Source organism: Gopherus flavomarginatus, chromosome 5 (genome assembly GCF_025201925.1).
Source record: "Gopherus flavomarginatus isolate rGopFla2 chromosome 5, rGopFla2.mat.asm, whole genome shotgun sequence".
NCBI classification, from domain to species: Eukaryota; Metazoa; Chordata; order Testudines; family Testudinidae; genus Gopherus; species Gopherus flavomarginatus.
The window spans coordinates 492,909-557,006 of NC_066621.1; the positions used below are offsets into that span (position 1 = coordinate 492,909).

Below are 64,098 nucleotides of genomic sequence, written 5' to 3' on the forward strand. Positions count from 1 at the left end.
GGCTCCCGGAGGGTTGTGGGTAGTGTCGGGTGGGCGGGAGTGGAGGGGGGCTGGCTCCCGGAGGGTTGTGGGTAGTGTCGGGGTTGAGGTGGGCGGGAGTGGAGGGGGGCTGGCTCCCGGAGGGTTGTGGGTAGTGTCGGGTGGGCAGCAGTGGAGGGGGGCTGGCTCCCGGAGGGTTGTGGGTAGTGTCGGGTGGGCGGGAGTGGAGGGGGGCTGGCTCCCGGAGGGTTGTGGGTAGTGTCGGGTGGGCGGGAGTGGAGGGGGCTGGCTCCAGGAGGGTTGTGGGTTGTGTCGGGGTGGGCGGGAGTGGAGGGGGCTGGCTCCAGGAGGGTTGTGGGTAGTGTCGGGGTGGGCGGCAGTGGAGGGGGCTGGCTCCAGGAGGGTTGTGGGTAGTGTCGGGTGGGCGGCAGTGGAGGGGGGCTGGCTCCCGGAGGGTTGTGGGTAGTGTCGGGTGGGCGGGAGTGGAGGGGGCTGGCTCCAGGAGGGTTGTGGGTAGTGTCGGGGTGGGCGGGAGTGGAGGGGGGCTGGCTCCCGGAGGGTTGTGGGTAGTGTCGGGGTTGAGGTGGGCGGGAGTGGAGGGGGGCTGGCTCCCGGAGGGTTGTGGGTAGTGTCGGGTGGGCGGCAGTGGAGGGGGCTGGCTCCCGGAGGGTTGTGGGTAGTGTCGGGTGGGCGGGAGTGGAGGGGGGCTGGCTCCCGGAGGGTTGTGGGTAGTGTCGGGTGGGCGGGAGTGGAGGGGGCTGGCTCCAGGAGGGTTGTGGGTTGTGTCGGGGTCGGCGGGAGTGGAGGGGGCTGGCTCCAGGAGGGTTGTGGGTAGTGTCGGGGTGGGGGTGGGCGGCAGTGGAGGGGGGCTGGCTCCCGGAGGGTTGTGGGTAGTGTCGGGGTGGGTGGGAGTGGAGGGGGCTGGCTCCAGGAGGGTTGTGGGTAGTGTCGGGGTGGGCGGGAGTGGAGGGGGTCTGGCTCCAGGAGGGTTGTGGGTAGTGTTGGGGTGGGCGGCAGTGGAGGGGGTCTGGCTCCCGGAGGGTTGTGGGTAGTGTCGGGGTTGGGGTGGGCGGCAGTGGAGGGGGTCTGGCTCCTGGAGGGTTGTGGGTAGTGTCGGGTGGGCGGGAGTGGAGGGGGGCTGGCTCCCGGAGGGTTGTGGGTAGTGTCGGGGTTGGGGTGGGCGGCAGTGGAGGGGGTCTGGCTCCTGGAGGGTTGTGGGTAGTGTCGGGTGGGCGGGAGTGGAGGGGGGCTGGCTCCCGGAGGGTTGTGGGTACTGTCGGGGTGGGTAGGAGTGGAGGTGGGCGGGGCAGTGCCAGGGCGGGGGGCGGGCGGGGGGAGATGGGGGCTGGGGAAGGGCTGCCCCCCTCTGACCCCCTTCCCCTCTCTCAGTTCCTCGTGGTGGAGCTGGGCCCGCACCAGCCCGGCAGCGCGCCCTGCTCAGTGCCCGCGCCAGCCTGGCCTTCAGGGGTGCCCGGCCCGGGGACTTCCCCAGCGCCGTGCGGGTGAGCCGGGAGCAGGGGCTGGGTGGGGCGCCGGGGCGCCTGGCAGGGGCGTGGGGCTCGTGACCCCTCCCCACACTGTGCCCCACAGCTGGGCCTGGCGCTGGTGCTCCCCACGCACGCCCTGCTCTTCCCGGCCGACGTGGAGAGCGCCCAGCATCCAGCTGGCCTGTGACATCGTCTTCGCCACGGTGCCCGCCCCGCCCCACCCTGCCCCGGCCTCGTGGGGGTGTGCCGCAGAGGCAAGGTCAGCCAGGGGGCGGCCTGCCCGGGGGGGGGCTGGGCTGGGGGAGGTGAGAGCCCTGGGTAGCCCCAGCCCTGCACCCCCGACAGCCCCCCCCCCCGCAGGTGCTGTCGGTCTCGCTGGGCCCGGAGCGCCTCCTGCAGCTGGTGTCGCGCCGCCCTGCCAGCCTGTGTCTCATCCAGCGCCTGCTGCAGCTGGTGGGGCGGGCGCCGGGGGGCCGGGGGCTCTGTCGGGAGGGGGCTGGCGCTGAGAGGTGAAAGCAGGGCTTGGCCTGAGTCTCCTGCCAGCCTCAGGGGCTGGGGAGGGAGGAGTGGGCCTGAGGTTCCTAGCAGTGGGGATGGGGGGGTGCGATTGGCACCTGTCGGGGGGGGGTAAGGGACCCTCTCTGCAGCTTTCCTGGCACTGACTGGGGGGGTCCTGCATCCTCCTGGGTTTTACAATAAACGGGAGACGCTGAAGCCCTGGGCTGGGGCTGGCACCCAGCATCCAGCTGTGTGGGTCTCTGCCTGGGGGTCCTGGGGGGGGAGAGGAGAATGTCTCTCTGGCTGGGAGCCCGGAGCAGGGGGCTCTGGTTAGATGCCAGGGGGATGGGTGGGGATGTGTCTCTACCCCGGAGCAGGGGGCTCTAGTTAGATGCTTGGGGGACGAGACGGGGGTGGTGGGGGGGCTGTCTCTGGCTGGGGGCCTGGAGCAGGGGGCTCTGGTTTGATGCCAGGGGGGATGGGATGGGGGAGTTAGGGGGGATGTGTCTCTGGCTACGAGCCTGGAGCAGGGGGCTCTGGTTAGATGCTTGGGGGACGAGACGGGGTGGGGGGGGGCTGTCTCTGGCTGGGGGCCTGGAGCAGGGGGCTCTGGTTTGATGCCAGGGGGGATGGGATGGGGGAGTTAGGGGGGATGTGTCTTTGCCTGGGGGCCCGGAGCAGGGGCTTAGATGCCGGAGGGGGGGGCCCTCTCACCGCACACAGCCCCCAGCTCTGGCCAGGCCATTTATTAGTCACCGAGGGGGTAGTAGATCTCCGCCGGTTCGCAGCTGTTGGGACGGGGCTCTCAGAGGGAGGCCCAAGCCCCCCTCCCTCCTGCACCCCAGCTGTCCTGGCACAGAGACCCGGTGCCACTCTCGGCTGCTGTGTGGGGCCGAGCTGTCCTCTTCTGTTGTGCTGCCCTGGGGGGGGAGCTGGGGTTAGTGGAAGGTGGCAGGGCTGGGGGCAAGGCTCCGGGTGCTGGGCGAGGGGGGCAGCATCCCTACCTGCTCTGCTCCCTGCCCGCCGGCCGCCTGGCCCCAGTGTCTCCCGTGCCCTTCAGCTCATCAATGATCTCCTGCAGCAGGTCCAGCCTGCGGCGCAGGGGCAGGTTAGTGGGGGGGGGGTGGCCCAGCACCCCCCCACAGTGCTCCCCATGTCAGTTGCAGGGACTGATGGCTGGATCTGTCAAGCCATTGGCCTCCCTCTTCCTCCCCCCCGTTACACCTGCACCCCATTCCCAGCCCCCTTTGCCTCCCTGCTCCCCCCCACTCCCAGGCCTGCAGTGATAACGGGGACATGCTTGACCCTGGCTCATGTGCAGCTCATGGGGTGCTGCTCCCCATAACACATGCTCTGGGGTGTTCTCAGCCGTGCTCCCTCCCCTCCCTGCAAACTTGGGAGACTGCAGCAGAGGCTGCTGGGTAAAATGCTGAGGGGAGCACTGGCCTCTGCTTCCCACCCCACTGCAGAGTGCCAAAGGGGCTGTCCAGGGCGGGCTCCCGGGCCAGGTCGGCATGTCCCAGGCCCTGCAGACAGACAAGAGGGGAGTCGGTGATGGTGGCAGATTGGGGGGGGTCCTCTCTGTTACCTGCTGCTGCTCCTGCATTCGTACCCAGGTGGAGAAATCAATGAGGGTCTGCAGGGGATGCCCCCCGGGCCCTGTGCTGGCCCTGCTACGCTTGCCTGGGGAGGAGGGAGTGGGTCAGCCTGGGACACTGCCCTGGCTAGTGGCGGCAGGGGAGTGGTGCTGGCCTGGCCCTGGCAGGGGGAGAGTTAACGGCCTGGGGGCAGTCACACCCCAGGAGTGGGGGCCAGCACTGCTGGGCAGGCCCTGTGCTCCTCCTTGGTGCTGTCAGCCAGGCACCCAGGGGCTCCCGAGGTTGGCAGCAAGAGCAGCATGGCCGGGGCTCCGCAAGAGGGGCTGCCTCCTGCCCCCCATCCGTGGAGCTCCATGGAGCCCAGCGTGGAGGGGCTGTGGGGGAGCCTACCTGGGAGGTGAGACTCATCTGCTGGGGCCATGGGTGGCTGGCCGGACCCTTGCAGGGCCCCCAGGCTGCAGCACGCCCAGGTGGCCCGTTTGGCCAGCCCCATGCCTGCCGCAGCGTGGCTGGGCCGGGAGCGCCCCTTGGAGGCTGATGAAGTCCGGCAGGGCCTGGATGCCAGAGGCAAAGCGGTGCTCCAGGGTCTCCGGGGAGGCTTGGGCCTGATCCAGCAGGCAGGCTGAGGCTTGGAGGCTGCTCACGCAGGGCAGGGCTGGGGGCCGGGCTGGCTCCTAGGGTGACACAACTGGGGTTAGATGCTGGGGACAGGGGTGTAAAGCCTGACGTCCTGACAAACTCAATGAATACATTTTATCTACCCTGTAATGTTACCAGTTAGCTACCCCCTCAACGCTAACCTAGCGTCTCTCCTGTTGCAAGAGCGCCCCAGCTCACAACTTCCTGGCAGCCCGTGGTAACTAACGCACACGGCAGCCCTCTTTACGCTGGCTTTCCCCACTGCCCCCAGCAGCTGCAGCTTGACGCCCCACAGTGTACGTCTATTGGCTTTGGTACTAGGCAAGTCATGGGTAAGCTTCGCCTCTCTGTGCCATGCGCTCTCCTTGCAATGGGCTGTATTTCCACATCAGGGTCTGCGTCCAGCACAGGAGACTCCCTGTGGGCAGCACCTTCCCTTCTCGGGCATCGCTTCCTGCTCTACAGCCATATCTGCCGGTGGGGCTGGAGTGGCGCCTCACAGGCTTGCCCCATTCTAGGCTCTGGGGGGTTGATAGAAGTAGTTAAACCCCAATTGTCAGATTCGTCCCCAGTGATGACTGATGCTCTCCCCTTCGTGTCTCTGTTCCATCACAGCCGGCCCATCCTAGTTCTGATTGCTGCTAGCAGACGTCGCGGCCATCTCTCTCCCAAGGACCCGTACCAACTGCCCAATCGCCCACAAGCGATTCCTGGCAAGATTCTGATCTCTCTCCGGAGCTGATCTATGGGCAGGGCTGGTGCAACCATTTAGGCGGTCGCCTAGGGTGCTGGGATTTGGGGGGCACCATTTTCTTCGCCAGCGACCGCGGCGGCCGGAACTTCGGCCAGCCCGGTCACCGCCGACATTTAGGCGGAGGGAGCTGGGGCACAGGAGCGTGGGGAGGGCCGCCTGCAGCAAGTAAGGGGGGGGAACTCTCTGCCCCAGCTCACCCCTGCCCCGCCTCCTCCCCCAGCACGCCATGGCTGCTTCACTTCTCCCGCCCCCCCAGGCGTGCGGCGCCGAACAGCTTAGGCACCGCATGCCTGGGAGGCGGGAGAAGTGAAGCGGCCACGGTGTGCTGGGGGTGGAGGTGGGGCTGGGCTGAGCTGCTGCAAGGGGGGCGCTAGGTGGACGTTTCGCCTAGGGCGTGAAACATCCTTGCACTGGCCCTGTCTATGGGAATCCCAGGTTGTTTCTGAACAGCCTGATAGGGTTCTGATTTCCAACGGTCCCCTGCTTTGTTCTTCCATATTACTCCTGAGTTCCATATCACAACCCAGCCCCCTGGGAGTAGTTCAGGTTTCTTATGCACTGGTCACATCAGGCCTTATCCTGTGTTGCGCTTCACTGCCACAACCATAGCCAGTCAATAGGCGTTTCTCCTGTTGTTGCGTTAATGTCTTTACACATTGAAGGTGTCAAGGTCACCTCTGTCTGGAGTCACTCCAAAACAAATGTCCACAGGTAGTCTCGCTTCCTTCCCAAACATTAGACAATAAGGGGAGAATCCAGTGGTATAATTATAAGTGTGTACTAGTTGTGAAACATGTTGGCTCCATTTGTGCTTTTGTAGCGGGCTGTAAATCCCAAGCATGTTCAGAAGGGCCCTAGTGAAACGTTCTGGCTGTGGGGCCCCTTGTGAGTGATACGGTTAGGTCCAGGATTTCTTTGCCCCAATTATTTGTAGTAGTTCTTTGATAAGTTTAGTTGCAAAGTCACCCCCCAAGTCAGTGAATTCTGGAAGGCCAGCAGTAGTGTACAAAGTATTTGTCCAATACTATCTTGGCTACGCTGGGAGTGTGCTGATCTCCACAGGGAATGCTTGTGTTTACCGAGTGAAATGACGTTACCACTAATACGCTAGTGTTCCCTTTGTTGTCAGTTTCTAGGAACACACAAGATCCATGAGTCCCTTGCTTTGGATTTTAACTAACTGGGCACATGAGCTTGGAAGACCTTACTCAAACCAACAACTTGCACAATTCTTACCAATATTCCTCTATAACCCTCATGAACCCGGGCCAATGGAACAGTCTTCTTTCCCTCTCAAGCGTCCGGTCTACCCCAAAGTGCCTCCTTCACCATGCAAGGACTTCAGCACCAGGTCCCTGAATTCTCCTGGCAACACCAGCTGATGATAATGGTGATGAAGTGAGTCCCTCGTCTCTTGACAGAAGAGGCCTCCTTTCGATTTCAACTGGTTCCACTCTCTGAAGATCAGTTTTGCATCGGGTGGGCATTCTGTATGGTGTTCACAGGTCTTCCCAGTCTTTCAGCGCTCAGGGTCACTTTCAGGCTTGGAGCTCTTGAGTGTGAGTATCTTCCCCTTGCAATCTGGGAAATGAAGTAAGATCCAGTTGGGCCCCAGCAGTTCAGTGATGCCATTGTGCATCTGATTAGAGCTAATAGGCTGGGACTCAGCCACCTTATGCAAACCTCTCACTCCAGGAGCTGGGATGTCAATCCATTCCTGGCCTGGCCCCTCTCTGTTCAGCCTGTGGGATAGTGCATCAGGCTGTGGGCGATACTATATGTGGAAATCATAGGTGGCCAATGCTGCTAACCACCTGTGGCATCCGAACAGGCTGACTTCAAGACCTGTTTTCAGTACATTGTGAATTTTCCTCCATAAAGATAATCTTGAAATGTCTCTGCCACAGCCCACTTCGGTGCTAAGAACTCGAGTTTGTGAGCTGGCTAGATATTAGACTCCTACTAGTATAAGCAACTGGTCCCCATCCACAGTACTGGTTTTACAATGGGGCCATGCCCATACTCAGAAGGGGCCCCACATACACTCCACCCCAAAGATCCCACCCCAGGTCAGCCTCTGCCCCCGCATGGCCCCACCTGCTGACCCCTCCTCTCTGCCCCCTGCCCCCTATGTAAGCGGCGGCATGACCTCAGGGTGAAGCATGGGCAGGACAGGGAGAGGGACCATAGTCTGGATACTGGGGCCCACAAAAGGTTAATCCAGCCCTGCCCACCCATCTGTATATTCTTGATAGACGATTCCTCCAAATCCTGCCATATTGGCATCAATGTGTAGGAAATATGGTTTGTTAGGATCAGCAAAAGCTAACACAGGAGCAGGCACCAGTGCATCCATTAACATCAAAAAAGCATTCTCACAAGCCAGAATCCACTGGCTTCCAAAGGGTTCTTTGACTGTGGTTGTTGTCACGTTCTGCGTCCAGACACCCTTTTCCTATGGGGAATACCCCTTGGTGAGTTCATCTAAGGGATGATAAAGGGCAGAAAATCCTGCTACAAGTCACTTATAATAATTGCAGAACCCACCCCCACCCCCAAAAAAGACGACAAACAAAAAAGAACCCTGTAATTCTTTCGAGGTTGGGGACTTGGCCATGTCCACAGGGTTTTCAGCTTGTCCGGATCTGCAGCAGCTCCATTTTGAGAGGGAGTGTATGCTCTGCGTACTTTACTGTTCCTGACAGAACTGGCTTCTGTCTAGAGATACTTTCAACCCATGTTCCTGCAGGCAGTCATACATTTCTTTAATAAGCTGCATGACCCTCCCCCCGCGCCAACCAGCCCCCTCCCCACAGCATCCCCTGCCTGACCCCCCCGCCAACCAGCCCCCTCCCCACAGCATCCCCTGCCTGAGCCCCCCGCCAGCCAGCCCCCTCCCCACAGCATCCTCTGCCTGACCCCCCCCGCCAACCAGCCCCCTCCCACAGCATCGCCTGCCTGACCCCCCCGCCAGCCAGCCCCCTCCCCACAGCATCCCCTGCCTGACCCCCCCCCGCCAACCAGCCCCCTCCCCACAGCATCCTCTGCCTGACCCCCCCCGCGCCAACCAGCCCCCTCCCCACAGCATCCCCTGCCTGACCCCCCCCGCGCCAACCAGCCCCCTCCCCACAGCATCCCCTGCCTGACCCTCCCGCCAGCCAGCCCCCTCCCCACAGCATCCTCTGCCTGACCCCCCCTGCGCCAACCAGCCCCCTCCCCACAGCATCCCCTGCCTGACCCCCCCCGCGCCAACCAGCCCCCTCCCCACAGCATCCCCTGCCTGACCCCCCCGCCAGCCAGCCCCCTCCCCACAGCATCGCCTGCCTGACCCCTCCCACCAACCAGCCCCCTCCCCACAGCATCCCCTGCCTGACCCCCCCCACACCAACCAGCTCCTTCCCCACAGCATCCCCTGCCTGACCCCCCCGTGCCAACCAGCCCCCTCCCACAGCATCGCCTGGCTGACCCCCCCGCCAGCCAGCCCCCTCCCCACAGCATCCCCTGCCTGACCCCCCCCACCAACCAGCCCCCTCCCACAGCATCCCCTGCCTGACCCCCCCCGCCAACCAGCCCCCTCCCACAGCATCGCCTTCCCTGACCCCTCCCCACCAACCAGCCCCTCCCCACAGCATCCCCTGCCTGACCCCCCCCACCAACCAGCCCCCCTCCACAGCATCCCTGCCTGACCCCCCCCGCCAACCAAGCCCCCTCCCCACAGCATCCCCTGCCTGACCCCCCCCGCCAACCAGCCCCCTCCCACAGCATCCCCTGCCTGACCCCCCCCACCAACCAGCCCCCTCCCACAGCATCCCCTGCCTGACCCCTCCCACCAGCCAGCCCCCTCCCCACAGCATCCCCTGCCTGACCCCCCCGCGAGCCAGCCCCCTCCCCACAGCATCGCCTGCCTGACCCCCCCGCCAGCCAGCCCCCTCCCCACAGCATCCTCTGCCTGACCCCCCCGTGCCAACCAGCCCCCTCCCCACAGCATCCCCTGCCTGACCCCCCCACCAACCAGCCCCCTCCCCACAGCATCCCCTGCCTGACCCCCCCGCGGCCAACCAGCCCCCCTCCCCACAGCATCGCCTGCCTGACCCCCTCCCACCAACCAGCCCCTCCCCACAGCATCCCCTGCCTGACCCCCCCCGCCAACCAGCCCCCTCCCCACAGCATCCCCTGCCTGACCCCCCCCGCCAACCAGCCCCCTCCCCACAGCATCGCCTGCCTGACCCCTCCCACCAACCAGCCCCCTCCCCACAGCATCCCCTGCCTGACCCCCCCGTGCCAACCAGCCCCCTCCCCACAGCATCCCCTGCCTGACCCCCCCCGCCAACCAGCCCCCTCCCCACAGCATCCCCTGCCTGACCCCCCCACCAACCAGCCCCCTCCCCACAGCATCCCCTGCCTGACCCCCCCACCAACCAGCCCCCTCCCCACAGCATCCCCTGCCTGACCCCCCCCCGCGCCAACCAGCCCCCTCCCCACAGCATCCCCTGCCTGACCCCCCCACCAACCAGCCCCCTCCCAACAGCATCCCCTGCCTGACCCCCCCGTGCCAACCAGCCCCCTCCCCACAGCATCCCCTGCCTGACCCCCCCCGCGCCAACCAGCCCCCTCCCCACAGCATCCCCTGCCTGACCCCCCCGCGCCAACCAGCCCCCTCCCCACAGCATCCCCTGCCTGACCCCCCCGTGCCAACCAGCCCCCTCCCCACAGCATCCCCTGCCTGACCCCCCCGCCAGCCAGCCCCCTCCCCACAGCATCCCCTGCCTGACCCCCCCGCCAGCCAGCCCCCTCCCCACAGCATCCCCTGCCTGACCCCCCCCACCAACCAGCCCCTTCCCCACAGCATCCTCTGCCTGACCCCCCCACCAACCAGCCCCCTCCCCACAGCATCCCCTGCCTGACCCCCCCGCGCCAACCAGCCCCCTCCCCACAGCATCCTCTGCCTGACCCCCCCACCAACCAGCCCCCTCCCCACAGCATCCCCTGCCTGACCCCCCCGCCAACCAGCCCCCTCCCACAGCATCCCCTGCCTGACCCCCCCGTGCCAACCAGCCCCCTCCCCACAGCATCCCCTGCCTGACCCCCCCGCGCCAACCAGCCCCCTCCCCACAGCATCCCCTGCCTGACCCCCACCCCCACCAACCAGCCCCCTCCCACAGCATCCCCTGCCTGACCCCCGTGCCAACCAGCTCCTTCCCCACAGCATCCCCTGCCTGACCCCCACCCCCACCAACCAGCCCCCTCCCACAGCATCCCCTGCCTGACCCCCGTGCCAACCAGCCCCCTCCCCACAGCATCCCCTGCCTGACCCCCCCCCCGCCAACCAGCCCCCTTCCCACAGCATCCCCTGCCTGACCCCCCCGCGCCAACCAGCCCCCTCCCCACAGCATCCCCTGCCTGACTCCCCCCACCAACCAGCCCCCTCCCCACAGCATCCCCTGCCTGACCCCCCCCGCCAACCAGCCCCCTCCCCACCGGGCGAGTCACCGGGAGTCCCCGAGCGATGCTCTGGAGCTGCTCCCCACAAGCCAGGCAGGACTCTGGGGAGCCTCCTCTCCCTCGGAGCAGACTGTCTGCAGGGCAAGAAGCTCCCACAGCTTCACCTCCTGGGTCTCTCCTTGGAGCATTCAGCATCCTCTGCCCCTCCGGGCGCTTCCCACAGTGAGCCCCCCCCCAGCGGGGTCCTGGGGGGGCCACAGGGTCCTGCACCCCCACTTTGCAGTCAGACGTGACTCTCAGCCAGCCCGTAACACAGAGGTTTATTCGATGACAGGAACAGGGTCTAAAACAGAGCTTGTAGATACAGCGAACCGGACCCCTCGGCTGGGTCCATTCTGGGGGGCAGTGAGCCAGACCCCCAGGTCTGCACTTCACTCCTCGACCCCAGCCAGCTCCAGACTAACAACCCCCCCCAGCTCCTCCTCTCTCCTCAGCCCCTTTCCCGGGCCAGGAGGTCACCTGATCCCTTTGTCTCCAACACCTTCAGCTGGCACCTTTGCAGAGGGGGGGCCCAGGCCATCAGTTGCTAGGAGACAGAGGGTCAGGCATTTAGGTGCACTGGCCCTTTGCTCTGCCAGATACTTAAGAACTGCCATGGGGACACTGAGGCACCAACACAGTACTCAGAGAAAACATTAAGAACATTCCCAGTTCGTCACATCTCTCCCCCCTTTGAGACCGAACTGAGCGAGGTCACTCCTGCCAGTGACCTGGGGAAGTTCGAACCCACCAAGGTTCCCATGGATGCCCCAGCATCTCTCCCATTCCTCGGTGTGAGTTACACCAGGACAGTCCAGTCTCACGCCCTCCCTTAGGTCGGGTGTGCTTGATGGCACTTGCAGGCCGCATGTGGGAAGGTTTATGCGGCTTGAACCCTTTTGCCACCCCAGTACCCCTGGGGTTCAAACTGGGACGGGGTCTTCTCCCAGCACTCTGGGCTGCGATTCGGGCTCTCTAGGTTAAGAGCCCCCATCTTGGCCTTTGCCAGCTCTGGGCTTGGGCAGCTGCTCCCCACCTTGTGTCCCAGACACAACACCTCTGCCGTCCCCCCTTGCACTTTCCAGCTTTTAACGTCAGTCCCATCTCCTTGAGGCAGCCCAGCCCCCTCTTCACCTGGCACACCTGTTCCTCCCAGGTCTGGCTAAAGATGCACATGTTATCAGTGTCTGCCAGGGCCACGTTCTCCATCCCCCTCAGCTTGTCTAGAATCTCCCCAGGCCTAGGCATGGGGTCGGCATCGGACACTGTGATGGCTCTAAGCTTCTGATAGCCCCCACAAAACCAGATCATCCTGTCTCCCTTGGGGATCAGCCCCACAGGTGAGGCCCATGGGCTGTAAAACGGCTGGATCCCATCTAAAGCCAGCATGTCCTTGACCTCTCTCTCCAGGTTCTGGGCTGCTTTCCCAGTGACTCTGAACGGGGAACACCTGATGGGGAGATTGGGTCCCACCTCAGGGAAGAGATCCCCCAGGGAGTCTTCCCCCTTCTCCTCCCAATCCTCCCCTTCCGGATCCAGGGGTCCCCTCACTCTCCTCCCATCCAGCAGCTCAAATGGGAAGAGCCCTCTGGATTCCTGGGGCACCACCAGCTGCCTCCCAATTCCCCCTAGTTCTACTTCCCCTTGGGGAGCCCATTACCGGTACAGGAATCCCTTCTCCCGCAGGACTCTGTCCCTGCAGCCTTCCCCAAGGGGGTTTGCAGCGCTGTGGCCAGCAAGTTCCCTCAGCTTCTCCAAGGAGGGATCCCTCTGCAGCTCGGTCTGGGATTCAGCGGCTGGGGCAGGGAGTGGGACCTGCTCCCTCTCGCTGGCTGGGCCTGGGGTCTTAGCCCCCCTGAGCCCTGTCCCTGGTAGCTCCCTCCCTGCTGTGTAATCACTTCCCAGCAGCACGTCTGGACCAGGCAAACCTGGTTGGCAGCTGCCCTGCCCTGCCTGGGTGTCCCCCCACTCAGCTGGGGTCTCAGCTCCCCCCGTGCTCAGCGCTGCCCGTGCTGTCCCAGTGGGGGCAGGCAGCGAGCTCTCTGCTCTGGTCACATCATCAGAGCCAGCGTGAGCCCCCTCTCCGGTGTGCAGGGGGGTGGGGAGCATCTCTCCCTCCCACTCAGCCCCAGGGGGCTGGTTACAGGTAGGCAGGTATCCTGAGCCCAGCAGCCCCTCCCCACTGCCAGCCAGGTCATTTGCATTTTCACTGACCATTTCCATCCTAGCCAATTGGTTCCCTGGAGTTGAATTCAAACCCTCGGCCGTTACAGGAGCGGGGCCTGGATCCTGTCCCAAGGGGAGACAGTCACCCCCCAATAGGGCCTCCGAGCCGATATCCTGGAGAACCCCAACTACCAGCCAGCCCGACCCCTCCTGGGTCTGCACAGGGATCTGGGCCATAGGCAGGGCGAGGGGCTTCACCCCAGGGAACTTCACCCAGGTCCCACAGTCCCTCAGCATCTGGGGCTGCACCACCACAGTTCTCTCTGTCCCAGGGTCTCGCCCCCGCAGGCATGTTTCCCCACTGACCCCTGGGCAGCCCCCTATGTCTCTCCGCTCCACCATCACCAGTCCATGCTGCTGCTGCTTCTCTTGCAGCTTTTCCTCGGGCTCTTGCTCTCTCTCATGGTCCTCTCGCTCTCTCGGGCTCTGCTCCCATCCCATCCGTCTCCAATCCCCTGATGGGGATCCCGATCGTGAAGACCCTCATCTGATTGGGGACCAGACTCCCGGGGATGCCTGGCTGCTGCTCCAGCTGCTCCCAGATCCTCTTGTAGCCCCATCTGGGTCAGGAATCTGCTCCTCAGACGTGGCCTTCTCCTCCCATTCACGATTAACTGTGCCTTGGTGAACGTCCCCATGCGTAACCCTCTCTTTGTGCACAGGATCACAATGTCCTTCTTTAGGAGATGGTGATAGGCCATCACCTCACCATTCCCAAGTGGCTCTGGACTCACAGGCCTGTGTGCTCTTGGCTCCCCCATGGTTTCCAGGAAGAACCCCTGGTGTGCCAGCCCCTTCTCGTGATCACCACCTCTTTGCCAGGGTCGAGCTGCAGACTCCTCCGCCCCTGGGACTGCTCCTGCAATCCCCAGGGGAACCCTGCTACTGCAAAAATCCTTCTCTCTCCCAGGGTCGAGTGGCAAGCTCCTCCGCCCCTGAGACTGCTCGCTGCAGTCCTCAGGGGGACCCTGTTACTCCAACAGTCCTTCTCGCTGGTCACACACTCCCAGAGGTTAACTGCCCCCTGAAACCGTCCCTCTCTGAGCCTTCAGCACGCCTGGTCCTCATTATCCCCCCTTTGTTTTACTGCTCCCCAGTCACTTACTGCAAGCAGCGCCATTCACGGGGTGCAGTACGTCCCGCCGCTGCCACCAATTGTCACAGAGTCCCCAGGTGATGCTCTGGATCTGCTCCCCACCAAGCCAGGCAGGACTTTGGGGAGCCTCCTCTCCCTTGGAGCAGACTTGTTCAGGGCAAGAAGCTCCCACGGCTTCACCTCCTGGGTCTCTCCTTGGAGCATCAGCATCCTCTGCCCCTCTGGGCGCTTCCCACAGCAAGCCCGCCCCAGCGGGGTCCTGGGGGGGCCACAGGGTCCTGCCCCCCACTTCGCAGTCAGACGTGACTCTCAGCCAGCCAGAAACACAGAGGTTTATTCGATGACAGGAACAGGGTCTAACACAGAGCTTGTAGGTACAGAGACCGAAACCCCTTAGTCAGGTCCATCTTGAGGGGAGGGAGCTCAGACTCCGGCCCTGGGGCTCTCTCAGTTTCCCCAGCCAGCTCCAGACTGAACCCCCCCAGCCCCTCCTCTCTGCTCAGCCCCTTTCCTGGGCCAGGAGGTCACCTGATCCCTTTGTTCTCTGACACTTTCAGTTGGCACCTTGCAGGGGCGAGGCCCAGGCCATCAGTTACCAGGAGACAGGGTGTCGGCCATTCTCTGTGCAGACAGTATCACAGGGGCCCACCTGGGCTCTGCAACAATCACACTCCGATCCCCCCACCTAGATACCTAAGAACTGCACAGGGGAAACTGAGGCACCCACACGGTTTTCGGAGAAAACATTAAGAACGTTCCCACTTCGTCACAGGGGCCAAGCCATTCACACCCTCACTGCCAGCACATGCCTGCCTGGCCCCGAGCCCCAGGCTAGTCACTGGCGCCAGCGCCATGCTCCAACCAGACACCAGGGCCGGGGGCGGCACCTTTCAGAAGTGTTGGGCCAAATCGTCATTTGTTCACTCTGATTGAAGGTTCTGTGTCCCGGTGATACACGTCAACATTTTTAGGTCTCTGTCTATACATCTATAATATAGAACTAAGCTAGTGGTGTATGTAAAGCAAATAAGGTTTTAAAATGTTGAAGAAGCTTCATTTAAAATTAAATTAAAATGCAGAGCCCCCCGGACCAGTGGCCAGGACCCGGGCAATGTGAGTGCCACTGAAAATCACTCACATGCCGACTTTGGCATGCGTGCCATAGGTCGCCTACCCCTGCACTAGGTGACCAGATGTCCCAATTTTATAAGAACAGTCCCGATATTTGAGGCTTTTTCTTATATAGGCTCGAACTACACCGCACCCCCCGTCCCGATTTTTCACACTTTCAGGTACTGGGCGGCAGGGAGGGACAGCCCTGGCTGCCCAGACGGACCGCCTAGCAGCACAAGCATGGCATGGAGGAGTCTCAGCCTAGAGAAGCAGGCAAGGGGACAGCCAGCGTGCCCTGAGCCTGTGCCACCTGCCCACTCATCTCACTGACGTGCTCCCCCCGGATTACTGGGGCTTAGCAGCGGGTTCGCTCCTGGAGCAGCTCATGTCAAAGCTGCCAGGGGCTGAGGGGCTTTATCCAGGCTGGGAGCGCTGGGCTGGCTGGGAAACGAGCCGGACATCGGTCAGGCTCAGAGTCGTTGGCATGGGTGGGTGCCTCCCGCAGGGGCTCACGTGTCACCGAGCGGGGGGATAGAGAGCTGGCACTGTCCAGGGATTGAGGTTTTAAATCCAGACCCCCAAGCACTCGAGCGCGGAGGACTTGGCACCAGGCCCAGAAGGGAGGGACGTGCCAGCCACGCCCGCACATGACGGGGCCACCTCAAGCCACCCCTCCAGCTCCCAGGGCCCCTAGCTCCCCCGGGGCGCTCTCAGCAGCTGGGCTGGGTCAGGATGGGGCAGCAGGGCAGAGCCAAAGTGTCTGAACGCAGCTGCTGCCCGCAGGGAAAAATGAAAGTGGCTCCGAGCCCTGGGGGAGCAAGGCTGAGGCTGGGGGGGGGAACCGGGCTGCCAGGGCTGCTTTCGCTTTCCCTTCGCCTCGGCCCGGCTGGCAACGGCATCGGCACCGGCACGGCAGCTGAAGGGTTCGGGGTGCGGCTGCAGGGACGCCGCCCCAGTGCTGAGGAGGGAGCACCAGCTGCCCCATGAGTCAGTTGGGGGTCGGACTTGGGGCCATTCCCCTCTAGGGGGCACCAGCTTGGCTCCAGTCACAGGGCAGGGAGCCGGGGGGCAGCGTGGGAATGGGGCTGGTGCTGGGTTACGCTCTCCCCTCTTCTCTCCCCCCACAGGGCAGGGAGTGGGGGGGGGCAGCGTGGGAATGGGGCTGGTCCTGGGTTACGCTCACCCCCCTTCTCTCCCCCCACAGGGCAGGGAGCGGGGGGGGCAGCCTGGGAATGGGGCTGGTGCTGGGTTACGCTCTCCCCTCTTCTCTCCCCCCACAGGGCAGGGAGTGGGGGGGGGCAGCGTGGGAATGGGGCTGGTCCTGGGTTACGCTCACCCCTCTCCCCTCCCCCCACAGGGCAGGGAGCGGGGGGCAGCCTGGGAATGGGGCTGGTGCTGGGTTACGCTCACCCCTCTCCCCTCCCCCCACAGGGCAGGGAGCGGGGGGGGGCAGCCTGGGAATGGGGCTGGTGCTGGGTTACGCTCTCCCCTCTTCTCTCCCCCCACAGGGCAGGGAGCGGGGGGGGGCAGCCTGGGAATGGGGCTGGTGCTGGGTTACGCTCACCCCTCTCCCCTCCCCCCACAGGGCAGGGAGCGGGGGGGCAGCCTGGGAATGGGGCTGGTCCTGGGTTACGCTCACCCCTCTCCCCTCTCCCCTCCCCCCACAGGGCAGGGAGCGGGGGGCAGCCTGGGAATGGGGCTGGTCCTGGGTTACGCTCTCCCCTCTTCTCTCCCCCCACAGGGCAGGGAGCGGGGGGGGGCAGCCTGGGAATGGGGCTGGTGCTGGGTTACGCTCACCCCTCTCCCCTCCCCCCACAGGGCAGGGAGCCGGGGGGCAGCCTGGGAATGGGGCTGGTCCTGGGTTACGCTCTCCCCTCTTCTCTCCCCCCACAGGGCAGGGAGCGGGGGGGGGCAGCCTGGGAATGGGGCTGGTCCTGGGTTACGCTCTCCCCTCTCCCCTCCCCCCACAGGGCAGGGAGCGGGGGGGGCAGCCTGGGAATGGGGCTGGTCCTGGGTTACGCTCTCCCCTCTTCTCTCCCCCCACAGGCCTCACTGTCGCTCTCCTGCTCCTCACCCAGCTCAGCTCGCTGTGGGGGCTGGGAACAGGTATGTACCGCTCGCCCCGTCGTGGGGACCCCCGGACGCAGACATCCCCCCCTCACCCCCTCTGTCTTGCAGACGAGCTGCCTGTGCAGCTGCCCGCGACCTCGGAGGCAGTGCTGGGGGGCACTGCGCTGCTGAGCTGCACCTACCCCCCCGAGGTGGACCTGATCCTGTACTGGACCCGGCTGGGGCCGGCCAGCGAGAGGAACGTCTACACCTACTACAGAGGGGAACACCTGGCCTCACATGACGACCCCGCCTATCGGGGCCGGGCCACTGTCCCAGCTGGGCAGCCCGGGCGTGGGGACGGGGCCCTCTGGCTACACAACGTGACACTGGCTGATGAGGGCAGGTACCGGTGCCGGGTAAAGAGCAACCGTGGCATGGGCTTCGCGGAGACAGAGCTACGGCTCATAGGTAAATGGGACACAGTGCCTGGCCCCGCCACGGGTGGGGAATGGCGCCTCTCGAGGGGGCCCCATGTCGGGGGCCTGGCTGGCTCACAGGAGTGGGAAATGGAGCACGGGGCTTTCCCCTCTGGGGGGGTGCAGGCTCTTCTCCAGCCCTGGGACTGGGTAGCATCTGTCATCAATACGATGCGCATAGGAACGGCCACAGGTCAGACCAATGGTCCATCGAGCCCAGTGTCCTCTGTGACAGGCCAATGCCAGGCGCGTCAGAGAAGTGACCAGAACAGGCAGTTACCGTGTGTCCGTCCCGTCGCCCACTCCCGTCCTGGCTTCCGGCAGGCAGAGGCTACGGCCGCTCAGAGCAGGGGGTTGCGTCCCTGCCCATCCTGCTACTAGCCAGTGATGGACCCATCCTCCAGGAACGTGGCTAGTTCCTTGTTGAACCCTGGCATAGCCTTGGCCTTCATGGCATCCCCCTGGCACCGAGTTCCCCAGGCTGTCCGGGCATTGGGAGAAGAAATACTTCCTTTGTTTGACTGAAACCTGCTGCCGACTAATGTCATTGGGGGACCCCTAGTGCTTGTGTCACGAGGAGGAGTAAATAACATTTCCCTATCTACTTTCTCCACCCCAGTCATGATTTTGTAGCCGTCTACCATACTCCCCCTTAGCCGTCTCTTTCCCAAGCTGACCAGCCCCGGTCTGACTAATCTCTCCTCACACAGCAGCTGTTCCAGTCCCCTCATCCTTTCTGTGCCCTTTGCTGAACCTTTCCCAGGTCCCGTCTCTCTGCTTTGAGGTGGGGTCCCCTGTCTGCTTCTCTCTCCCTTTCCTCATGATGCCCAACACCAGTGGCTGCACGCTGAGCGGATGTTCTGAGAATTGGCCGCAGTGCAGCCACCCTCTCTCGAGAGGGACGAGCTCGCTCAGACCCCGTCCTTTTCACGTGGCTCTTTCTCACAGGCCTCTACCGTCTATCCTGGCTCCAGCCCCAGCCGTGCTCCCCCTCCCTGCAGAACGTGACACTGACCTGCCGCGCAGAGGGCGGCTACCCCCTCGCCACCGTCACCATCCACGACAGCACTGGCAGGGACTACGGGGCCGGGACGCTGGCTGCCAAGGATGCCCAGGGGCTGTACAGCGCCGCCCACACGGCCGACGTGCCCTGCTCCCCCCCCGCCAGCTACACCTGCTTCGTCAGCACCACCTTCCTCCAGCAGAACCGCACTGGGACGCTTGTCCGGGAAGGTGAGGCCCCAGGACCGGGGGGCAGGAGAGGGTCGAGGCAGCCTGGCCTGCTAGGCCAGACCCTGCCACTGACGTGGCCACGGTTTTGTCTCCCCAGAGCCGCAGCCAGCATGGAAGGGCTGGGCTGGCATTGCCATGGGCATTGGCTTGGCGGTGGTAGTGCTGGGGAGCGGAGCACTCTGGGTAAGCGCCTGCCCCACTCCTGACTCACTCCCACGGCACTCTGGAGGCCCCACACGCTCACACTGGCCTCGTCTTTCCTTCCTCCAGGCTGGGCAGCAGAGGAGGAAGGTGAGATAGTGGGCAGGGATACTGAGATGGGACCATATTCCATTCCCAAGCCAGCCCGGCCCTGCCCCATGGCTAGATGGGAGCTGGCACCCCCTGGAGAATAGCCCTATATCGCATGCCCTGTCCCCTGAGCCAGCCCGTCCCTGCCCCACGGCCAGAGGGGAGCTGGCACCCCCTGGAGAACGGCTCCGTACCCCGTGCCCCATCCCTCGAGCCAGCCCGTCCCTGCCCCACGGCCAGAGGGGAGCTGGCACCCCCTGGAGTATGGCTCTGTATCCTGTGCCCCGTCCCCCGAGCCAGCCCGTCCCTGCCCCACGGCCAGAAGGGAGCTGGCATCCCCTGGAGAACGGCTCCGTACCCCGTGCCCCATCCCCCGAGCCAGCCCGTCCCTGGCCCCACGGCCAGAGGGGAGCTGGCACCCCCTGGAGAATGGCTCCGTATCCCGTGCCCCATCCCCCGAGCCAGCCCGTCCCTGCCCCACGGCCAGAGGGGAGCTGGCACCCCCTGGAGAATGGCTCCGTATCCCGTGCCCCATCCCCCGAGCCAGCCCGTCCCTGCCCCACGGCCAGAGGGGAGCTGGCACCCCCTGGAGAATGGCTCCGTATCCCATGCCCCGTCCCCCGAGCCAGCCCGTCCCTGCCCCACGGCCAGAGGGGAGCTGGCACCCCCTGGTGAATGGCTCCGTGCCCCGTCCCCTGAGCCAGCCCGTCCCTGCCCCACAGCCAGAGGGGAGCTGGCACCCCCTGGAAAATGGCTCCGTATCCCGTGCCCCGTCCCCTGAGCCAGCCAGTCCCTGCCCCACGGCCAGAGGGGAGCTGGCAACCCCTGGAGAATGCTCCGTATCCCGTGCCCCGTCCCCCGAGCCAGCCCGTCCCTGCCCCACGGCCAGAGGGGAGCTGGCACCCCCTGGTGAATGGCTCCGTGCCCCGTCCCCTGAGCCAGCCCGTCCCTGCCCCACAGCCAGAGGGGAGCTGGCACCCCCTGGAAAATGGCTCCATATCCCGTGCCCCGTCCCCTGAGCCAGCCCATCCCTGCCCCGGGGCCGGATTAGAGCTGGCGCCCCCGGGAGGGGGATGTCCCAGCTGTCACTCTCAGCCAGGGAAGGCAGGGCCATGACCCTCTCTGTGTTGCTCTGACAGGGGCAGAGGCACCGGGAACCCCACCCCTCATGGGAGGCAGAGCCAGCCCGGGAAGAGGCCCTGTTGGAGGGCACCAGCCCCACCTGCACAAGGAGGGGGGACCCTCCAGACATCCTCCAGGTGCCACGCCCAGCCAGCCAACATCTCACAACGCCCCCGTCAGTGCCTGAGCTCTGGCCTGGCCCCAGCCCCGGGCCCAGCCATGCCCGGACGCCTGGGTTCACCTGCTGACGGGCTGAGACCGTTTCCCCTGGCCTCACGACCCAGCCCCCCAGCCCAGTCAATAAACGCTGCTCTGGCAGGGAGACGCCAGGCCGAGAGGCACGCGGGTTTATTGGGCAGGCAGTGCCAGCTGAATCATTCGGGGTCCCCACTGCCAGAGGCATGCTGGGCAGGGGAGCTATGGGCAGGAGTGCCCCCCCCCAACACCAGAGCCTGGCTGGGGCCACAAGTCCCCTCTCCCAGAATCCCTCAGACTAGGAGCAGGACGGGTTGGGGGGGCAGCGGTGCTCCCGGACGCCTGGGTTCCTCAGGGACGGCGCAGCAGGCGTCTCCACAGCTCGCGGCGGAGCAGGTCCCGCTCTCGGCGGATGCCCTGCAGGACGCTCTGGTTCTCCTGGGCCCGGCGCACCAGGTACGGCAGCACCTCCTCCACCGCCCCGTACGGCACCGACTTGTAGACGGCGTAGCCCGCCTGGCCTGCAGGAGAGAGACGGTCAGCAGGGGGCGCCGTGCGCTGGGGGGGGCCAGTGCGCCACACGCTGTGAGGGGGTGGGGGTGCCACGAGGGGGCGCCTCGTGCTGGGGAGGGGGGCAGCAGGGGGCACTGCGAGAGGGCGGGGGCGCCTCATGCTGGGGGGGCAGCAGGGGGGCACTGCGAGGGGGGTGGGGGTGCCACGAGAGGGCGCCTCGTGCTGGGCGGGCAGCAGAGGGCATTGCGAGGGGGTGGGGGCGCTTCGTGATGGGGAGGGCAGCAGGGGGCACTGCGAGGGGGGTGGGGGTGCTTCATGCTGGGGAGGGCAGGAGGGGGCACTGCGAGGGGTTGGGGGCCCCTCGTGCTGGGGAGGGCAGCAGGGGGCACTGCGAGGGGGTGGTGGCGCCTCATGCTGGGGGGGGCAGCGGGGGGGCACTGCGAGAAGGTGGGGGTGCCTCGTGCTGGGGGGGCAGCGGGGGGGCACTGTGAGGGGGTGGGGGCGCCTCGTGCTGGGGGGGCAGCGGGGGGGCACTGCGCCCTGCGAAGGGCCCGTGGGGGCACGTACCCAAGGCCAGGGAGACGTGGTCACACATGCCCAGCAGCTGCCCAAAGCAGACGGCCCCTCTGTCCCTGGCAATGCCCAGCTCCTCCATCCTGTAAGGGGACGCGGATTAGGCATGGTGGGGGCCTCTGCCCCCGCCCCCCCTGCACTGGGGCAGGAGGGAGCAGTGCATGCTGGGAGCGTAACCCACCTGTGGAGGGCATGGCTCACGGAGCTCTCATTGTGGCTGGCCACGATCAGCTGGCACCGCTGCCCATCCCGTGCCACCAGCTCCAGCAGCAGGTCCAGGCAGCGCTGGTAGCTGCAATACAGAGACCCAGTGTGGGCCCGGGACCCCGGCGTCCTGCACCCCAAGTTCCCCCAGCGCCGGTGTGGGCCCGAGACCCCGGCATCCTGCACCCCAAGTTCCCCCAGCACCGGTGTGGGCCCGGGACCCCGGTGTCCTGCACCCCAAGTTCCCCCAGCGCCGGCGTGGGCCCGGGACCCCGGCGTCCTGCACCCCAAGTTCCCCCAGCACCAGCCCGGGACCCCGGCGTCCTGTACCCCAAGTTCCCCCAGCGCCGGTGTGGGCCCGGGTCCCCGGCGTCCTGCACCCCAAGTTCCCCCAGCGCCGGTGTGGGCCCGGGACCCCGGCGTCCTGCACCCCAAGTTCCCCCAGCCCCGGTGTGGGTCCGGGACCCCGGCGTCCTGCACCTCAAGTTCCCCCAGCGCCGGACCGGGACCCCGGCGTCCTGCACCCCAAGTTCCCCCAGAGCCGGTGTGGGCCCGGGACCCCGGCGTCCTGCACCCCAAGTTCCCCCAGCACTGGTGTGGGCCCGGGACCCCGGCGTCCTGCACCCCAAGTTCCCCCAGCGCCGGCCCGGGACCCCGGCGTCCTGCACCCCATGTTCCCCCAGCACCGGCCCGGGACCCCGGCGTCCTGCACCCCAAGTTCCCCCAGAGCCGGTGTGGGCCCGGGACCCCGGCGTCCTGCACCCCAAGTTCCCCCAGCACTGGTGTGGGCCCGGGACCCCGGCGTCCTGCACCCCAAGTTCCCCCAGCGCCGGCCCGGGACCCCGGCGTCCTGCACCCCATGTTCCCCCAGCACCGGCCCGGGACCCCGGCGTCCTGCACCCCAAGTTCCCCCAGCGCCAGTGTGGGCCCGGGACCCCGGCGTCCTGCACCCCAAGTTCCCCCAGCGCCAGTGTGGGCCCGGGACCCCGGCGTCCTGCACCCCAAGTTCCCCCAGCACCAGCCCGGGACCCCGGCGTCCTGCACCCCAAGTTCCCCCAGCGCCGGCCCGGGACCCCGGCGTCCTGCACCCCAAGTTCCCCCAGCGCCGGCCCGGGACCCCGGCGTCCTGCACCCCAAGTTCCCCCAGCGCCGGCCCGGGACCCCGGCGTCCTGCACCCCAAGTTCCCCCAGCGCCGGCCCGGGACCCCGGCGTCCTGCACCCCAAGTTCCCCCAGCGCCGGCCCGGGACCCCGGCGTCCTGCACCCCAAGTTCCCCCAGCGCCGGCCCGGGACCCCGGCGTCCTGCACCCCAAGTTCCCCCAGCGCCGGCCCGGGACCCCGGCGTCCTGCACCCCAAGTTCCCCCAGCGCCGGCCCGGGACCCCGGCGTCCTGCACCCCAAGTTCCCCCAGCGCCGGCCCGGGACCCCGGCGTCCTGCACCCCAAGTTCCCCCAGCGCCGGCCCGGGACCCCGGCGTCCTGCACCCCAAGTTCCCCCAGCGCCGGTGTGGGCCCGGGATACTGGCGCCCTGCACCCTGAACCTTGCCCCCCCGGGGTCATTTCTCCCCCAGTTCAGCATGAGACGCAGCAGCCATCCTGCACTCCCCACACATGCATGCAAACCATGGGGTCACCACAGGCCCCCCAGCTTCCTGCTGGGGTCAAGGCACCGGGGGGGCAGATAGCCAACCCCCTCCCCCACTCACCTGTGGTTGGTGGCCTCCCAGGTGGGGTGCAGGGGGTCAGGGTACCCCCCCTCCCGGGCCAGCCGCCGCTCCTGCTCCAAGTAGGCCCCGCGCACCAGCTTCACTCCAAAAGAGAAGCCCCGGCGCTCAGCCAGCGCCACGTCCGCCCCGAGCCGCGCCAGGCAGTCCTGCGAGAGCAGCCGGGCTCAGGGCACGGGCCCAGGGGGCGCGGGGGGGGGGCCGGGCCCAGGGGGCGCAGGCCAGGGGAGGGCTGAGGGCCCTGGAGGGAGGCTGGCCCAGGGGGCGCAGGCCGGGGGGGGGCCCTGGGGGAGGCTGGCCCAGGGGGCGCAGGCCGGGGGGGGGCCCTGGGGGAGGCTGGCCCAGGGGTGCAGGGTGGGGGAGGGGTAGGGGCGGGGGCCCCGGGGGCAGGCTGGCCCAGGGGTGAAGGGCGGGGCGGGGGCCGTGGGGGGAGGCTGTCCCAGGGGGCGCAGGCCGAGGGATGGGTGAGGGCCCTGGGGGCAGGCTGGCCTGGGGGTGCAGGGCGGGGCGGGGGCCCTGGGGGGAGGCTGGCCCAGGGGGTGCAGGCCGGGGGAGGGGTGAGGGCCCTGGGGGCAGGCTGGCCCAAGGGTGCAGGGCAGGGGCGGGGGGCCTGGGGGTGCAGGGCGGGGCAGAGGCCCTGGGGGCAGGCTGGCCTGGGGGTGCAGGGTGGGGCAGGGGCCCTGGGGGCAGGCTGGCCCAGGGGGCGCAGGCCGGGGGAGGCGTGAGGGCCCTGGGGGCAGGCTGGCCCAGGGGGCGCAGGCCGGGGGAGGGGTGAGGGCCCTGGGGGCAGGCTGGCCCAGGGGGCGCAGGCCGGGGGGGGGCCCTGGGGGCAGGCTGGCCCAGGGGGTGCAGGATGGGGGGCCTCTGGGGGGAGGCTGGCCCAGGGGGCACAGGCCGGGGGGGGGCCCTGGGGGAGGCTGGCCCAGGGGGCGCAGGCCGGGGGGGGGGGCCCTGGGGGGAGGCTGGCCCAGGGGTGCAGGCTGGGGGAGGGGTAGGGGCGGGGGCCCCAGGGGCAGGCTGGCCCAGGGGTGCAGGGCGGGGCGGGGGCCGTGGGGGGAGGCTGTCCCAGGGGGCGCAGGCCGAGGGATGGGTGAGGGCCCTGGGGGCAGGCTGGCCTGGGGGTGCAGGGCGGGGCGGGGGCCCTGGGGGGGAGGCTGGCCCAGGGGGCGCAGGCCGGGGGAGGGGTGAGGGCCCTGGGGGCAGGCTGGCCCAAGGGTGCAGGGCAGGGCGGGGCAGGGGCCCTGGGGGCAGGCTGGCCTGGGGGTGCAGGGCGGGGCGGGGGCCCTGGGGGGAGGCTGGCCCAGGGGGCGCAGGCCGGGGGAGGGGTGAGGGCCCTGGGGGCAGGCTGGCCCAAGGGGGCAGGGCGGGGCAGGGGCCCTGGGGGCAGGCTGGCCTGGGGGTGCAGGGCGGGGCAGGGGCCCTGGGGGCAGGCTGGCCCAGGGGGCGCAGGCCGGGGGAGGGGTGAGGGCCCTGGGGGCAGGCTGGTCTGGGGGGCGCAGGCCGGGGGAGGGGTGAGGGCCCTGGGGGCAGGCTGGTCTGGGGGGGCTGGCCGGGGGATGGGGGGGCCCTAGGGGCAGGCTGGCCTGGCAGGGCAGGGCAGGGCAGGGTGGGGGCCCTGGGGGAGGGGGGGCCCTGGGGCAGGCTGGCCGGGGGGGCAGGGCAGGGCGGGGGCCCTGGGGGAGGGGGGGCCCTGGGGCAGGCTGGCCTCGGGGGGCTGGCCGGGGTTGGGGTACCTGCAGGTAGCACTGGTATGTGTTCCACACCCAGGGCTCGGCCCGATTCCAACGCCCCATCAGCGCCAGGGTGACGAGCGTCAGCGCAGGGTTGACATAGGTGAACTCGGCGTCCACCAGCACCCGCACCCCCGCCTCCACCGCTCGCTGGGGGGAGACACAGTCAGACCCCGGCACCCCCGCCCCCCACCGCCCGCTGGGGGGAGACACAGTCAGACCCCGGCACCCGCACCCCCGCCTCCACCTGCTCGCTGGGGGGAGACACAGTCAGACCCCGGCACCCCCCGCCCCCACCGCCCGCTGGGGGGAGACACAGTCAGACCCCGGCACCCGCACCCCCGCCTCCACCGCTCGCTGGGGGGAGACACAGTCAGACCCCGGCACCCCCGCCCCCACCGCCCGCTGGGGGGAGACACAGTCAGACCCCGGCACCCGCACCCCCGCCTCCACCGCCCGCTGGGGGGAGACACAGTCAGACCCCGGCACCCCCGCCCCCACCGCCCGCTGGGGGGAGACACAGTCAGACCCCGGCACCCCCGCCCCCACCGCCCGCTGGGGGGACACACAGACCCTGGCACCCACACCCCCGCCCCCACCGCCCGCTGGGGGGGACACACAGTCAGAGCCCGGTAGGAGGATAAGTGCTAGGCAGAGACGGGCTCCAGCTCAGGAAGACAGAGCAGAGCAGCTGCCCAAGCCGGCTGGCTGACCTAGTGAGAAGGGCTGTAAACTAGATTCACCGGGGCAAGGAGACCCAGCCCTGAGGGAAGTGGGGAAATGGGAACCCGGGAGGAAGCGAGGGCAGGAGGGGAGGACTCCTGCCTCAGACTGAGAAAAGGGGACAATCGGCGAGTTATCGTAAGTGCCGATACACAAATGCAAGAAGCCTGGGAAAGAAGCAGGGAGAAGAGGAAGTCCTGGCACCGTCAGGGAACTCTGATGTGACTGGAATACCAGAGACCTGGGGGGATAACTCACAGGACTGGAGCACTGTCGTGGATGGATATAAACTGTTCAGGAAGGACAGGCAGGGCAGGACAGGTGGGGGACTTGCATTGTATGTAAGAGAGCAGTGTGACTGCTCAGCGCTCCGGTGTGAAACTGCAGAAAAACCTGAGAGTCTCTGGATTAAGTTTAGAAGTGTGAGCAACAAGAGTGATGTCGTGGTGGGAGCCTGCTATAGGCCACCAGACCAGGGGGATGAGGTGGACGAGACTTTCTTCTGGCAACTAGCAAAAGTTACTAGATCGCAGGCCCTGGTTCTCATGGGAGACTTGAATCACCCCAATATCTGCTGGGAGAGCAATGCAGCGGTGCACAGACAATCCAGGAAGTTTTTGGAAAGTGTAGGGGACAATTTCCTGGTGCAAGTGCAGGAGAAACGAACTAGGGGCAGAGCTCTTCTTGACCTGCTGCTCACAAACGGGGAAGAATTAGTAGGGGAAGCAAAAGTGGATGGGAACCTGGGCAGCAGTGATCATGAGATGGTCGAGTTCAGGATCCCGACACAAGGAAGAAAGGAGAGCAGCAGAATATGGACCCTGGACTTCAGAAAAGCAGACTCTGACTCCCTGGGGAACTGATGGGCAGGATCCCCTGAGAGAATAACATGAGGGGGAAAGGAGTCCAGGAGAGCTGGCTGTATTTTAAAGAAGCCTTATTGAGGTTTCAAGAACAAACCATCCCGATGTGTAGAGAGAATAGTAAATACGGCAGGAGACCAGTGTTATCCTTGCTGATCTTAAACACAAAAAGAGAAGCTTACAAGAAGGGGAAGATTGGACAAATGACCAGGGAGGAGTATAAAAATATTGCTCAGGCTGCAGGAGTGAAATCAGGAAGGCCAAATCCTACTTGGAGTTGCAGCTAGCAAGACATGTTAAGAGTAACAAGAAGGGTTTCTTCAGGTATGTTAGCAACAAGAAGAAAGTCAAGGAAAGTGTGGGCCCCTTGCTGAACGCGGGAGGCAACCTAGTGACAGAGGATGTGGAAAAAGCTAATGTACTCAATGATTTTTTTGCCTCTGTCTTCACAGACGAGGTCAGCTCCCAGACTGCTGCACTGGGCACACAGTATGGCGAGGAGGTGACCAGCCCTCTGTGGAGAAGGAAGTGGTTCGGGACTATTTAGAAAAGCTGGACGAGCACAAGTCCATGGGGCTGGATGCGCTGCATCCGAGCGTGCTGAAGGAGTTGGCTGATGTGATTGCAGAGCCATTGGCCATTCTCTCTGAAAACTCCTGGCGATCGGGGGAGGTCCCGGCTGACTGGAAAAAGGCCAATGTAGTGCCCAGCTTTAAAACGGGGAGGAGGAGGATCCGGGGAACTCCAGGCCAGTCCCTCACAACTCATGGAGCAGGTGTGTAGAATGTGCGGGCTCACCCCTACAGCGCCTCCTGCTGGTCTGTGCTCAGGAATTAGCTCACTGCCAGCCAGGAGCACCCTCTGCAGGCCAGCGATCCGCCTGTCCTCTTGGCCCCCATGTCCCTCCCTGGACCCCGGTGCCCTTTTAACTGGGGTGCTGCCCCCTGGCAGTACCCCAATCTGGGTCTCCCCTCCCTGGGGAACCCCCAACCCACTAGCTCCACTGTGCCTCAGTTTTGGCTACTGCCCAGTCTCCATCTAGCCCCCTTTCACTGGGCAGACAGCAGTACCAGCCACTCATCATAGTCAGAGGATTTTGGACCTGCTGCCTCTGCCTACCCCCAGTACCCAGCTGGCCTTATCCTAGGCCTGCAGCCTGGGGGGTTTCCAGGCCAGAGCCCTCTGCCTTTCCGCAGCCCTGCTCCACCTTGGGCACCCAGGTCCACTCCCCAGCAGCCAGGCCCTTCTCCCTCTAAAGGCAGAAGGAGACTGTTTGCTCCTGGCTTCCCTGGCCTTTTTATACAGGCCAGCTGGGGCCGCTTCCCCAATCAGCCCAGCTTTTAGAGCTGCAGCTTTTAAACCCTTCTTGCCCCAGCCATAGCCCTCTCCTGGGCTGTTTTAAGCCCCAAAGGGCAGGAGCGGGTAACCACCACGCTACAGGGTCCTCAAGGAATCAATTCTGAAGCACTTAGGGCTTGGCTACACTCGAAACTCCAAAGCACTCCCGTGGCAGCGCTCTGAAGTGCGAGTGTGGTCGCGGTGCCAGCGCTGGGAGAGACCTCTCCCAGCACCGCACGTAAACCACATCCTCTGCGGGCGCAGAGAGCTCTCCCAGCGCCACACGTAAACCACATCCTCTACGGGCGTAGAGAGCTCTCCCAGCGCCGCGCGTACTCCACGGCCTCTGCGGGCGCAGAGAGCTCTCCCAGCGCCGCGCGTACCCCACGGCCTCTGCGGGCGCAGAGAGCTCTCCCAGCGCCGCGCGTACCCCACGGCCTCTGCGGGCGCAGAGAGCTCTCCCAGCGCCGCGCGTACCCCACGGCCTCTGCGGGCGCAGAGAGCTCTCCCAGCGCCGCGCGTACCCCACGGCCTCTGCGGGCGCAGAGAGCTCTCCCAGCGCCGCGCGTACCCCACGGCCTCTGCGGGCGCAGAGAGCTCTCCCAGCGCCGCGCGTACCCCACGGCCTCTGCGGGCGCAGAGAGCTCTCCCAGCGCCGCGCGTACCCCACGGCCTCTGCGGGCGCAGAGAGCTCTCCCAGCGCCGCGCGTACCCCACGGCCTCTGCGGGCGCAGAGAGCTCTCCCAGCGCCGCGCGTACCCCACGGCCTCTGCGGGCGCAGAGAGCTCTCCCAGCGCCGCACGTACCCCACGGCCTCTGCGGGCGCAGAGAGCTCTCCCAGCGCCGCACGTACCCCACGGCCTCTGCGGGCGCAGAGAGCTCTCCCAGCGGCGCGCGTACTCCACGGCCTCTGCGGGCGCAGAGAGCTCTCCCAGCGCCGCGCGTACTCCCCCTCCCCGTGGGGGCTACCTTGCAGCGCTGGGAGATGCGGCTCAGTGGGTCGTGATCAATGGCTCCATGTCTAGTTGGCAGCCGGTTTCAAGCAGAGTGCCCCAAGGGTCGGTCCTGGGGCCGGTTTTGTTCAGTATCTTCATTAATGATCAGCAGGATGGCGTGGACTGCACCCTCAGCAAGTTCACAGATGACACTAAACTGGGAGGAGTGGTAGATACGCTGGAGGGTAGGGATAGGATACAGAGGGACCTAGACAAACCAGAGGACTGGGCCAAAAGAAACCTGATGAGGTTCAACAAGGACAAGTGCAGATTCCTACACTTTGGACGGAAGAATCCCATGGAGTGCTACAGGCTGGGGACCGAGTGGCTGGGCAGCAGTTCTGCAGAAAATGACCTAGGGGTTACAGTGGACGAGAAGCTGGAGAGGAGTCAGCAGTGGGCCCTTGTTGCTAAGAAGGCTAATGGCATTTTGGGCTGTATAAGTTGGGGCATTGCCAGCAGATCGAGGGATGTGATCATTCCCCTCTATTCAACGTTGGTGAGGCCTCATCTGGAGACTGTGTCCAGCTTTGGGCCCCTGCCTACAGAAGGGATTTGGACAAATTGGAAAGAGTCCAGCGGAGGGCAACAAAAATGATCAGGGGTCTGGGGCACATGACTTATGAGGAGAGGCTGAGAGAACTGGGACTGTTTAGTCTGCAGAAGAGAAGAATGAGGCTGGGGCTGATCGCTGCTTTCAACTCCCTGAAGGGGGTTCCAAAGAGGATGGATCTAGACTGTTCTCAGTGGTGGCAGATGACAGAACAAGGAGCAATGGTCTCAAGATGCAGTGTGGGAGGTCTCGGTTGGATATTAGGAAACACTATTTCACTAGGAGGGTGGTGAAGCACTGGAATGGGTTCCCTAGGGAGGTGGTGGAATCTCCTTCCTTAGAGGTTTTTAAGCTCAGGCTTGACAAAGCCCTGGCTGGGATGATTTAGTTGGGAACTGGTCCTGCTTTGAGCAGGGGGTTGGACTCGATATCTCCTGAGGTCCCTTCCAACCCTGAGATTCTAGGATTCTACCCCTGATACCCACCCCCCCACCTGCTGGGAAGGAGACAGTCAGACCCCCTGGAGCCCCCAACACCCGCACCCCAAACACCCACTGAGGGGAGACATGGTGAGACCCCCCCCAACTGACAGACACCCCACCCCCCAAGCTCCTGCATGTGGCCCCAGCTCTGACCTGGGTGACGCTGTCCAGCCGCAGTAGGGAGGCCTGTAGGTGCTGGTTCTCGGCTGGGCTCAGGTGGGAGAAATTCGCCTCCTGGGGGCAGTTAGGGGCAGGGTTGGTCCTACTATAGAATCCGCACCCGCGTCTGCACAGGGTAAACCCGGAGGCTTGGGGGGCTGGGCCCCACAGCAGGTTCTGGCACTGCCAGATGCTGCATGGTCCAGGCTGCCCCAAGACCTTCCACTGGGAGAGATCCTGGCTGGGGCCAATGGGTGGGTGAGAGCAGTGTGGGGCACGGGCGCTAGCGTCACACTCAGGGCCTAGGACAGAGCCTGCCCCCCATGTCTTGGTGATGGGGCCGCCCTAGGGGCAGGATTGGGGGGCAAGGGAGCAGCACTGACCTCTCCACCCATCACTGCCATGACTCTGTCCATGCTCAGCTCCGACAGCCCCCCCGGCTCCCCCAGCCGCAGCGACACCGTCCTCTGGGGGGACACAGCATGGGGGGAGTCAGGGGGCTGCCGGGGGCACGCCCATCCCACCACCTCCTCCCTTATGCCCCATGCCCTTCCTGCCACCCCGCTCCCCGTCAGCCCCTCACCCCACCTCCTTCCCCACGCCCTGTCCCCTTCCTGCCACCCCGCTCCCCCTCAGCCCCTCACCCCACTTCCTCCCCTATGCCCCATCCCCTTCCCTTCCTGCCACCCTGCTCCCCCACAGCCCCTCACCCCACCTCCTTCCCCACGCCCTGTCCCCTTCCCTTCCTGCCACCCTGCTCCCCCACAGCCCCCCACCCCGCCACTTCCTCCCCTACACCCCATCCCCTTCCCTTCGCTTCCTGCCTCCCTCGTTTGGCATGGGCAGCAATGAGGGGACCCAGGCATCCGGGCCCCAGCCTCTCAGGTCCCCATAGGCACAGAGCAGAGTCCCAGGCACCCTACATCTTTCGCTCCCAAGAGGGGGCGTCGGCAGCTCCCCCCACCCCAGCCCCGTACTCACACAGAGCCGGGCGCTCATCAGGGCCGTCACCTTTAGCTGCATCATGGGCTGGGGTCCCCCCTGGGCCGAGAGCCCTACGCAGCCTAGCATGGCCCCCCGGTTCCCCTCGTACCAGCCCTCCCTGCGGAGAGAGAGAGCTGGACCCCTGCACGGACCCCCCCCCCACAGCCCCCCGGTTCCCCTCAGACCAGCCCTCCCTGCGAGGAGAGAGCTGGGCCCCTGCACGGACCCCCCCCACAGCCCCCCGGTTCCCCTCGGACCAGCCCTCCCTGCGGGGAGAGAGAGCTGGGCACCTGCACGGACCCCCCCCCACAGCCCCCCGGTTCCCCTCGGACCAGCCCTCCCTGCGGGGAGAGAGCTGGGTCCCCTAACAGACACCCCCCCACAGCCCCCCGGTTCCCATCAGACCAGCCCTCCCTGCGGGGAGAGAGCTGGGCCCCTGCACGGACCCCCCCCACAGCCCCCCGGTTCCCCTCAGACCAGCCCTCCCTGCGAGGAGAGAGCTGGGCCCCTGCACGGACCCCCCCCACAGCCCCACGGTTCCCCTCGGACCAGCCCTCCCTGTGAAGAGAGAGAGCTGGGCCCCTGCACAGACCCCCCCCCCCACAGCCCCCCGGTTCCCCTCAGACCAGCCCTCCCTGTGAAGAGAGAGAGCTGGGCCCCTGCACGGACCCCCCCCCCACAGCCCCCCGGTTCCCCTCAGACCAGCCCTCCCTGCGGGGAGAGAGCTGGGCCCCTGCACGGACCCCCCCCCACAGCCCCCCGGTTCCCCTCAGACCAGCCCTCCCTGCGGGGAGAGAGCTGGGCCCCTGCACGGACCCCCCCCACAGCCCCCCGGTTCCCCTCGGACCAGCCCTCCCTGCGGGGAGAGAGCTGGGTCCCCTGACAGACACCCCCCCACAGCCCCCCGGTTCCCATCAGACCAGCCCTCCCTGCGGGGAGAGAGCTAGGCCCCTGCACGGACCCCCCCCACAGCCCCACGGTTCCCCTCGGACCAGCCCTCCCTGTGAAGAGAGAGAGCTGGGCCCCTGCACGGACCCCCCCCCCACAGCCCCCCGGTTCCCCTCAGACCAGCCCTCCCTGCGGGGAGAGAGCTGGGCCCCTGCACGGACCCCCCCGCACAGCCCCCCGGTTCCCCTCGGACCAGCCCTCCCTGCGGGGAGAGAGCTGGGCCCCTGCACGGACCCCCCCCCACAGCCCCCCGGTTCCCCTCGGACCAGCCCTCCCTGCGGGGAGAGAGAGCTGGGCAACTGCACGGACCCCCCCCCACAGCCCCCCGGTTCCCCTCGGACCAGCCCTCCCTGCGGGGAGAGAGCTGGGCCCCTGCACGGACCCCCCCCCCCACAGCCCCCCGGTTCCCCTCGGACCAGCCCTCCCTGCGGGGAGAGAGAGCTGGGCCCCTGCACGGACCCCCCCGCACAGCCCCCCCGTTCCCCTCGGACCAGCCCTCCCTGCGGGGAGAGAGCTGGGCCCCTGCACGGACCCCCCCCACAGCCCCCCGGTACCCTCGGACCAGCCCTCCCTGCGGGGAGAGAGCTGGGTCCCCTGACAGACACCCCCCCACAGCCCCCCGGTTCCCCTCAGACCAGCCCTCCCTGCGAAGAGAGAGAGCTGGGCACCTGCACGGACCCCCCCCCCCCACAGCCCCCCGGTTCCCCTCGGACCAGCCCTCCTTGTGGGCAGAGAGAGCTGGGCCCCCGCACAGACCCCCGGTTCCCCTCGGACCAGCCCTCCCTGCGGGGAGAGAGCTGGGCCCCTGCACGGACCCCCCCCCACAGCCCCCCGGTTCCCCTCGGACCAGCCCTCCCTGCGGGGAGAGAGCTGGGCCCCTGCACGGACCCCCCCCCACAGCCCCCCGGTTCCCCTCGGACCAGCCCTCCCTGTGGGGAGAGAGCTGGGCCCTCTTGAACGTGGAACCCGCCTTCCAGGACCATTCCCACTGCCCCCCCCAGACCCCAGCCTCTGGGACTCCCCATAACCAGCCCCCTTAGATTCCCATGATGCTCCCCACCCATAATCCCATGGCCCCACCCTACCCTTCCTTGTCCTGCCCCACATCCTCCTCGATGGGCACAGCCAGGAGGGGGCGCAGCCCCCAGGCGCGGAGGCGCTGCACTGTGACCCCCACCTCGGGGGGTGTCTGCCCTGCCACAAACTGTCCATAGAAAGAGGCGCGCAGCAGGGAGCCCCAGAGCCGGCGCCCCAGCAGCCACCGGGACACAGAGAGCAGCTGGGGAGGAGACGGGCATCAGCGACCCCCATCGACAGCCCCCCAGGGGAGCCTGTTGCCGTAGGGGGCACACAAGGTTGTGGTGTGGGGCAATCTTCTGGAGCAGCAGGGTTCTCATGGGGGTGCAGTCTCGGCATGGTGGCCAGGCCCAGGGAAGCTGGGGGCTCAACAGGGGGCAGGGTCCCACTGTGGGGGCCCGGGCGGGGCAGGGTCTGGGCATGAAGGCCTGGCCCAGGGAAGTGGGGGCCCCGTGGGGGGCAGGGTCTGGCCGTGGGGGCCTGGGCCAGGGAAGCGTGGGGCAGGGTCTGGCTGTGGGGGCCCCATATAGGGCACAGTGTTGCCATGAGGGCACGGGGCAGGAAAGCAGGGCCCGAGTGGGGCAGGGCCTGACCCAGGGAAGCGGGGGGCTGGGTCTGGCTGTGGGGGCCCAGGCAGCAGGGCCCCACGTGGGGCCAGGTCTGCCCGTGGGGCCCTGCGGGAGGCAGGGTCTGGGCATGGGGGCCTGGGCGAGGGAAGCGTGGGGCAGGGGCTCACCGGGGGGGCCTGGGCCAGGGAAGCGTGGGGCAGGGTCTGACCCAGGGAAGTGGGGGGCAGGGTCTGGCCGTGGGGCCCTGCGGGAGGCAGGGTCTGGGCCTGGGGTCCTGGGCCAGGGAAGCGGGGGGCCCCGCGGGAGGCAGGGTCTGGGCATGGGGTCCTGGGCCAGGGAAGCGGGGGGCCCCGCGTGGGGCAGGGGCTCACCCTGGGGTCCTGGGCCAGGGAAGCGGGGGGCCCCGCGTGGGGCAGGGTCTGGGGCCCCAGGCCAGGGAAGCGGGGGGCCCTGCGTGGGGCAGGGGCTCACCCTGGGGGCCTGGGCCAGGGAAGCAGGGGGCCCCGCGTGGGGCAGGGTCTGGGGCCCCGGGCCAGGGAAGCGGGGGGCCCCGCGTGGGGCAGGGGCTCACCCTGGGGGCCTGGGCCAGGGAAACGTGGGGCAGGGGCTCACCGTGGAGGCCTGGGCCAGGAAAACGTGGAGCAGGGGCTCACCATGGGGGCCGGGGCCAGGGAAGCGGGGGGCCCCGTGTGGGGCAGGGTCTGGGGGCCTGGGCCAGGGAAGCAGGGGGCCCCGTGTGGGGCAGGGGCTCACCCTGGGGGCCTGGGCCAGGGAAGCGGGGGGCCCCGTGTGGGGCAGGGGCTCACCCTGGGGGCCTGGGCCAGGGAAGCGGGGGGCCCCGCGTGGGGCAGGGGCTCACCCTGGGGGCCTGGGCCAGGGAAGCGGGGGGCAGGGGCTCACCGTGGGGGCCTGGGCCAGGGAAGTGTGGGGCAGGGTCTGACCCAGGGAAGTGGGGGGCAGGGTCTGGCTGTGGGGCCCCGCGTGGGACAGGGTCTGGGGCCCCGGGCCAGGGAAGCGGGGGGCCCCGCGTGGGGCAGGGGCTCACCCTGGGGGCCTGGCGCACCAGCCCCGGCAGGCTGCAGAGCCTGAAGACCAGCAGCCCCCGCGCCAGCTCCCAGCCGCTCTTCAGCTGCAGAACGGCGCCGTCGAAGCGGAGCTGGGTCCCCCGGGGGGCCGGAGCTGCCCCCCGGGGGGCCGGAGCTGCCCCCCCCGCCCGCTGCAGCCAGCGCCCCCCGTGCCCGAGCATCACAGCCGCTCTCCGGCCAGGCCGGGAGTGAAGGTCGCCCGCCGTGGGGCAGAGCCAGCGGAGTGCAATCCTGCCCCTTGACCCCCAGGGCAGTCACTCATTAACCCCCAGCCCCCCGGCAGCGTGGGAGGGTTAAGGGGGGCGGCGCCCTGCTGGGCCAATCCTGTGGGGCTGCTGGCGGCAGCTTCGCACCCTCTGGGTCCAGCCCCCCAGGAACTCCAGGCCGCGTCTCCCGCTCACACTGTTTATTCCGGCTCCGATACAGCGCGGCTCGCCCCTCCCCCCCCGGCGAGGACCCAGGTGTCCGGGGGTCAGTAGTTGGCCTGTCGCTCCTGCTGGCGGTAGCCGCCCCGGCGCACGTAGCCGCCCTCGCTCTTGCGGTAGCCGTCCTTCTGGTCTGGGGGAGAGGGGGGTTAGAGCCGCCAGGGGAGGGGGCCCTGGGGGGTGGGGCCCTGCCGGCAGGCAACGCAAAGGGAAGATTGCCGTGGGGCTGACACCCCAGAAGTACCCGCCCTGGGACGAGGGTGTGGGGCAGGCTGTGGGGCAGGCCGTGGGGCGCACACACCCTGGAAGTACCCACCCTGGGGGAGCGGAGGAGAGTGTCAGCGAGGCTGTGGGGCAGGCTGTGGGGCACACACTCACCCCAGAAGTACCCACCCTGGGGGAGGGCAGGGGAGTGTCAGGGAGGCCGTGGGGCAGGCTGTGGGGCACACACTCAGCCCGGAAGTACTCACCCTGGGGGAGGGGAGGGGAGTGTCAGCGAGGCTGTGGGGCAGGCTGTGGGGCACACACTCAACCCAGAAGTACCCACCCTGGGGGAGGGGAGGGGAGGGGAGTGTCAGGGAGGCTGTGGGGCAGGCTCTGGGGCACACACTCACCCCGGAAGTACCCACCCTGGGGGAGGGGAGGGGAGAGGAGTGTCAGGGAGGCTGTGGGGCAGGCTGTGGGGCACACACTCACCCCGGAAGTACCCACCCTGGGGGAGGGGAGGGGAGTGTCAGGGAGGCTGTGGGGCAGGCTGTGGGGCACACACTCACCCCAGAAGTACCCACCCTGGGGGAGGGGAGGAGAGTGTCTGCGAGGGTGTGGGGTAGGCTGTGGGGCACACACTCACCCCGGAAGTACCCACCCTGGGGGAGGGGAGGGGAGTGTCAGCGAGGGTGTGGGGCAGGCTGTGGGGCGCACTCACCCCGGAAGTACCCACCCTGGGGGAGGGGAGGGGAATGTCAGCGAGGGTGTGGGGCAGGCTGTGGGGCACACACTCACCCCGGAAGTACGCACCCTGGGGGAGGGGGGGGGGAGTGTCAGCGAGGGTGTGGGGCAGGCTGTGGGGCACACACTCACCCCGGAAGTACCCACCCTGGGGGAGGGGAGGGCAGTGTCAGTGAGGGTGTGGGGCAGGCTGTGGGGCAGGCCGTGGGGCACACACTCACCCCGGAAGTACCCGCCGTAGCTGCCCTGCTTGTGGTCGAAGACGCGTTCGTTGTTCTCCACCAGGTTGCCCAGTTTCTCGGCCAGCTGCAGGGCCATGTTCTGCAGGGCGCTGGGCTCCGTGCGGTGCATCACCACCGTCTGCGTGGGCTGGTCCAGCGAGGCCTGTGGGGCCGGGGGTCAGTGCGGGGCCTGGCGCCCCCCAGCCGCCCCCCAAGTGCCCTGTGCCCCCCCCAGCCTGGCCCCCCAGGCTAGCCAGCCCCCAGAGCCCCCCCCTGCCCCCCAAGTGCCCTGCGTCCCTCCCCAGCCCAGCCCGGCCCCCCAGCCACCCCCCAAGTGCCCTGCGTCCCTCCCCAGCCCGGCCCATGCGGTGCATCACCACTGTCTGCGTGGGCTGGTCCAGCGAGGCCTGTGGGGCCGGGGGTCAGCGCGGGGCCTGGCGCCCCCCAGCCGCCCCCCAAGTGCCCTGCGCCCCCCCCAGCCTGGCCCCCCAGGCTAGCCAGCCCCCAGAGCCCCCCCCTGCCCCCCAAGTGCCCTGCGTCCCTCCCCAGCCCAGCCCGGCCCCCCAGCCACCCCCCAAGTGCCCTGCGTCCCTCCCCAGCCCAGCCCGGCCCCCCAGCCACCCCCCAAGTGCCCTGCATCCCTCCCCAGCCCAGCCCGGCCCCCCAGCCGCCCCCCAAGTGCCCTGCGCCCCCCCCAGCCTGGCCCCCCAGGCTAGCCAGCCCCCAGAGCCCCCTCCTGCCCCCCAAGTGCCCTGCGCCCCCCCCAGTCTGGTCCCCCAGGCTAGCCAGCCCCCAGAGCCCCCCCGCCCCCCAAGTGCCCTGCGGCCCCCCCGGCTAGCCAGCCCCCAGAGCCCCCTCACCATGAGCTCCTCGTTGATGATCATCTTGCTGATGATGCTGTGCACCGTGGGCAGGTCCAGCTGGAACATGTCCGACAGGATCTCCATGCTGGGGGGAGAGGAGGGGCTTAGCCACAGGCCCCGCCCCAGGCCCCGCCCCCAGGCCCCAGGCCACGCCCTACCTGATGGAGTCATAGACGCTGCTGTAGGTGAAGAGGTAGGTGCGCAGCGACTCCTCCTGGATTTTCCTGCAGGGGGCAGCACAGAGGGCGTGGTCACCACAGGCTCCGCCCCCTGCTGAGCTCAGGGCACCACCCCCAGTGGGAAATCTCATCATTGGGCATGGGACCCTTCCCCCTCCCGCATGGCCCCAGCCAGCCCCCCTGCTCCCGCCACCCCAGAGCCCCCCATCCCTGCTCCCGAGCCCCCCCCAACAGCTCCCGCTCTCCCCACATAGCCCCCCCGCTGCCACCCCAGAGCCCCCCATCCCTGCTCCCGAGCCCCCCCAACAGCTCCCGCTCTCCCCACATAGCCCCAACCAGCCCCCCCTGTGCCAACCCAGAGCCCCCCATCCCTGCTCCCGAGCCCCCCCACCCCACAGCTCCCGCTCTCCCCACATAGCCCCAACCAGCCCCCCCGTGCCAACCCAGAGCCCCCCATCCCTGCTCCCGAGCCCCCCCACCCCACAGCTCCCGCTCTCCCCACATAGCCCCCCGCTGCCACCCCAGAGCCCCCCATCCCTGCTCCCGAGCCCCCCCCACAGCTCCCGCTCTCCCCACATAGCCCCAACCAGCCCCCCTGCTGCCGCCCCCTGTGCCACCCCAGAGCCCCCCGCCCCACAGCTCCCACTCTGCCCCGGCCCCAGGCACCAGACCAGCTCCCTGCCCCCAGCCCTACGCACCGGACCAGCGCCCCCCGCCCGGCCCTGGCCCCAGCCCCACACACCGGACCAGCCCCCTCCCAGCCCCACATACCGCACCGGCCCTGGCCCCACACATCGCACCGGACCAGTGCCCCCCGCCCGGCCCCAGCCCCATGCACCGAACCAGCCTCCCTGCCCCACAGCTCCCGCTCTCCCTGCATGGCCCCAACTAGCCCGCCCCCCCCCACCCCACAGCTCCCGCTCTCCCCACATAACCCAACCAGCCCTCCCACTCCCACCCCCTGTGCCACCCCAGAGCCTCCCCACCCAGCCCCAGCCCCAGCCCCATGCACCAAACCAGACTCCCTGCCCCACAGCTCCCACTCTCCCCACATAGCCCCAACCAGCCCCCCCGCTGCCACCCCCCATGCCACCCTAGAGCCTCCCCCCCCAGGCCCCGGCCCCATGCACCAAACCAGCCTCCCTGCATGGCCCCAACTAGCCGGCCCCCCCCACCCCCTGTGCCACCCCAGAGCCCCCCGCCCCACAGCTCCCACTCTGCCCGCCCGGCCCCGGCCCCAGGCACCAGACCAGCCCCCAACCCCATGCACCCGACCAGCGCCCCCTGCCTGGCCCTGGCCCCACACACCAGACCAGCCCCCTTCCAGCCCCACGCACCGCACCAGCCCTGGCCCCACACACCGCACTGGACCAGCCCCCCCTGGCCCCACACACCGCACCGGCCCTGGCCCCAGCCCCACGCACCAGACCAGCGCCCCCTGCCTGGCCCCAGCCCCACACACCAGACCAGCCCCGCCTGCCTGGCCCCAGCCCCATGCACCGAACCAGCCTCCCTACCCCACAGCTCCCGCTCTCCCTGCATGGCCCCAACTAGCCCGCTGCCCCCACCCCCTGTGCCACCCCAGAGCCCCCTGCCCCACAGCTCCCACTCTGCCCGCCCGGCCCCGGCCCCACGCACCAGACCAGCCCCCTCCCAGCCCCACGCACCACACCGGCCCTGGCCCCACACACCGCACTGGACCAGCCCCCCCGGCCAGCCCTGGTCCCACACACCGGACCAGCCCCCCCAACCAGACCAGCCCCCCCGCCCGGCCCTGGCCCCACGCACCAGACCAGCCCCCTCCCAGCCCCACGCACCACACCGGCCCTGGCCCCACACACCACACCGGACCAGCCACCCCCGGGTGGCCCTGGCCCCACGCACCGGACCAGCCCCCTCCCAGCGCCCCCCCCGGCCCCACACAGAGGACCAGCCTCCACTGCCCAGCCCCGGCCCCACACACCAGACCAGCCCCAGCCCCCCGCATCGGACCAGCCCCCCTCGCCCGGCCCCGGCCCCATGCATCAGCCCCCCCCCCCCAGCCCCACGCACCGGACCAGCCCCCCCTGCCCGGCCTGGCCCCACGCACCAGACCAGCCCCCTCCTAACCCCACGCACCGGACCAGTCCCCCCTGCCCGGCCCCGGCCCCAGCCCCACACACAGGACCAGCCCCCTCCCAGCCCCACGCACCACACCGGCCCTGGCCCCACACACCGCACTGGACCAGCGCCCCCCGCCCGGCCCCAGCCCCATGCACCGAACCAGCCTCCCTGCCCCACAGCTCCCACTCTCCCTGCATGGCCCCAACTAGCCTGCCCCCCCCACCCCCTGTGCCACCCCAGACCCCCCTGCCCCACAGCTCCCACTCTCCCTGCCTGGCCCTGGCCCCACACACCAGACCAGCCCCCTTCCAGCCCCACGCACCGCACCAGCCCTGGCCCCACACACCGCACTGGACCAGCCCCCCCGGGCCCCACACACCGCACCGGCCCTGGCCCCAGCCCCACGCACCAGACCAGCGCCCCCTGCCTGGCCCCAGCCCCACACACCAGACCAGCCCCGCCTGCCTGGCCCCAGCCCCATGCACCGAACCAGCCTCCCTACCCCACAGCTCCCGCTCTCCCTGCATGGCCCCAACTAGCCTGCCCTCCCCACCCCCTGTGCCACCCCAGACCCCCCTGCCCCACAGCTCCCACTCTCCCTGCATGGCCCCAACTAGCCCGCCCCCCCCACCCCCTGTGCCACCCCAGACCCCCCTGCCCCACAGCTCCCACTCTCCCTGCCTGGCCCCGGCCCCAGGCACCAGACCAGTCCCCTGCCCCCAGCACCAGATCAGCGGCCCCCCCCCGGCCCCACGCACCGGACCAGCATGGTTCGCACTTTGTCGGCCTCGGGAAACAGGTCCCAGACCTTTGCGTTCATCTTCTCGTTGACGATGAACCGGTGACAGGTTCGCCAGTCGCCCATTTTCATGGCCTTGGACGCCGCCACCACGTGCTCCCGCATGGACTCGGGGGGGCCTGGGGGCAGCAGAGCAGGCGCTATGGGGCCGTTCCCCTGGCTCCCGTCCGGCCCGGGGCCATTGCTCACCTGCCGCTATGATCCTGGAGGGGAGCAGGCTGACACGGAGTGGGGGGGGGTTCTTGGTTTTTCCGTGTTTTCCAGGGGGTTGCATGCAGGGGGGTGGGACTCAGCGTCCCCAGGTGTTACTGGTTTAACGAGGGGAGGGGAGAGGGAGTTGTGGGTACAGAGGACCGGAGAAGGAACTTGGGACCCCAGTCGATGGCCTGGAGGATGGAGACCCCAGTGACTGGTGACCTGGTGACCCAGAGACCCAGCTCAGGAGTCACAGCTGGTTCTGGCCAGTGGGGGACAATGGGTTGCGGGGACAGGACCCCGGTGACCTGACCAGCCGGCTCCGGCCAGAGAGGCCAGAGGGGGGCTGAGAGGGGAGGAGACCCAGGCCTGCCTGTTTACGACCCTGTTTCCCTGGAGAGAAGCCAGTGGACAGAGGGGGCTTGGGGCCGGGGATATTGGAGGCCCAGCTGGGAAGCAGGGGGGCTCGGGGCTGGAGAGGGGGAGCAGGCAGAGCCCCCCTGGCTGCAGGGGGACTGGGATGTGCTGGGCTGAGGGAGGCCAGGCCAGAGGCTGGAGAGTTTCCTGTGCTGGGTTCAACCCTCAATAAACCCTCCTGTGTTACGCTGGGGGAGAGTCGCTGGGGGCTAGCGAAGTGGGGTGGGTATTATCCCCTTTGGGGGCGAGGAGGCCCCGGGGCCCAGAGCGAGGGGACTCCCTGAGGGGGCCCACGGCAGAGACAGAGGTGCTGCGGCTCAGAGAGGTGCGGCTCCAGGAGGTGGAGGGGCCTGACCCCGAGAGAGAGGGGACCCCCGAGAAGGGCTGTTGCACTGAAAGGGACACCCCCCATGGACCCCATGGGGCCACGAGTGGGCACGATCTGTGAGTCCGTGACACGTACGTGCCTGGCTCTGGGCGCCCCACTGTTGGCCATAGGACCCCTGCTGGGGTGACACAGGGTCCCGCTGGCGCAGCAATTGGGGGGTCCAGGGCAGTGCACAGGTGCCTGGCTGGCCGGGAGCACTCAGCCAGTAGGGGCCAGCGCTGCACTCATGGGGCCGGCCAAGGACAGTGCGTGGGTGCCTGTGTGGGGGTGGCACACAGGTATCTGGGGGGGGTACAGGGCAGCATGCAGGTTCCCATGGGGGATGTGGGTGCCTGGGGGGATGCAGGTGTCCACGGGGGCTATGGGGCATGAGTCAGGGCTGTGTGGGGGACAGGGCAGGATGTGAGGGGCTCGGGGGGCCCAGGCACTCACCCAGCAGGGGCTGGCGCTCGCCCACGCGCAGCTGGTGGTGGAACTGCTTGCTGATCATGTGGCGCCGGGCAGGATGTGGGGGGCATGGGGCAGGCCGTGGGGGGCACGGGGTGCCCGGCACTCACCCAGCAGGGGCTGGCGCTCGCCCACGTGCAGCTGGTGGTGGAACTGCTTGCTGATCATGTGGCGCCGGGCAGGATGTGGGGGGCCCGGGGCAGGCCGTGGGGGGCACAGGGGGCCCGGCACTCACCCAGCAGGGGCTGGCGCTCGCCCACGTGCAGCTGGTGGTGGAACTGCTTGCTGATCATGTGGCGCCGGGCGGCCGTGGGGGGTACGGGACAGCACAGGGGGCCCGGGCGGGATGTGGGGGGCATGGGGCAGGCCGTGGGGGGCACGGGGTGCCCGGCACTCACCCAGCAGGGGCTGGCGCTCGCCCACGTGCAGCTGGTGGTGGAACTGCTTGCTGATCATGTGGCGCCGGGCAGGATGTGGGGGTCCCGGGGCAGGCCGTGGGGGGCACAGGGGGCCCGGCACTCACCCAGCAGGGGCTGGCGCTCGCCCACGTGCAGCTGGTGGTGGAACTGCTTGCTGATCATGTGGCGCCGGGCAGGATGTGGGGGGCCCGGGGCAGGCCGTGGGGGGCACAGGGGGCCCGGCACTCACCCAGCAGGGGCTGGCGCTCGCCCACGTGCAGCTGGTGGTGGAACTGCTTGCTGATCATGCGGCGCCGGGCGGCCGTGGGGGGTACGGGACAGCACAGGGGGCCCGGGCGGGATGTGGGGGGCATGGGGCAGGCCGTGGGGGCCCGGGCGGGATGTGGGGGGCCCGGGGCAGGCCGTGGGGGGCACGGGGGGCCCGGCACTCACCCAGCAGGGGCTGGCGCTCGCCCACGCGCAGCTGGTGGTGGAACTGCTTGCTGATCATGCGGCGCCGGGCGTCGAACTCGTGGGCGGCCATGTAGGGGATCTCCAGCAGCATGGCGGCCACCAGGTAGACGCACTCCAGCAGCTCCAGGTTGATGTGCATGTGGAAGGGCACCTGGCGCCGCTTCTCCACTTTCTCCTGCTCGGGGTTGCGCTCCTGCAGGCTGCGCATCAGCAGCCCCTGGCCCAGCAGCTCCTTGGCGCGGCCCGACGACTGGATGTCCAGCAGCGCGTTGTGCGCGTCCTTGATCAGCCCCTGCCGGAAGGCGCAGATCCCCAGCTGCACCATGGTGCGGTTGTACAGGATCTGCGGGGAGAGGAGTGAGAGACGGCCCACGCTGCCCCACACTGCCCCCCCACACACACCCCCACGGCCCCTGCACCATGGTGCGGGTGTACAGGATCTGCGGGGAGAGGGGTGAGAGACGGCCCACGCTGCCCCACAGCCTGCCCCACACTGCCCCCACACACACACCCCCACGGCCCCTGCACCATGGTGCGGTTGTACAGGATCTGCGGGGAGAGGGGTGAGAGACGGCCCACGCTGCCCCACAGCCTGCCCCACACTGCCCCCAACACACACACCCCCACGGCCCCTGCACCATGGTGCGGTTGTACAGGATCTGCGGGGAGAGGGGTGAGAGACGGCCCGCGCTGCCCCACAGCCTGCCCCACACTGGCCCCCCCCCCACGGCCCCTGCACCATGGTGCGGTTGTACAGGATCTGCGGGGAGAGAGGGGTGAGAGACGGCCCGCGCTGCCCCACAGCCTGCCCCACACTGCCCCCCCCACACACACCCCCACGGCCCCTGCACCATGGTGCGGTTGTACAGGATCTGCGGAGAGAGAGGTGAGAGACGGCCCGCGCTGCCCCACAGCCTGCCCCACACTGCCCCCCCCACACACACCCCCACGGCCCCTGCACCATGGTGCGGTTGTACAGGATCTGCGGGGAGAGGGGTGAGAGACGGCCCGCGCTGCCCCACAGCCTGCCCCACACTGCCCCCACACACACACCCCCATGGCCCCTGCACTATGGTGCGGTTGTACAGGATCTGCGGGGAGAGAGACGACCTGCGCTGCCCCCCGGCCTCGGACCACCTCCCCCGGCCTGCACCCCACCTGCACCGGGGGGTCGGCGTGCTGGATGTTGTCCTGCAGGTGGGACATGAGCATGAGGTCGCGGGCCTGGAACCAGCGGCTGTGCAGCGCATGGTGGTAGATGTGGCACAGGATGGCGCAGGTGCGGATCCGGTCCGTGCGGTCCTTGGCGTAGATGTACTTGCAGAGCCGGTCCATGAGCACAGCACTGTCCTCGCCCTCGTTCTCCGCCTGGTCCTGCTCTGACTGCGGGGAGACGGGGTGAGCCGGGTCCCCCAGCGACCCCCCAACCGCCCCCTCATTCTCTGCCTGGTCCTGCTCTGACTGCGGGGAGACGGGGTGAGCCGGGTCCCCCAGCGACCCCCCAACCGCCCCCTCGTTCTCTGCCTGGTCCTGCTCTGACTGCGAGGAGACGGGGTGAGCCGGGTCCCCCAGCGACCCCCCAACCGCCCCCTCGTTCTCTGCCTGGTCCTGCTCTGACTGCGGGGAGACGGGGCCCCCAGTGACCCCCAACCGCCCCCTCGTTCTCTGCCTGGTCCTGCTCTGACTGCAGGGAGACGGGGCCCCCAGTGACCCCCAACCGCCCCCTCATTCTCTGCCTGGTCCTGCTCTGACTGCGGGGAGACGGGGTGAGCCGGGTCCCCCAGAGACCCCCCAACCGCCCCCTCGTTCTCCGCCTGGTCCTGCTCTGACTGTGGGGAGACGGGGCCCCCCAACCACCCCCTTGTTCTCCGCCTGGTCCTGCTCTGACTGTGGGGAGACGGGACCCCCCAGCCTCCCCCGACCTTTGGGTGCCCCAGAGCTCCCCCCCGACTGCCAGGACCAGCCCCAATCGCCCAACTCCAACTGTGGAGCCACAGCTGGAGGTGGGCCGGGCTGGAGCACCCCCGGAGCACTCCCAGCGCTCCCCTGTAACTGCCTCACCCCCATCCAACCACCAGGTCCCTGAGCATCCCGGCCCCGAGCGCCCCACTCCAACCGCACAGGAACCCAGTGAGACTGGCCGGCCTGGAGCCCCTCAGCCCCCCAAACATGTTCCTCCAACAGCAGGCCCCAGAGCCTCCCCCCACAACGTCCCCCAGCGAGCCTGCCCCACAGGAGAAAAGATGAGATCAGTGCCAGGGAGTCCCCGAAACCTCAGTGCTAAGAGGAGGGCAGGACCTTGGAGTCACCGGCAGGGTCCCTGGGGGGGGGGTCAGTACCTTGGAGTCGCCCGTGGGGCTCCGCTGGGGGGGGGGGGGGGCTTGGTGGGCTGGGGAGAGGGTCAGTACCTTGGAGTCACCGGCAGGACTCTGCTGGGGGGTTGGTGGGCTGGGGGGGGGGTGTCAGGGTCCCAGGAGTGGGGTCAGTACCTTGGAGTCGCACGCGGGGCTCTGCGGGAGGGGTTGGTGGGCGGGGGGGGTAAGTACCTTGGAGTCGCCGGCAGGGCCCTGCTCCCGCTGATGTGCCTTGTAGTCGAACTTGTAGTAGGTGTGCAGCACCCGGCGCAGGTACCCACGGCAGATCTCCTCCGTCGTGCCCTTCTCCTGCAGGTACCTCTGCACCCGGCTGATGATCCCGCACACCCGCCCCTCGTCCTTCAGGTGATCCACATACTCTGGGGGGGCAAGGGGGTCACATCACATTCCCAGCCCCCCATATCCTGCACACCCGCCCCTCGTCCTTCAGGTGATCCACGTACTCTGGGGGGCAGGGGGGTCACACCCCATTCCCAGCCGCCCTTATCCTGCACACCCGCCCCTCGTCCTTCAGGTGATCCACGTACTCTGGGGGGGCAAGGGGGTCACATCACATTCCCAGCCCCCCATATCCTGCACACCCGCCCCTCGTCCTTCAGGTGATCCACATACTGTGGGGGGGCAGGGGAGTCACACCCCATTCCCAGCCCCCCATATCCTGCACACCCGCCCCTCGTCCTTCAGGTGATCCACGTACTCTGGGGGGCAGGGGGGTCACACCCCATTCCCAGCCCCCCATATCCTGCACACCCGCCCCTCGTCCTTCAGGTGATCCACGTACTCTGGGGGGCAGGGGGGTCACACCCCATTCCCAGCCCCCCATATCCTGCACACCCGCCCCTCGTCCTTCAGGTGATCCACGTACTCTGGGGGGGCAGGTGTAGAACTGATAAATGAAACTGTTTTTAATTGTTCACTTTATTAATTTAAGTTCTGTTCACTATTCACTATACTTGCCTACACTGTAACTTCTGTTAATTCAAACTCCATTTTAAAACACTCACTCCATTTTGTAAACGCTTCCTCCAACCTTCATTTCTGCAAACCCTGCTGTAACCTTATTAGTTTAGTTTACATGTGTGAATGAGGTATGCATGGGTGATAAAATCAACCTCCAGCCCCAGCCTGTCCTGATGAAATAAGTTCAAATACCAACGGCTGAAGACCTAGACAACAGCCCTAAACAAAGTAAGAAGCATCCACCCTAAAAAGAAAAGGACAACAGAACAACAGAGGGAAGATCAAAGCCAGGTCCCAGGCTGACAGTCACGCCTGCAATTGACGGGTGATCAAGCAAACCCAGAGGCTGCGTGACACAGCAAGACCTAGGAACTTTGAATCCAAACTAAACTCCTATAAAAAAGGAAGGGTAAAATAAGAAACTTTGGGTAACATTCTGCTATCAACATCAAGGAGCATCAGTGCGCGCCCGACAGAGACCCGGCTCCTCCTCGTGCTCAGCTTTCCTGGCCAGTTAGCTGCCACGAGCTCCGATCCCAAGCTGCAAACTCAAACTGCAATCAGGACTGGTAACTATCCAGCAGCTGCTGAACATTTTGGGGTGGGTGGGTGTGTGTGTGTGTGTGTGTGTGTGTGTGTGTGTGTGTGTGTGTGTGTGTGTGTGTGTGTGTGTGTGTGTGTGTGTGTGTGTGTGTGTGTGTGTGTGTGTGTGTGTGTGTGTGTATAAGCATTAAGGTACTTGCTAATAGTTACAGATTAATAATAAATGTGGCACAACACAGGGGGGTCACACCCCATTCCCAGCCCCCTCATATCCTGCACACCCGCCCCTCGTCCTTCAGGTGATCGACGTACTCTGGGGGGGCAGGGGGGTCACACCCCATTCCCAGCCCCCCCATATGCTGCACACCCGCCCCTCGTCCTTCAGGTGATCCATGTACTCTGGGCGGGCAGGGGGGTCACACCCCGGCTCCCAGCCCCACACTCCTGGTCCCGTGACAGCCAGCCCCCTCACCCCGGCTCCCATAGCCCCCTCCAACCTGCCCCTTGTCCTTCGGGTGCTCCACGCACCCTAGGGAGCAAGAGTTTCCACACGTTCCTCCCCCCAAGGGTTATTTCCTTCGGAGTGGAGCCCCCTCGCGCCTGCCCCACTCACCCTGGGAGTGCGGGTCCGTGTTCTGCATGATCTTGGTGAACTCCTCGTCCATGCGCTCCACCAGCGTCAGGATGCAGCCGCGCACCCGCAGGGGCTGGGGGAGGGAGGGGGGAGTCACCCCTGGATCCAGGCCACCGCCCCAAGCCCCCACCGCAGCCCAGAGCCTGCTCATGCCGGTACTCAGCCCCCCATTTCATACTCACTCCCACTCCCCTTCCCTGGTGCCACCCAGTGGCAGGTAGTTCCGCTGGCTCCCTGTCACCAGCATTAGCCACCCCAATGCTACGGGGTGAAGAGCCCCCCACGCGCTGCCCCAGCCCCACTCCCCTACCCGCGGGTGCTGGTACCTGCTCGAAGTTGGACAGGTTCTCTGACTCCTCCAGGATGTTCTCCCCGATGAAGATGTTGGGGTTGGCGAAGAGCATGTCCAACAGCTCGTCGATGCTGTCCAGGCACTTCTTCCACATCTCCGGCTGCGCACAGGGGTGGGGGGCCGGACACCCCGCCCACCGCATGTAGGTGGCTGGGTTGGGGCCCTGTCCCCAGGCCCCGCCCCCTCACCTTCATATAGGTGCCTGGATTGGGGTCCCACCCCACCCCCTCACCTTCATGTAGGTGCCTGGATTGGGGTCCCACCCCGCCCCCTCACCTTCATGTAGGTGGCCAGGTTGGGGCCCCGCCCCCTCACCTTCATGTAGGTGGCCAGGTTGGGGCCCCGCCCCCTCACCTTCATGTAGATGCCTGGATTGTGGTCCCACCCCGCCCCCTCACCTTCATGTAGGTGGGCAGGTTGGGGCCCTGCCCCCAGCCTCAGGCCCCGCCCCCTCACCTTCATGTAGGTGGGCAGGTTGGGGCCCCGCCCCCAGCCCCAGGCCCCGCCCCCTCACCTTCATGTATGTGGCCAGGTTGGGGCCCCGCCCCCAGGCCCAGGCCCCGCCCCCTCACCTTCATGTAGGTGGCCAGGTTGGGGCCCCGCCCCCAGGCCCAGGCCCCGCCCCCTCACCTTCATGTAGGTGGCCAGGTTGGGGCCCCGCCCCCAGCCCCAGGCCCCGCCCCCTCACCTTCATGTAGGTGGCCAGGTTGGGGCCCCGCCCCCAGCCCCAGGCCCCGCCCCCTCACCTTCATGTAGGTGGCCAGGTTGGGGCCCCGCCCCCAGCCCCAGCCCCCGCCCCCTCACCTTCATGTAGGTGGCCAGGTTGGGGTTGTAGTCGTAGAGGGAGGCCACGATGTTGAACTTGATCTTGAGGTCCATGGCGATGCCCAGGCTGTTCTCGGCCGCGATGGTCACCAGCAGCTGCAGCAGCTCGATCTGGGCTGCCCTGCACGGTGGGGAGACCCGTCAGCCCCCTCCCCAGGGCCTGCTGGGAACCAGCCCCCCCCCGAGCTCCCCCCTCGTCAGCCCTCGCCCCGGGGCCTGCTGGGAACCAGCCCCCTCCCTGGAGCTCAGACCCCCCAGCCGCCCCAGGGCCTGCTGGGAACCAGCCCCCTCCCTGGAGCTCAGACCCCCCAGCCGCCCCGGGGCCTGCTGGGAACCAGCCCCCTCCCCGGAGCTCAGACCCCCCAGCCGCCCCGGGGCCTGCTGGGAGAAGCCCCGCTCACCGGTCCGTGCCCTTCTTCCCGCGGGCCTGCAGGATCTCGTTCAGCTTCTTCACCACCACAGCGTGGTTGATCTCGGTGCCCTTGGCGAACATCTTGGGCTTCTCCTGGTGGGGGCAGAGAGCGGGTCAGGCCTGGGCTTCGGCCTCCCTGCCCCACAGGGGATCAGCCCCTGCCAAGCCGCCCGGCCCAGGCCCCCAGTCCCATGAGGGATCTTCTCCAGCCCGGCCCAGGCCCCCTGCCCCACGGGAAACATCCCCCTGCCCGGCCCAGGCCCAGGCCCAGACCCCCTGCCCCACAGAGGGATCCCGCCCTGCCCGGCTGCCCGGCCCTCTGCCCAACGGGGGATCCCCCCCTGCCCAGACGCCCGGCCCAGGCCCCCTGCCCAACGGGGGATCCCCTCCTGCCCAGCCCAGACCTCTTGCCCCACGGAGGATGCCCCCCTGCCCAGCCGCCGGGCCCAGGCCCCCTGCCCCACAGGGGATCCCCCCCTGCCCGGCTGCCCAGGGTCTCACCTTGACCAGGGGCGCCCCTCCCTTGACCTTCTCCCACTCGCCGCCCTCATCCTCCTCATCCTCGTACTTCTTGGCCTTGCGGTCATGTTTCTTCTTGGCTTTCTCATCCCGCTTCTTCTCCGTCGACTTCTTGTCCTCGTCCCTAGGAGAAGGGAGCAGTGGATGGGACCCCGACCCACCAGCAGCCCCCCCCGGGGACTGGACATGGTACCTAGGAATCCAGGATAGCTCTTCTACACCCCAGCCCCCGCGAAGAGGACCCAGGAGTCCGGGACAGCTCCTCTACAACCCCAGCCCCCAGGAAGAGGACCCAGGCGTCCGGGACAGCTCCCCTACACCCCCAGCCCCCGGGAAGGGGCCCCAGGAGTCCGGGACAGCTTCCACAGGGGGTCCCACAGCCACCAAGGAAGTGGGGGGGAAGAGTCCAGGCTCAGAGTTTCTAGGCCCCGCCCCTCACTTCTTCAGGAATTTGGAGGCTAGCGAAGTGTATTTGCCGTCGTCCTCGTCGGACTCAGAGTCAGTGTCGGAGTCGGACGAGCCCCAGTCCTCATCGTCGGAGTCAGAATCCTCCTCCTCCTCCTCCTCCTCCTGGGGGGGAGAGAGCACTCTGCCGCTAAGCATGCTAGGAAACACCCCCCCGGCCTGGTGCCCGCCGCTGAGCATGCTGGGAAATGCACCCGCCCTCCCCCCGCGTGGCGCCCGCCACTGAGCATGCTAGGAAATGCACCCACGCTCTTCTTGGCCTGGCGCCTGCCGCTGAGCATGCTGGGAAATGCGCCCGCCCTCCCCCCGCCTGGCGCCCACCACTGAGCATGCTGGGAAATGCGCCCGCCCTCCCCCCGCCTGGCGCCCACCACTGAGCATGCTGGGAAATGCACCCACGCTCTCCTCAGCCTGGCGCCAGCCACTGAGCATGCTGGGAAATGCACCCACGCTCTCCTCAGCCTGGTGCCAGCCACTGAGCATGCTGGGAAATGCACCCACGCTCTCCTCAGCCTGGCGCCCGCCGCTGAGCATGCTAGGAAATGCACCCACGCTCTTCTTGGCCTGGCGCCTGCCGCTGAGCATGCTGGGAAATGCGCCCGCCCTCCCCCCGCCTGGCGCCTGCCACTGAGCATGCTGGGAAACGCTCCCCAGCCTGGCATGCAGCTGAGACACAGAGTGCAGAGCGCGCGGGCGAGCGATGGGAGCTCTCCAGTGGCCGCAGACTGACATACATTGGGCCAACACTGTTCTGTAGCACACACAACTCCTGGGGGAATTCTGCGCTACTGCGCGGGTACATAATTAACGAACTGCGCATATTTCTCATATTTTGTGCAGAAAAAAAGGTTCTGCCGAAATGTTGCTGCTATTCCACCTTTTCCCCATCAGAGGGCACTGTGGTGCTAGAACACAGCCGCAGCTCCCGGCCAGCAAGGGCAGAGAAAGAGCCTGCCTTCTGCGCAGAGGGCCGGGTCAGGAGAAGGGGCTATGGGGAGACAGACAGCGTGGGGTACTGGGGGGTCAGATGGGCGCATACGGGCTAGTGGGGGAAGGCAGATTGGGGCAGGGGCTGAATGGGCGTGGAGGCGCAGGGACACATGGTAATGGGGGAAGAGGTACAGGGACACACAAGGGACAGGGGAGTGGCTGGGTGGGGGCACAGAGACACATGGGGCTGGGGGAAGGGACACGGGGACACACAAGGGACAGGGGAGTGGCTGGGTGGGGGCACAGAGACACATGGGGCTGGGGGAAGAGGCACAGAGACACAGTAATGGGGAAGGGGGTACAGGGACACAAGGGCAGGGGGGCTGAGGAGGCACAGAGACACATGGGGACAGGGGAGTGGGTACAGGGACACATGGGGACGGGGTGGCTGAGTGGGGGCACAGAGACACATGGGGCTGGGGGAAGGGGCACAGTGACACACAGGGGAAGGGGGTACAGAACCACATGGGGACGGGGCAGTGGGTATAGGGACACATGGGGACGGGGGAGTGCCTGGGTGGGGGCACAGAGACACATGGGGCTGGGGGAAGGGGCACAGGGACACACAAGGGACAGGGGAAGGGGGTGCAGAACCACCTGGGGATGGGGCATTGGGTGTCTGAGTGGAGGTGGAGAGAAACATGTGGACAGGGGGTGCAAAGGACAGGGCAGATGTGCCTGACTGAATGGGGGGCTAGGGATCAGCCAGGGTCTGCATGGGGGAAGCTCCCTAACAATCCCTCCGCATCCCCCCCAAAAACCTGTTCCAGACTTTTCCCACCCACACCCAACAACCCTCCAAGTTCACAGCCAGGCTCCTTCCCTCTCCCTCAGCTCCTCCGTTCCCCCCGGCTCCCCCCAGCCTTTGTCTGCATCTGAGAGGGGTGGGAAATACGGTTCCGTATGGTAGTTTACAGGAATTATTATGGGGTTAATATGCCTAGTAAGGAACCTACTTGTCAAAAAACATTCCCTGAACCTTTCCCGCTGTGTGGTTACCGAGGGCCTTACTAACAAGTATCATGAATTAAATCACCAAAGCAATTAAAACGGATGAAATTATATTGTGTGATTTTGACAGACAAAACAGGCAGAATTTTCAAGTATTGTGCGCAAAATCTTTAATGTTTAGGTGCCGAATTCCCCCTAGAGTAACACGCGGGCTGAATAAACCTTAACCCAGCAGCCCCCCACTACCCCCCAGGGCATGCTGGGAAGTGCTGCACAAGGGCAATGCCAGCCCCTCGCACACCAGGGAGCACCTCACCTCCATCTTCCTGAGGAACTTGCTGCGTGACTCGCCTGAGGGCTCCTTCTTCTTCAGGAAGGCGGCTGCGCTCATGCCCTCGCCATCGTCCTCGTCCTCCGAGGAAGAGGAGCCTGGGGGGAGGAAGTGGGGCTGTTCTTAGTGTTCCCTCTGAATACTGGGGGGGGGGGGGGGGGGGGGGGGGTGGGGGGGGGGGGGGGGGGGGGGGCCCTCAGTCCCTGGCCGACCCTCTGTCCCCTGGCAACTAATGGCCAGGCCCTTCCCCCTGCCAGGGGATGCTAAAGGTGGGGGAGAACAAAGAGCTCAGGTGACCCCTGGCCCGGGAAAGGGGTTGAGCAGAGGAGGAGGGGCGGGGAGGATTGGGGGTCTGAGGTTGGCTGGGGACGAGGAGTGAAGTGCAGACGTGGGGGTCTGGCTCACTGCCCCCCAGAATGGACCCGGCCGAGGGGTCCGGTTCGCGGTACCTACAAGCTCTGTGTTAGACCCTGTTCCTGTCATCGAATAACCCTCTGTGTTACTTGCTGGCTGAGAGTCACGTCTGACTGCAAAGTGGGGGTGCAGGACCCTGTGGCCCCCCCAGGACCCCGCTGGGGCGGACTCACTGTGGGAAGCGCACGGAGGGGCAGAGGATGCTGAATGCTCCAAGGAGAGACCCAGGAGGTGAAGCCGTGGGAGCTTCTTGCCCTGAACAAGTCTGCTCCGAGGGAGAGGAGGCTCCCCAGAGTCCTGCCTGGCTTGGTGGGGAGCAGTTCCAGAGCATCGCCCGGGGACTCTGTGACAGCACTGAGGCACAGCCAACTCCCCGCCCCCAGCCTCACCTTCCGAGTCGTCGCTCTTCCTGTCCTCGTCCTCGTCGGCCGACTGCTCGGGGTTCTGGGGGGAGAAGCGGGGTGAGACCCTGCGGGGCAGCCCCGGCCCCCCCCAACCCCAGCGCCCAGCCCCACCCCAGCCCCCCGGCAGCACCTGTCTGTAGCTGGCGATCTGGCTCTCGTAGTCCCGGTTGTACTTGCGGATCTTCTGCCGCAGGGTGCTCAGGGCTTTGGCGTTGTTCTTGTTCATCTTCTTCTTGCCCTCCTTGTCCTCCCACAGCTGGGGGGAGACGGAGCTCAGCGGGGGGGGGGGGGGGGGGGGGGGGGCGGGGGCGCCGGCCCAGCCCTCCCCTCCCAAGTCCTGCCGCTGAACATGCTGGGAAACTGCCCAGGGTGCTCTGCCAGGGTCCCCTGTCCCAGTGCCCCCCGGCTCCCAGCCCTCCCTTGCCACTGAGCATGCTGGGAAACCACCCGGGGTGCTCTGCCAGGGTCCCCCGTCCCTCCTGAGTGCCACAGGAGCCCCCCACACCCCTCTCGGGAGCTCAGACCGTGTCGCCAGGCTGGGACCCCCCCAGGGCCCAGGGAGTGGGCAAGTGCCCCACCTCGTAGAGGTAACCCCTCCTTCCCAGCAGCAACCCCCCACCCCCACCCCTTGTTGAGGTAACACTCCCCCATAGAGATCGTCCCCCCTACCCCCCTGTTGAGGACTCCACCCCCCCGTTAGGCCCCCCACCCCGTTGAGGTCCCGGCCTCGCACACAGCTCATTGAGGTAACCCCCCCCCCCACACACACACACCTTGTTGACGTAACACACCCCCCACCCATTGAGGTGACCCCCCACCCCCAACTCGTTGAGGTCCCCACAGACACATAGTGGAGGCAACACACACACCCCCGTGGAGGCTCCCCCGCACATACCCTGTTGTGTTCCCCATCGGGTCCCCCCACCCCCCCTCGTTGAGACACGCCCCCCCGCACACACTTCGTTAAGGTAACACCCCCCCCGAGATACCCCCACCCCTCCTTGTTGAGGTACTGCTTCAGGTGGCAGCCCCCTTGTTGCGGCCCCCCCACACACCCTGTTGAGCCCTGCCTGCCCTCACCTCGTTGAGGTCCCCGCACACCCCCTGTTGAGGTAACCCCCCCATGCACACACCCCCTGTGGAGGTAACAAACACCCCTGCCGGGCCCCTCCGCCCCACCTCGTTGATTCCCGGCCAGCACACAGCTTGTTGAAGTAACACACATACCTCATTGAGGTCCCTTCCACCTACCCCCCATTGAGGTGGATCCCCCGCCCCCATCTCGTTGAAGCCCCCCCATCCCACCTCGTTGAGGTACTGCTCCAGGTCGGCCAGGATGCGCACGTAAAAGCGGGGGACGCCCTCCTTGTCCACGATGCTCTTGGCCTTCCCGTAGGCCTTGCCCAGCAGCTCGAACTCCTCCAGGCACTTGGTCACGTCCCGGATCTTCATGGCATTGCGGATCGTCTTGATCAGGTTGGTGAGCTCCTCGAACCTGCGCCGCAGCGGGTCAGAGCGGGGCCCGGCCGACCCCCCCGACCCCACGGTCAGCACGGGGTCAGCCGGCCCTCCTCCGGGCCCCTCTCACCCCCAGGGTCAGCACGGGGTCAGCCGGCCCCATCCGGGTCCCCCTTCGCCCCCACGGTCAGCACGGGGTCAGCCGGCCCCCCTCCGGGCCCCCCCCCCACCCCCACGGTCAGCACGGGGTCAGCCGGCCCCCCTCCGGGCCCCCCCCCAACCCCACGGTCAGCACGGGGTCAGCCGGCCCCCGTCCAGGCCCCCCCCACCCCACGGTCAGCACGGGGTCAGCCTGCCCCCCTCCGGGCCCCCCTCACCCCCATGGTCAGCATGGGGTCCGGCCGGGCCCCCCCGACCCCCCCTCAACCCCACGGGGTCAGCCAGCCCCCCTCTGGGCCCCCCTCACCCCCACGGTCAGCATGGGGTCGGCCAGCCCCCGGCCAGGCACCCCCCTCACCCCCACAGTCAGCACAGGATCCGGCCGGCCCCCCTGACCTCCCCTCACCCCCTCGGTCGGCGCAGGGTCAGCCGGCCCCCCTCCGGGCCCCTCTCACCCCCACGGTCAGCACGGGGTCAGCCAGCCCCCGTCCGGCCCCCCCCCTTACCCCCACGGTCACCACGGAGTCCGGCCAGGCCCCCCCGACACCTCCAACTCCACGATCAGCACGGGGTCAGCCGGCCCCCCTCCGGGCCCCCCTCACCCCCACGGTCAACGTGGGGTCAGCCAGCCCCCGTGCGGGCCCCCTCACCCCCACGGTCAGCATGGGGTCAGCCAGCCCCCGTGCGGGCCCCCTCACCCCCACTGTCAGCACGGGGTCAGCCAGCCCCCGTCCGGGCCCCCCCCTCACCCCCACGGTCAGCACGGGGTCAGCCAGCCCCCCTCCGGGCCCCCCTCACCCCCACGGTCAGCACCCAGCCCCCGCCCGGGCCCACCCCTTACCCCCACGGTCAGCACGGGGTCCGGCCGGGCCCCCCCGACCCCCCCTCAACCCCACGGTCGGCGCAGGGTCGGCCGGTCCCCCTCACCCCCACGGTCAGCACGGGGTCAGCCGGCCCCCCTCCGGCCCCCCTCACCCCCACGGTCCGGCCGGGCCCCCGCCGACTCCCCCTCAACCGCACGGTCGGCGCAGGGTCGGCCGGCCCCCCTCCGGGCCCCCCTCATCCTCACGGTCAGCACAGGGTCGGCCAGCCCTCGTCCGGGTCCCCCCTCACCCCCACGGTCAGCACGGGGTCCGGCCGGGTCCCCCCCAACCCCACAGTCAGCAAGGGGTCTGGCCGGGCCCCCCCTGACCCCTACTCACCCTCACGGTCAGTACGGGGTCCGGCCGGGCCCCCTCGACCCCCCCCTCACCCTCACGGTCAGCGCGGGGTCGGTCGGCCCGCCTCCGGGCCCCCCCTCACCCCCACGGTCAGCGCGGGGTCCGGCCGGGCCCCCCCTCACACCACAGTCACCGTGGGGTCGGCCAGCCCCTCTCCGGGCCCCCCCAACCCCCACAGTGAGCAAGTGGTCTGGCCGGGCCCCCCTCCACCGCCATGGTCAGCCCAAAGTCCAGGCCCCCACTATCCCCACGTCCACCCCACACAGCTCAGAGTGCGGCCGAGCCGGGCCCCCCTCCAGCCTCATTCCCGGGTCTGCGCAGGGCCTGGGTTTGGCTCCTCCATCCCCACCCTCACCCCCTGGGTCAGTGCGGGGTCTGGCTCTCACCCCGGCCCAATCTCCACCCCTACAGTCAGCACGGGGTGTGGCCTGGCCCCCCTCCATCCCCACAGCTGCCCCCACAGTCAGCACGGGGTGTGGCCTGGCCCCCCTCCATCCCCACAGCCACCCCCACAGTCAGCACGGGGTGTGGCCTGGCCCCCCTCCATCCCCACAGCCACCCCCACAGTCAGCACGGGGTGTGGCCTGGCCCCCCTCCATCCCCACAGCCACCCCCACAGTCAGCACGGGGTGTGGGCCTGGCCCCCGCTCCATCCCCACAGCCAGCCCCACAGTCAGCACGGGGTGTGGCCTGACCCCCCTTCATCCCCACCCTCACTCCCTGGGTCAGCATGGGGTCTGGCCTGGCCCAGCCAGATCAGTGTGGGGTCCAGCCAAGCTCTCTCCCCACCCCCATCCAGCCAGCGGGGGGTCAGCACAGGGACTGGCCCCCTCCCGGCCCCCTACAGCTGCCGCACCACCAAGAGTCAGTGCAGGATGAGACCCCCATTCTCCATTGCCAGTCCCCTCACCTACCTACCCCACTTGGCCCCCAACAGGGCAGCTACAAGCCCAGCACCCCCTGGGCTCCCAGGAGCGCCCCCCACTCCTCCAGCTGGGCCCGGCTCCCCCCACTCACCGCTTGTCCTTGGCGCTGCGCACCACCCGCTTGGTGTCCTCCTCATCCTCGCTCAGCACGATGGGCCTGGGGGGGACGGGGGGTTACATGGGGGCTGCCGGCCTGGCCTCGATCCACGGGATCCCTTCCCTGAGGACACCCCACTACCCGCTCGCCCCAAAGACATCCCCGGGAGTCTGAGCACTCCCGGCCCCACCCCCCCCGGGTACCCCCAGCGCCCCCCCAGCCTGGCGCCAGCCCTCCAAGAGTACCCCCAGCGCCCCCCGCCCCCAGGGTACCCCCAGCGCCCCCCGGCCCAGCCCCGGCCCCCCAAGGGTACCCCCAGCCCGGCCCCACCCCCCAGAGTACCCCCAGCGCCCCCCGCCCCAAGGGTACCCCCAGCGCCCCCAGGATACCCAGAGCGCCCCCCCGCCCCCCAGGGTACCCCCAGCGCCCCCCGGCCCCACGGCACCCCCAGCCCGCCCCGCCCAAAGGTACCCCCAGCGCCCCCCGGCCCCCACCCCCCAGGGTACCCCAGCGCCCCCCGGCCCAGCCCCGGCCCCCCAAGGGTACCCCCAGCCCAGCCCCACCCCCCGGGTACCCCCAGCGCCCCCCGCCCCGAGGGTACCCCCAGCGCCCCCAGGCCCGGCCCCGCCCCCCAGGATACCCCCAGCGCCCCCCAGCCTGGCCCCAGCCCTCCAAGGGTACCCCCCGCGCCTCCCGCCCCCCAGGGTACCCCCAGCGCCCCCCGGCCCCACCCCCCCACGGCACCCCCAGCCCGGCCCCGGCCCCCGGGGTACCCCCAGCGCCCCCCACCCCGCTCACTTGCTGTAGTTGCCCCCGACGGGTTTGGCCACCAGCTCGTCCCCGGAGAGCGACGACTCCGACTCGCTGTCCGAGCCCGTGGTGAAGAACCGGGACATGGCGCCGGGCGCTCTGCGGGGGGGGGGTGTCACGGGGGGGCGCTGTCCCGCGGCCCCCCATTCCTGCTCCCACAGCCCCCAGCAGCCCCCCCGTTCCTCCAGCCCCTCCCCCCGCAGACACCTCTCAACCCCCCCACAGCCCCCCGTTCCTCCAGCCCCTCCCCCCGCAGAGACCTCTCAACCCCCCCACAGCCCCCCGTTCCTCCAGCCCCTCCCCCCGCAGACACCTCTCAACCCCCCCACAGCCCCCAGCAGCCCCTCCCCCCACAGACACCTCTCAACCCCCCCACAGCCCCCACAGCCCCCCGTTCCTCCAGCCCCTCCCCCCGCAGAGACCTCTCAACCCCCCCACAGCCCCCAGCAGCCCCTCCCCCCACAGACACCTCTCAACCCCCCCACAGCCCCCACAGCCCCCCGTTCCTCCAGCCCCTCCCCCCGCAGAGACCTCTCAACCCCCCCACAGCCCCCAGCAGCCCCTCCCCCCACAGACACCTCTCAACCCCCCACAGCCCCCACAGCCCCCGTTCCTCCAGCCCCTCCCCCCGCAGAGACCTCTCAACCCCCCCACAGCCCCCAGCAGCCCCTCCCCCCACAGACACCTCTCAACCCCCCCACAGCCCCCACAGCCCCCCGTTCCTCCAGCCCCTCCCCCCGCAGACACCTCTCAACCCCCCCACAGCCCCCCGTTCCTCAGCCCCTCCCCCCGCAGACACCTCTCAAACCCCCCACAGCCCCCAGCAGCCCCCCCGCTCCCCCCCCCGCAGACACCTCTCGGCCCCCCCCCCGCCCCACTCACCGCGCACGTTGCTGCTACTCGCGTCGGGCCTGCAATGGCAAAGACAAGAACCAGGAGCTGCGCATGCGCGCCAGGAACTGACTCAACGATGCGCGCAGGGCATGGAGTCCCCGGCCGAGGGGAGCAGAGCATGCTGGGAAATGGAGTCCTGGGGAAGGGGGTGCGGGGCATGCCGGGAAATGGAGTCCCGGGCCGAGAAGAGCAGAGCATGCTGGGAAATGGAAACCCGGGCTGAGGGGAGCAGAGCATGCTGGGAAATGGAGTCCTGGGGAAGGGCATGCAGGGCATGCTGGGAAATGGAGTCCCAGGCCAAGAAGAGCAGAGCATGCTGGGAAATGGAAACCCGGGCCGAGGGGAGCAGAGCATGCTGGGAAATGGAGTCCCGGGCTGAAGGGAGCAGAGCATGCTGGGAAGTGGAGTCCTGGGGAGGGGAGCGGTGCATGCTGGGAAATGGAGTCCTGGGGGTGCAGTCAGCTGCAGCGGCACAGGAGGCGGCGAACAGAGCGGCTAACAGGGTAGTTTCCAGGGGGAGGGTGCAGGGGAGACCAAGGCAGAGGAACCGGGAAGGCAGACCAGGGAAGAGGCAGCCCTGCGCTTGTCGGTGGCCTGCGGTGCGGTGTGAGGCGTGGATTGCCAGGCACAGAGTTGCAGCGCTACGATGGAGGCAGAGGCAGCAGGTGCAGACACACTGAGGATGACTGGGTGCGGCAGCTGCGGCATGTACATGGTCCTAGAGGGAGCACCTGAAAGGAGTTTCATCTGCATGAAGTGCCGTCTGATACAGCTGCTGGAGGAAAAGGTAAGGGGACTGGAGATGCAAGTGGAAACTCTGGCTGAGTTTAGAAGGGGATTTGAGCAGATGATGGAACACAGACATGATGAGGCACAGGGGACAAGCTCAGACGAGCGGATAAAAGCAGGACCTAAGGACTCTGAGGAGGGACTGCTGGGTGAGGAAAGTGGACGGTGGAAGCATGTCACTAGGAGAACCAGACAGAGGATAAGACGGGCCAGCGATGGACAAATAGAACTCAGGAATAGGTTTGCTGAGTTGGGAAATGAAGATGGAACACAGCGGGCTGCTGAAGGAGTAACGGCAAGGAAGAAGAGGCAAGCAGCTAGTCCTGCAGATGGAGGGGAGCAGTCAGTGGAGGCAACATCAAGCACGAGCCCTAGGAGGATTGTGAGGTCAAATACAAATCGGGAGGAATCACAGCCAGCTGCTGTGGGGGATAGACCATAGAATCGCATTGTCACCAGGAAAAGGCAAGTCTACGTGATTGGAGACTCTCTACTGAGAAGAGTAGACAGGCCTGTAACTAGACCGGATCGGGAGAACAGAAGAGTGTGCTGTCTGCCGGGGGCTAAGATACAGGATGTGGACTTGAGCCTGAATACGATCTTAGCGGGAGCGGGAAAAAATCCGTTGATTATCCTTCATGTGGGAACGAACGACACAGCTAGTTACTCACTGGACTGTATCAAGGAGGACTATTTCAGACTGGGGAAGAGGCTTAAAGACATCGAGGCTCAGGTGATCTTCAGTGGGATTCTGCCGGTTCCGAGAGCGGGGCGACGAAGGAGGGACAAGATTATGGCGATCAACAGATGGCTCAGGGAGTGGTGTTATAAGGAGGGCTTTGGGATGTACGGTCACTGGGACGCATTTACGGATAGACAACTATTTGCTCAGGATGGACTTCATCTCAGCAAGGAGGGAAATAGAATTCTAGGATGGAGGCTCGCCGACCTCATCAAGAGGGCTTTAAACTAGAAAGTTGGGGGAGATGGTTGGGAAATGTTCGGGAGATCTCCACGCCAGAACATAACCTGGACAGGGAAGTAAACAAAGTGAGCGGGGATACCCTTGCGGCCCCAAGATTTGATCCAAGGAGGAATAGTGGAGTAGAAACCGGAGTAACGGGGGATGCTGGTGGTAGAAAGTTTGTGCACGACGGGGGAAAGAATGTCACTGACGCCAAACGCCGAAAATTAAAAGGTTTGTACACTAATGCGAGGAGCCTAGGTAACAAGATGGAGGAACTGGAGTTACTCGTGCAGGAAGTGAAGCCAGATATTATAGGGATTACCGAAACCTGGTGGAATAGTACTCATGACTGGAGCACAGGTATTGAAGGCTATGTGCTGTTCAGAAAAGACAGGAAGAAAGGCAAAGGTGGGGGAGTAGCCTTGTACATCAATGATGAAATTAAATGTAGCGAAATAAGATGCGATGGAATGGATAAGACAGAGTCCGTCTGGGCAAAAATCACGCTGGGTAAAAAAGCAACTAGAGCTTCCCCTGAGATAGTGCTTGGGGTGTGCTACAGACCGCCGGGATCAGATTGGGATATGGATAGAGACCTCTTTAATGTCTTTAATGAAGTAAACACAAAGGGGAAATGTGTGATTATGGGGGACTTCAACTTCCCGGATATAGACTGGAGGACGAGTATTTGCACAAATAATAGGGGTCAGATTTTTCTGGATGTGATAGCGGATGGATTTCTTCATCAAGTAGTTGAAGCACCTACGAGAGGGGATGCCATTTTAGACTTGGTGTTGGTGAGCAGTGAGGACCTCGTAGAAGAAATGGTGGTAGGGGACAACCTTGGTTCGAGTGATCATGAGCTGATTCAGTTCAAACTAGATGGAAGGATAAACAAATGTAGATCTGCGATTAGGGTTTTTGACTTCTCGAGGGCTAATTTTAAAGAGTTAAGGAAATTAGTTAGGGAAGTGGATTGGACGGAGGAATTAGTGGATTTAAATGTGGAGGAGGCCTGGAATTACTTTAAGTCACAGCTGCGGAGACTGTCGGAAGCCTGCATCCCGAGAAAGGGGAAAAGAACCATGGGCAGGAGTTGTAGGCCAAACTGGATGAGCAAGCAACTCAGAGAGGGGATTAGACAAAAGCAGAAAGCTTACAGGGAGTGGAAGGAAGGCAGGATCAGTAAAGAAAGCTACCTTGCTGAGGTCAGAACATGTAGGGATAGAGTGAGGAAGGCTAAAAGCCGCATTGAACTGGAACTTGCAAAGGGAATCAAAACCAATAGTAAAAGGTTCTACAGCCACATAAATAAGAAGAAAACAAAGAAAGAAGAAGTGGGGCCGCTATACACTGAGGATGGAATGGAGGTTAAGGCTAACCTAGGCATGGCCCAACATCTAAACAAGTACTTTGCCTCGGTTTTTAATAAGACTAGTGAGGAACCTTGCGATGATGGAGGGATGATAAACGGGAATGTGGATATGGAAGTGGATATTACTGCAACTGAGGTAGAGGCCGTACTTGAACAGCTCGATGGGTCAAAGTCGGAGGGCCCGGACAATCTCCACCCAAGGATATTAAAGGAACTGGCGCGTGAAATTGCGAGCCCGTTAGCGAGAATTTTTAAGCAATCGATAAACTCGGGGGTTGTGCCGTATGACTGGAGGATTGCTAATGTAGTTCCTATTTTTAAGAAAGGGAATAAGAGTGATCCGGGTAATTATAGGCCTGTTAGCTTGACGTCTGTAGTATGTAAGGTCTTGGAAAAAATTTTAAGGGAGAAAGTAGTTAAGGACATAGAGGTCAATGGTAATTGGGACGAATTGCAACACGGATTTACTAAAGGTAGATCGTGCCAAACCAATCTGATCTCCTTCTTTGAGAAGGTGACGGATTACTTAGATAAAGGAAATGCGGTAGATATAATTTACCTAGATTTCAGTAAGGCGTTCGACACGGTTCCGCACACGGAGCTGTTAGTTAAATTGGAAAAGCTGGGAGTGAATATGAAAGTTGTAAGGTGGATAAGGAACTGGTTAAAGGGGAGACTCCAGAGGGTCGTATTGAAAGGTGAACTGTCGGGCTGGAAGGAGGTCACCAGTGGAGTCCCTCAAGGATCGGTTTTGGGACCGATCTTATTTAACCTTTTTATTACTGACCTTGGCACAAAGAGCGGGAATGTGCTAATAAAGTTTGCGGATGACACGAAGCTGGGGGGTATTGCTAACACGGAGAAGGACAGGGATACTATTCAGGAAGATCTGAACCACCTTGTAAACTGGAGTAATAGAAATAGGATGAAATACAACAGTGAAAAGTGCAAGGTCATGCATTTAGGAATTAATAATAAGAATTTTGGATATACGTTGGGGGCGCATGAGTTGGAAGCGACGGAGGAGGAGAAGGACCTTGGGGTATTGGTTGATAGCAGGATGACTATGAGTCGCCAATGTGATACGGCTGTTAAAAAAGCAAATGCGATTTTGGGATGCATCAGGCGGGGTATTTCCTGCAAGGATAAGGAGGTGTTAGTACCGTTGTATACGGCGTTGGTGAGACCCCATCTGGAATACTGTGTGCAGTTCTGGTGTCCCATGTTCAAGAAAGATGAATTCAAACTGGAACAGGTTCAGAGACGGGCTACGAGGATGATCCGAGGAATGGAAAAACTGCCTTATGAAAGGAGACTCAAAGAGCTTGGCTTGTTTAGCCTGGCCAAAAGAAGGCTGAGGGGGGATATGCTCGCCCTATATAAATATATCAAGGGGGTTAACGTTAGGGAGGGAGAGGAATTATTTAAGTTTAGTACTAATGTAGCCACGAGGACGAATGGGTATAAACTGGATATTAGGAAGTTTAGACTTGAAATTAGACGAAGGTTTCTGACCATTAGGGGAGTGAAGTTCTGGAATAGCCTTCCGAGGGAAGTAGTAGGGGCAAAAGACTTTCCTGGCTTTAAGACAAAGCTTGATAAGTATATGGAGGGGATGTTATGATAGGATCGTTAATTTGGGCAATTGATCTTGAATTACCACCAAACAGGTCTGCTCAATGGTCTGCGGGGAGATGTTGCATGCGATGGGTACTGAGTTGCTGCAGAGAATTCCTTCTTGGGTGCTGGCTGGTGACTCTTGCCCACATGCTCAGGGTTTAGCTGATCGCCATATTTGGGGTCGGGAAGGAATTTTCCTCCAGGGCGGATTGGCAGGTGCCCTGGAGGTTTTTCGCCTTCCCCTGCAGCGTGGGGGCACGGGTCGCTTGCTGGTGATGTCTCTGCAGCTTGAGGTCTTCAAACCATTTTTGAGGATTTCAATAACTCGGTCCTGGGATAGGGGTTGTACAAAATTGGATGGGTGGGGTTCTGTGGCCTGCCTTGTGCAGGAGGTCAGACTAGATGATCAGATTGGTCCCTTCTGACCTATGAGTCTATGAGTCTATGGGTGTCCCAGACCCACAGGCTCCGTGCTGGGCGCCCCCCAGCGCCGTGTCTCTCCATGGGCCGGACCCCCAGGGCTCTCACTTTCCCCCACGGCCAGCTCCATGGCCTACCCACATCCAGCCCTGGGCTGCAGGCTCCTGCCCAGCCCGGGCCCTGCCCAGTGCCAGGCTGGCAGCCCTCCCCATGGGGACAGACTCCCCCAGCCAGAGCCGCCCTTAGCGCTGCTGCTCCCCCACTTGGGTATCGCCCCCTTTGCTGTGGCCCAGGCAGCCAGAGACACCCCTGCTGGCCTCCACTGCCCCGAGCAGCCTTCCCTGGGGGTCGGAGGTGTCCCACAAGGCACGGCTTGGGGAAACTGAGGCACAAATGGGCCTCATAACCCTATTACCAAACATTCCCACGTTGTCACACAGTGCATGATGGGAAATGGAGTCCCAGGGAGCAGGGCAGGATGGGAAGGCCGTGGGGGGAGCGGGAGCGGCAGTGGTGGGGGAGGGGGCAGAATTAGAAGTGAGGGGCTGGGCTGTGGCTTTTTCCTGGGGGG

General features: G+C 66.3%; 3 protein-coding genes and 1 long non-coding RNA gene across 6 annotated transcripts; 2 read left to right on the plus strand and 2 right to left on the minus strand.

Annotated features, from left to right (window-relative positions):
• The first annotated feature begins 15,416 nt into the window (after nucleotides 1-15,416).
• On the plus strand, nucleotides 15,417-20,313 carry LOC127050826 (CD276 antigen-like). Of its 2 annotated transcripts, XM_050952391.1 has the most exons (6): nucleotides 15,417-15,858; nucleotides 16,918-16,977; nucleotides 17,050-17,391; nucleotides 18,348-18,632; nucleotides 18,730-18,815; nucleotides 20,063-20,313. In XM_050952391.1, the coding sequence occupies exons 1-6, from the start codon at nucleotides 15,855-15,857 to the stop codon at nucleotides 20,291-20,293; spliced, it is 1,008 nt and encodes a 335-aa protein (XP_050808348.1). In that variant the 5' UTR covers nucleotides 15,417-15,854; the 3' UTR covers nucleotides 20,294-20,313. The 2 variants fall into 2 exon arrangements, with proteins under 2 accessions (XP_050808348.1, XP_050808349.1); XM_050952392.1 differs by lacking the exon at nucleotides 18,730-18,815 and having other exon boundaries at nucleotides 15,418-15,858; nucleotides 20,063-20,308.
• Nucleotides 20,314-20,328: 15 nt separating this feature from the next.
• Nucleotides 20,329-35,057, minus strand: PRODH2 (proline dehydrogenase 2). Its single transcript, XM_050952447.1, is given in 12 exon segments — nucleotides 20,329-20,761; nucleotides 21,321-21,409; nucleotides 21,508-21,618; nucleotides 23,237-23,403; nucleotides 24,988-25,134; nucleotides 30,092-30,172; nucleotides 30,481-30,564; nucleotides 31,079-31,199; nucleotides 33,115-33,308; nucleotides 34,721-34,961; nucleotides 34,963-34,983; nucleotides 34,985-35,057. Coding segments are annotated over 12 exon segments (1,464 nt in total). The 5' UTR covers nucleotides 35,023-35,057; the 3' UTR covers nucleotides 20,329-20,591.
• A 94-nt stretch (nucleotides 35,058-35,151) lies between these two features.
• Nucleotides 35,152-58,432, minus strand: LOC127050801 (eukaryotic translation initiation factor 3 subunit C). Its single transcript, XM_050952345.1, has 21 exons — nucleotides 58,345-58,432; nucleotides 57,451-57,561; nucleotides 56,647-56,712; nucleotides 54,098-54,287; nucleotides 52,923-53,048; nucleotides 52,778-52,832; nucleotides 51,960-52,072; nucleotides 49,677-49,804; nucleotides 49,220-49,361; nucleotides 48,708-48,811; nucleotides 48,286-48,427; nucleotides 47,456-47,581; nucleotides 47,109-47,202; nucleotides 45,164-45,351; nucleotides 43,776-44,000; nucleotides 42,597-42,960; nucleotides 40,258-40,417; nucleotides 37,376-37,441; nucleotides 37,215-37,302; nucleotides 36,355-36,517; nucleotides 35,152-35,318 (listed from the first exon to the last, which is right to left on the minus strand). Exons 2-21 carry the CDS (start codon nucleotides 57,546-57,548, stop codon nucleotides 35,233-35,235), a joined length of 2,724 nt encoding a protein of 907 aa, XP_050808302.1. The 5' UTR covers nucleotides 57,549-57,561; nucleotides 58,345-58,432; the 3' UTR covers nucleotides 35,152-35,232.
• LOC127050873 (uncharacterized) lies at nucleotides 45,330-47,096 on the plus strand. Of its 2 annotated transcripts, none has more exons than XR_007774335.1 (3): nucleotides 45,330-45,422; nucleotides 45,507-45,676; nucleotides 46,881-47,096. It is a non-coding gene; the product is annotated as an uncharacterized LOC127050873 (long non-coding RNA). The 2 variants fall into 2 exon arrangements; XR_007774334.1 differs by lacking the exon at nucleotides 45,330-45,422 and having other exon boundaries at nucleotides 45,441-45,536; nucleotides 45,623-45,760.
• Nucleotides 58,433-64,098: the final 5,666 nt, after the last annotated feature.

Bases quoted from the DNA above. Each gene is read 5' to 3' on its own strand.
- LOC127050826 (XM_050952391.1), top strand. The intron at 16,978-17,049 runs GTATGTACCGCT...TCTGTCTTGCAG, and splicing joins GCTGTGGGGGCTGGGAACAG to ACGAGCTGCCTGTGCAGCTG. The intron at 17,392-18,347 runs GTAAATGGGACA...TCTTTCTCACAG, and splicing joins GACAGAGCTACGGCTCATAG to GCCTCTACCGTCTATCCTGG.
- LOC127050801 (XM_050952345.1), bottom strand. From the start codon at position 57,548: ATGTCCCGGTTCTTCACCACGGGCTCGGACAGCGAGTCGGAGTCGTCG. The intron at 54,288-56,646 runs GTGAGTGGGGGG...GCTGCGGCGCAG, and splicing joins CGCAGCGCCAAGGACAAGCG to GTTCGAGGAGCTCACCAACC. The intron at 37,442-40,257 runs GTGCGTGGGGCC...TGCCCCCTGCAG, and splicing joins GTGCGAACCATGCTGGTCCG to GAAAATCCAGGAGGAGTCGC.